Source organism: Elgaria multicarinata, chromosome 13, assembly GCF_023053635.1.
Source record: "Elgaria multicarinata webbii isolate HBS135686 ecotype San Diego chromosome 13, rElgMul1.1.pri, whole genome shotgun sequence".
NCBI classification, from domain to species: domain Eukaryota; kingdom Metazoa; phylum Chordata; class Lepidosauria; order Squamata; family Anguidae; genus Elgaria; species Elgaria multicarinata.
In genome coordinates, this window is record NC_086183.1 from 26704142 (window position 1) to 26765089 (window position 60948).

General features: G+C 45.0%; 2 protein-coding genes across 5 annotated transcripts; one reads left to right on the forward strand and one right to left on the reverse strand.

Moving 5' to 3' along the window:
* Positions 1 to 10986: 10986 nt before the first annotated feature.
* Positions 10987 to 15532, forward strand: LOC134408001 (chemerin-like receptor 1). 2 transcript variants are annotated; one of them, XM_063140055.1, is made up of 2 exons: positions 10987 to 11065; positions 14209 to 15532. In XM_063140055.1, exon 2 carries the CDS (start codon positions 14217 to 14219, stop codon positions 15237 to 15239), a length of 1023 nt encoding a protein of 340 aa, XP_062996125.1. In that variant the 5' UTR covers positions 10987 to 11065; positions 14209 to 14216; the 3' UTR covers positions 15240 to 15532. The 2 variants fall into 2 exon arrangements, with proteins under 2 accessions (XP_062996125.1, XP_062996126.1); XM_063140056.1 differs by lacking the exon at positions 10987 to 11065 and adding an exon at positions 11864 to 11905.
* Positions 15533 to 20484: 4952 nt separating this feature from the next.
* PHLDB3 (pleckstrin homology like domain family B member 3) lies at positions 20485 to 60742 on the reverse strand. 3 transcript variants are annotated; one of them, XM_063140002.1, is made up of 16 exons: positions 60659 to 60742; positions 47486 to 47767; positions 44334 to 44474; positions 43778 to 43915; positions 35628 to 35756; positions 34761 to 34916; positions 33872 to 33982; positions 31789 to 31875; positions 30731 to 30829; positions 29303 to 29396; positions 27567 to 27735; positions 26048 to 26135; positions 24739 to 24795; positions 23553 to 23772; positions 22757 to 22842; positions 20485 to 21600 (listed from the first exon to the last, which is right to left on the reverse strand). In XM_063140002.1, exons 2-16 carry the CDS (start codon positions 47738 to 47740, stop codon positions 21466 to 21468), a joined length of 1965 nt encoding a protein of 654 aa, XP_062996072.1. In that variant the 5' UTR covers positions 47741 to 47767; positions 60659 to 60742; the 3' UTR covers positions 20485 to 21465. The 3 variants fall into 3 exon arrangements, with proteins under 3 accessions (XP_062996072.1, XP_062996071.1, XP_062996073.1); XM_063140001.1 differs by lacking the exon at positions 60659 to 60742 and adding an exon at positions 60253 to 60393; XM_063140003.1 differs by lacking the exons at positions 30731 to 30829; positions 60659 to 60742 and adding an exon at positions 60253 to 60399.
* Between the last annotated feature and the right edge of the window lie 206 nt (positions 60743 to 60948).

A 60948-nucleotide genomic window follows, 5' to 3' on the forward strand; every position in this document is an offset into this window, starting at 1 on the left:
GAAAGCCACCAAGTCCAAAGAAGAAGCTGTTTATGTAGGACCGAGTGACTTAGGCTGTAGCTAGACCTAAGGTTTATCCCAGGATTGTCCTGGGGTCAAACCTGTTCATCTAGGTGCCACACAGGGCATCCAGCGCTCAGGCAGGAATGAACCCTGGATGATCCTGGGATAAACCTTAGGTCTAGCTATGGCCTTAGTCCCATCAAAGCATTTTTGGAATGGTGAATTTCAAAATATGCCCAACATCCAGGAGGCAGAAGCTTGGGTTCAGTTTAAAGCTGAAACGTCAATATCTGCAAACATTATAAATGAATTTTGAAAATTAGATTTTGATCCTGAAATTTGACATTTTGAGTTCAAGAATCAAAATCTGAAGTTCAACAGTTGTAGCTTTTTCAGTACTCCAGTGTGTATATGCTGACTGGTTCAAGGGATGAATGAAATCGATCTAAAAATCACTCAGGTTTATTACAGTCAGATACTGTCAAATATTGACTATTATTATTGACTGGTCAAATACTGACAGCTACTACTACAGAATCTTCAGGTGCTGAATATTATCTATTAGCACACGCTGAGAATATTCACCTTCAAAATTTGTAGAGGGCAATTGTAAGGGCTGGAGTTCATTTAAGCTTGTCCAGTACTGTTCAGTCAAATCTTGAGGTGATGACGACGTGCCCAGGACCCATCAACAGAGCACCAGATCGTGGGCCAGACCATATGGTAGATCAAACTGGGTGACTCACCCCCACACACCTCCCACACCTGCCCTGCAAGAGTGGGGAGGGGGTACCACTTGGATTAGATGCCTCATAGAAGTGCTAATTCTAGGGAACATTAGAGGCCATTCAAGTTTGCTGTGAAGTCCTCAGAGCCTTTAAAAGCACTTTCTTACAGCTTTCCTAACCCACCTGTCTTCAAAGAAACCATGTCTCAGTGCAATGCAATGTCGAAGAACTATTTATACCTGCGCTCTTGGACTATATATATTTTCATGCTCTCACCAGGCCAATGCTCCTCTATGTGACACACATTGAATCCACTGGTGCCCCCATGCTCTGCAATACCACCTTTCCTGACCTCAGCTTCCCTTGGGGTCCTGAAGCAGACAAAATGGAGGATTCAGAGGCTTACATGTATCTGTTGCTCACCTGTAAATAGTTTCACATTTAACTCTTGCCAAGGCAGGAGATATCAGGGGAAGCCTGAGCTAAGGAGGTGTAGCAAATAAAGGGATTGCAATTTGGCTGAAGAAAGCCTCTATCTGCTTCTTTTTGTTCTCGCATTTTATTTATCATTATGGTGGTTGTTATCTGTGATCCACGTGCTTTACTGAATGACATAAAAAGGGAGGTCTCAGCCCCACAGAGTTTACCATCTAAAATAAAAAGGTGCTTTGGGTTAAAAACAACAACAACAGACCCAAACAGGAAGGAAAAGTAATAGAGTATTCAGTGGACACCTGGGACTTGTCTATATGCTTTAAATACCCCATCGGGGCTGCGCAGTTGCGCCCCATCGTTTATATGATGCAGCCACATCGGACTTTTTCTAAGTGTCAATTTGCTGTGACTCTTCCCACTGCTCTGATGTCACCAGACTTGGTACTGGAAAGAGAATAAAACTATGGTGTTCGATGAAGTAAATAAATGGTTTTAATAGTTTTCTTTCAAAAATAATCCAACAATTAAAAGAATAGTAAAAATTGTGTATTGGGAGCTCAACGTTCCGGACCCAAAGTGATCGTTCCTCAGGAGCTAGAAGTCAATACATCGAGGTATTAGAAAGCTGCACATATTCAATATTTTCACATTAAATATATATATCAACGTATCTTGAAAAAACTGGAACAACACCCATTGTTTGATGATTTATACCACAATATAGACCTGCCCTCATAGTTTTCATACTGAAACAGACTTTGAACATTATGCACATTGTGTGTATGGAGTTGTATATAATTTAAACATTATGCATTTATAACATGATTGAAAATTATCAAGTCCTTCAGACCTGGAATTTCTCCATATGGCTTTAATAGTTCTATGTAAATTCTTAATGCCTTCTTTTTTCTGTTTAAAAAAGTTTATGCTGCATGTCTTACTCATTAGATGTCAATACTGTTCTTAAACATTGTTAAAATCTACACCGACCTGTGTGTGGAGATTACTTCCATCTATTTACAAGTGAAAGGCAAGATAAAAGTTCTTAAAGTCTTCTCTGTTGCGCCATAGTGTGAATGCCTTCATTATCCATAGAAAGTCATACATGCTGCTCAGTAGGTTACAGCTTTTATCAGCCTTAATTGTGTAGGAGGAATCTTGGTGGTTTTGTAGAGGGCTAGAAAGAAGCATGATTCTGTTGAGATTTATGTCACAGAGACAGTGTGGTGTATCATTGTTAATAGAGCATAGATGTTTCCGCCTTCTTTGTATTGGTGGATTTGTCACATGAGAACTTCCATAGTCTGGCTGCGAAGACTACGGTTCCCAGGGTGTCTGAAGAAGCAGAACTGGGGAAGAGAGAGGAAAAGAGAACTGGGGCAGTTGAGTGGGGGAAGCCCAGCAAGGACTTGTGCAAATAAACAACATGTTGCAATCCTGCCTGCCTGACCTGATTTAAAAGTGCTGCTCTTATTTATAGGAATGTGTCTGGGTCAGTTCTCTTAGTCAGCCTTGACAATCATGTGTAGTTCTTTCTTCATTCTTTCTTTCATTCTTTCTTCCTTCCTTTTTTTCTCCCCAACCATGCACGCTCTCTCTCTCCTAGACAAAATGAGGAAGAAGATCCCACCACTGGATTGATGGGTAAGGGTCTCAATTTCCTGAATTTCATGAGCACAAATACTCGCCACCCCATGTTATCAGTGTCATTTTGATTCAGAGACATTGATTTTCCTTTTGTACTTTAAGTTGCCATCCTTCCCTCTAAGTTTCACCAATCTTCTTGAAATTTTCAGGGTATGTAAAACCAACATTTCTTTCTGGCACATGTAAATTTCAGCAAGATTGGGGAAACATTTTCCATTTCATGAATGTTACAATGACCCACCCCCCAATCACAGCTTTATAATGGTGGAATGCTGAATCTACTCACTGCCAATCTACTCAATCTCTCTCTCTCTCTCTCTCTCTCAAACTAAAGCAGCTTCTTTCCCCAACCTAGCACCCCACCCCAAACATGTTGAACTGCACCTCCCAATACATACTGGCTGGGCATGATGGGTGTTGCAGTTAGGGCAGCCACTTCAGAGTGATCGAAAAAAAGAGGAAACGTGTTGCCACAAAAGAGCACAACAATTAGTGTAAAGTTTGTATATGCTGATTCATATGAATAGATGCAAATGTTTTGATAGCATGATAATTTCTATAAAAACACAGCGCCTCTCACCATCCTGTCTGCGGCCCAGCTGCTAGCTGTGGAAGGCCAGCCGTTGGTATGTTTCTTTATCATTTAAACAAGAATTGGACAGGACATCCCTTCAACTAGGGGATGCCTTTAAATAGAAGACAGTCCTCTAGCTGCTCTCCAAATAGAGGACTGTCCTCTGTAAAAGAGGACTCGTGATTAACCTGATTGCAATTCAACACAACTGGGGAGGGGGGGTCTCAATGACCACCTTGGATGTAATCTCCGATGAGAGGGAGGGAATGAATGAATGAAATTTTTATTGCTAAAAGCGATAAGCCATCACAATTTAACATAGTTAGAAAAATAAAATACAAGTTAAAAGTGGAATAAAAATAAATAATTTAAAATAAAATAAAAAGATAAACAAAAATACAAGAATATAAAAATACAAAATCACATTTACATAAATTAAGAGCTCCACAGTGGGGAACCAGAACAACACATTTAAAAAGGGCAAAACCTCCAACTCCCCATTATAGGACTTGTAAATGGTCTTGATGCCTAGCTCTCAACTTACTTGCAGCCAAGGCAAATTTTGCAACCTGAGCAGTAATAAATGCATTATTGCCAGCCAGCAAGATACAGATTTGCTCAAGGGCCGATGGGAAGAGACAAAGACTGGGAGGGCGGTGGGGGTGGAAGGAAGAGGGGCCTGTTTTTCTACCACCCAATTGCACCTCACCCACCACAAACAAGTTGCTTTTAGCCATGTAGGGGAAAAGAAATGGGCATTTCCCTAACTTTTCTCTCGCTGGGCCAAAAAGCAGCTTGGGAAGGGCTGCTGATTTGGACCTGAAATGGAAGGCTGATGGAGTGGAAGGGGTTAAGATGATGCACAACCCCCACCCCGCTCCCCACGCCAATCTCCTGTTGCAGATTTCAGCCTGTCTGGCTGCCTTGAAGATAAAACAAGAGAAGAAAAGAAATAGTGAAGGAGGTGGAAAGGACACGTGATTAACATCATGGGTAATTTGAGCCTCAGGGGTGGGAGAGAGGGCTATTTTATCTATCTATGTTCAGGAGCAGGACCTAAGACTGCAAATAGTAAATTAAGCCACCATCTACACCTTTCACACAGGTCTATGCCTCTGTTTCCTCATTGCTAGAAACAACTGAGCAACCTCCTTGCTATTTTGGGCAGACCGTTGCTCCAACAGAGTCTGCAACATCCTTTTGTGAGGCCTCTCAACAGGGAAGCAAGGACCATCAATCTCAGGACCTGAAAGAGGAAGCGGGCACAGTGCCGCCCACATCCTGACCTACGAAGTGAGACGGAGCAACCAGACTTCCTTTTTCCTTCACCTGGAAAATATGGTTGTTGCTGTTATCTTGAGGGGACACGTACCCACTGTGGTCCAACTCTTTGGGGCACAGACTGTGCCAAAGCAATGCATGTTGGGAATACAGGCCTCCTGGCAGTTGACTTGGGAGCAACAATGCATTCTTGGAATTTCTGCAAGGAGTCCTGCCATATCAATAGGGTTGGGTGTTGGAAGCATGTGAGGCCATTTGGAAACAACCCTTCAGGATATTATTTCAGGGCTGTCTTGACTGTGCTCAATGCCAGTTTCTAGGCCCAGTTCAACATTTTAGTGCTGAGCTTTAAAGCCCTAAACAGCTTAGGGCCAATTGTGGCGTTACACCCCACAAGTCAGTTCCCTAATGTATGTCTGTATTGGTAATTCTGTGGGGGGTTTAGAATGTGGGCCTGAGTGGGTGGAGTTAGAATGTCTTGGGACGGGGAGGAGTGATATATAAGGGAATGACTGAGGGGATTGAGAGAGACTTTTTAGGTACTCTTAGCGTCTTTGGCACTCTCTGTGTGTTAGCTCTTGGTGTTTAGAGTACTTGGGTCTGGAGAATTTGAGGTTCAGTGTAGAGAGTGGTGTCTTTGGAGTGTGGTGTGCAATAGTTGATGTATATTAAGGAAAGGAAAGGAACCTCTCGTACAAGCACTGAGTCATTACCGACTCTTGGAGGGACGCCAGCTTTCGTTGACGTTTTCTTGGCAGGCCTTATAGCGGGGTGGTTTGCCGTTGCCTTCCCTGGCCATTATTACCTTTCCTCCAGCTAACTGGGTACTCATTTTACCGACCTCGGGAGGATGGAAGGCTGAGTTGACCCGAGCCAGCTACCTGAAACCAGCTTCCGCTGGGATCGAACTCAGGCCGTGGGGAGAGTTTCGGCTGCAGAAACTGCTGCTTTACTGCTCTGCGCCACACGAGGCTCTTCAATATTAAACAATACTGATAATAAAGAAAGCTCAAGAGTGATTGTGTGAGAGAAAGGAAAGCACGTATGTGAATGGCTGATTAAATTTTAATCATTTTGTTTTAACTACCACAAAAATCCCACGTGTCTGTTCGGCATTTATCATCTGAAGTTTATACATTTAGCACCCACTCTGACAATAATTCACCTCAGCACATATAATTCACAGTGCTTTAATTTATTATTGAAATCCTTCTCCATTTAACCCCTTTCTCCACATGGTTTAGAGGAAGGTGGTTTTTATTTCTCGCCTCAGGCGTATCAAGCGGTGGTGCTTGGCTTGAGCAGGAAGTAGCCGCGGCCAGGCCTGGTGTTCAGAGCCGGTGTCGTGGCACCAATCTACCTGAAGTAATGTCTTATCATAGAATCATAGAATAGTAGCGTTGTAAGGGGCCTATAAGGCCATCGAGTCCGTCAAGTTCTGTCATATGTTTCTGCCTGATTGCTAAAATCATCCAGGTGCTGTTGATGGGCAACTTCAAGTCCCATCTTCCACCCGATAGCTCTTTATCTTTATACCAGACCTGGGCTGGAAGGCCCTTCACACTGTGGATGCCTTCATAACAGAGGAGAGACCTCCTGCAATTCTTCTGTCTTCTAAAAGCAGACACATGGCGACTCTATGAAGCTCTGTGTTTTCAAAGAACCCACCAACTTCTTTTTTTCCACACCCATAGGACAGGGATCCCAAAACCTTTTGGGGCCCATGTAGTTATTGGCGGAAGTCTTAATTTGTGTGTTCTCAAAAAACAATGCTAGCTACAATTCTTTAATAGTGGAGAACAAAATGATGGATTTGTTTATTCCTAGAACAAGTATGAAACATTAATAGATAGGCTAAGAGCGGAGAGATAAATTAATATTATCAAGACCTCTTGGAGACTTCTTACTAACTGTCATCAGAAACCATAACTGTCTCAGAGAGAGCAGTTAGAACCAAGAAGCAAGTCTGAGGATCGCATTATGGGACACACATAGAATCTTCAGTTAAAGAGACACTAACATGTTGAAATAAACACTTCTCTAATTGATTAACTATCTGATTCTCTGCTTCACTCCTCCTTTATGACAGGCTGAGTTTCTTGCACACTCAATGCTAATTATATCTAATAGGCACATTCGGGAATTTGAGGAAGTGTTGTGGGCACCACCAGAAAATGGTGACCACGGCGGATATGAATATTCACATCATGGCTGCTGTGGGGACCTGGCTAGTCTAGGGTGACCATATGAAAAGGAGGACAGGGCTCCTGTACCTTTAATAGTTGCATAGAAAAGGAAAATTCAGCAGATGTCATTTGTATATATGGGGAACCTGGTGAAATTCTCTCTTTCATCACCACAGTTAAAGCTGCAGGAGCTATACTAGGGCGAGCAGATTTAAAAGAGGGCAGGGCATCTGCAGCTTTAACTGTTGTGATGAAGAGGAAATTTCCCCAGATTCCCCATATATACAAATGACACCTGCTGAAATTCCCTTTTCTATGCAACTGTTAAAGATACAGGAGCCCTGTCCTCCTTTTCATATGGTCACCCTAGGCTAGTCCAAAGTGAGCTAAAGAGGGTGGGGTAGGGAAATAGTGAGGCTAGAGGCTGGGAGGGAAGGTAAAACTACAATGCCAAAGTTGCAGAGGGGAGAGGAAGGCTAAAGGCAAGGAGTAGCCCTCCCTTTCCTATGGAACTCCCTGCCCCTGGAGGTCATGCAAGCACTGCGTTGTTTCCAGTGACTTGGTTGACCAGTCAAGGTTTCATTGGCACTCTGTTTTTAAAAAGAATATTTTTAATGTTGTGTTTTATTCTTTATATCGTCATCATTTTATCTCTTGTTGTTTACCGCTCTGGAATCTATTTAGATGTGGAGTGGTAGACAAATGTCGGAAATCAATGAGAGAGACAGAAGACTGCCTGTCCAAGTTTTTTATTGAATTTTATTTATTTATTTTTGAAGGGAGGGAAGAGCTTCAAGGGTGCAATTCACTTCCTGTCCCTTTCTTGGCAACGATAAGTGCTGCATTTTAGAATCCTGCCACAGGAAATTGCCTTATTCTAGGTCAGGTTTTTTGTTCATGTAGTCCAGTAATGCCAATTCGGACCCACAACGGCTCTCCAAAGGCCCCCTAAAAATATCAGTGATTGGTGAAGAGAAACATCAGACAGTGGTGAACAGCTCATTCCATAAACACAGCTGCTGCCGTGTGGAGGGATTTAAAAATAGCATTCATGAGACAACCATATTGTGGGAAGCGGCTCATAAACAGAGTGGGGTGTGTATCAGACTCTCCAGGGATTGAACTAAGAGGCTTGTGGTTTTAAGCTGAGACCATGCCTAGAAATGCTACTTGGCCCTGTACAGACTTAGCTTTCCAAGTCTTTTTCAGACTCGGAAAAGAATGAGCCCCTGTGATAGGTAGGCAATTAGAAGACTTTGGTCTGGTTGGACCTGATATATTCCTCCTAATCCCAGAAGCCTGGGCCAACAGAGCAATTTATTTATTTATTTATTTATTTATTTATTTATTATTTTTAGATTTATATACTGCCCCATAGCCAAAGCTCTCTGGGCAGTTTACAAAAGTTAAAAACAGTGAACATTAAAAAGTATACAAAATTTAAAACCATCAAAAACATAAAAACAACAGTATAAAAACAACGGTTTTTACTTGTTGCATATCAGCTAATTGGCTGAAGCAGCCTGACCTAGATCTGGATTTCGGTACAGCTGACAATGGTTCTGAGGAATAAAATGCATATGCTGCAATTACGCAGAAGGAAAGAAAAATATAGATATACAAATCCAACCTCATAAGACCCCAGTTTGCGTATCACAACAAGTCATCCATGGGTAAATTAACCCCTGGTGGGGCTTGATGCATGCCAGCTGCCATTTTGAATATGCCAGCCCCAGCCAGCATGCTTGTTGAGGTTTGTCATGTTGCGCGAACCCAAGCAGTAGGGGTTGTTTGGGTTACACAATCCTCAAATAACCCATGACTTGTTTTATGGTTATTTGTGGGTTGTCTCACCTTCAAACAACCCCTGCTGTGGCTGTCGGCTAGACCAAGAAGAGGTGGGCCCTTTGGAGGGGGAAAGCAATTTGCCGTTCTTCCGATATTCTGCCGCCTGATGTGCCCGCATCTGGCTGCTTCATGGTAAGGCCAGCCCTGCCCAGAGAACATAGAATCATAGAATAGTAGAGTTGGAAGGCTCCTAAAGGCCATCAAGTCCAACCCCCTGCTCAATGCAGGAATCCACCCTACAGCATACTTGACAGATGATTCTCCAGCTGCCTCTTAAATGCCTCTAGTGTGGGAGAGCCCACAAACTCCCTAGGTAACTGGTTCCAGTGTCGTACTGCTCTAACACTCAGGAAGTTTTTCCTCATGTCCAACTGGAATCTGACTTCCTGTAACTTGAGCCCATTAGTCTGTATCCTGCACTCTGGGATGATTGGGAAGAGATCCTGGTCCTCCTCTGTGTGACAACCTTTTAAGTATTTGAAGAGTGCTCCCATGTCTCCCCTCAATCTTCTCTTCTCCAGGCTAAACATGCCCAGTTGTTTCAGTCTCTCTTCATCGGGTTTTGTTTCCAGACCCCCGATCATCCTGGTTGCCCTCTGAACACGCTCCAGCTTGTCTACGTCCTTCATGAAGTGTGGTGCCAATAACTGGACGCAGGGACTGTCACTAATAAATAGGGACAGTAGGAGCAGAGTGGGAAAGGGTGGGGGTTCAGCTCCTTCTAGCCCATGACCAATGTTGGGCTGGGCTGGCTTGCCAAACCAAAAATCCCAGTCTCCAGTCCCCTTGTTCCACACTGCCCGATGAAAAATGAAGGCATGGGGGTAGATGTTCGGGCTTCAGTCGCTACTTACCAAAGGGGCTTGGAGCCCCACGTCAAGCAGCAGCTGAAGGAGCCTCTGTCCTGCTCCCCCACTTGCAGCTTCTCTCTCCAGAGGGAAAGATAGGTGGGCGGAGTGGAGATTTCAGATGATACTCTGAGCCCAACACCCTGGAACATCTGAAAGAACGTCCCCTCTCCATCCCTCTCTTCTGCAGGAGAAAGATGTGGTGGCGGGGCAGGCATCAGTGAATACCTGTGGAGGCTGGCAGCTCTGATATCAGTGGGGCAGTGAATCCACTCCGGGTTTCAATCAGAACCAGTCAGAACTCTAAAGGAGTACTCCTTTAGAGTTCTGATAGGTTCTGACTGAAACCCAGGGCAGATTCAATGCCCCACTGGCATCAGAGCCACCAGCCTCCACTGGCTGATGCAGCATTGAGCAGTGAGTCAAAGTCAGTGGCGGCCGATGGCTCCTATTTCAGCAGGGCAGTGAATCTGTTCTGGGTTTCTCCGTCAGAAGCACTCAGAACTCTAAAGGTGCTAGCCATAGTGCTGAAGCCATTGGGGGCTAGGGTTCAGCACTTTCGATAGCTCCTTTAGAGTTCTGACTGAAACCCGGATCGGATTCACTGCCCTGCTGAAATAGGAGCCACCAGCCTCCACTGGTGAAAGTGTTTCCCCTACCATGGGAGAGAGAGGTGAGGAGGGCATGGGCTGCAGCCAACGCTGGGTGGCCACAGTCATAGTGTTCCCCCTACTCTTGGAACCTGGGAAGGGGGCAGGCATCCTTGCTGGGAAGAACCTCACCCACATCTGCAGCTTCCAAACTGGGAGAAAGTGGCTGGCGTGGTGAGTATAATTGTTGCAGCTTGCCTGTAACTAGTACAAGCTGGATAAATCATGCCAGGCATTTTCTCTCGCTCTTTCTTTCCAAGTTGCAGGATAAATTATACAGAATAAGAGAAATCAGGCGAATTTGCATGATCAGATTGCAGAATCCAGCTTTTTCTTGTTGCAGACCTTGGAGGAATTTTAGCACTGTGGGCCTTCCAAGCCCTGCCTGTTATCTATCCTATCTGTGTCTTTTATTCATGGTCTCCACTACAAAGCAGCTCTCCCGCGAGATAAGGAATTCCTCTTGAGGACACGCAAATGGACATAATTATCTGTGCCCCATGAATCATTGCACCCTGCTCTAGGGGACTGATATCTTTATTCATGGCTTTCCTTTCAGCTTTGAAATCCATCTGTCCAATGACTTTGCATCCCTTGAGCAGTCTGAAGGGACTTCATGCTGCCCCCTCTCTCTAGGCAAAGCCACCTTCACCCACTCTGGTCCTTGGTGTTTTCCTATCTGCCGCACAAAATGAAATAACCCTCTCACCAAGTTCCTCTTTTCATCGGAAGCGCCTCTTTATTTTGGCCCCAGTCCAAGATCTCAGCCAGGCGGGGAAGGCAGGCAGCAATCACCGTATCTCCAGTTCCCCGTCGCAGGACTCCCAGGAAAGACAAGAGACCTGACTCCTACCGCCTCTGACAGGTAATGATTGTCCAGGATGATTCATCTCCTTGATGTTGGGTTGCCCATGAGGTCGCAAAGCATCGGTTCTGGTGGCCTCAAGCCTCCGAAAGAAGGGGAATGCGCTTTTGTCCATCTTGCGCGTGAGACTGATTCTCCTTGCAGTCTCTGCTCTGTTCTGGTTTGTGGCATCCCAGATTGCAAACTTGTCTGTGTTGCGGTTAGTATTGCAACCTGTGTCATTGTTTTGTGTCTGGGCTTGCACATGTTTCAGTGTGATTGCGGGGTGTGGCTGCTGAGGTGTGCTCAGATTTGAGAATATCTCGATTTCTCCTGTATGTGCCTTCCGCATTTTGTGAACTTGGGGAACAGAAGGCATAGCTCAGTGGCAGCCTGCGTCCATTATCCGCAAAAGGACCTGTCTCCATCTTTGCCATGTCTACCTAAAAAGGACCTTTGGTAGCAGGGTTGGCAAAGACCTCAGAGAGCCATGGGACATCAAAGGAGACCCACGTTTCCTGCTTTTCTCAAAAGTGGAGACACACCTTTTTCTGGGAAAAGGAACGTAAGAAAAACAGACATTTTCATTCTTCAAGCCTTCAAAAGTTTGCTTTTAGAGTGTAAGAGAGCAAGGAATGACACAATAGAATATTAGAATTGTAGTGGCGGAAGGAATTTCAAAGATCATATAGTCCAATCCCCTGCCAATGCAGGAAATTTACTGAGGCAGTATCCCAGATGTTTGGCTGTCCAACCTCTCCTGATAAACATCTAATAAAGTAGAATTCACCAATTTCTGAGGCAGACCGTCAATACCAGCAGGAATGTTGTTTCTAATATTTCACTGAAATCTCCTTTCTGGTAACGTGAACATTTTGATTCAGGGATCCCCAAACTTTTTGGACTTATGAACACATTTGGGGATTTGAGAAACTGCTGTGGGACCCACCACCAAATGTTTCATTAGCGGATTGGGGTTTTGGCATTTACCTGTTGCGTCTATGGATTTTAGGCTGTGTTTTATTCAGTAAAACCTTTTGTTTCATGTCTTTTGGACACTGCAATGTCTCTTTAAGAAGAGATTGTCTAATCCAGCTAATTCCTGGAGGTGCGATACAGCTAATGCTTCTTTTAAATGTAAATTGTGGCAATGTCCAGTAGGTGGTTGTTCTTTGCCTTGTTTTTTAATGGAAGTAGGTTATTTACACACATAAATTTTGTACTGGAACAGCCTTTGATATTCACTGATGTACATGCTCTGTTAAATTATTTACCTGCTTCATGGCAATGAACAAATGGTCAGTGTAAATGGATTCTCCATGTCCTTTTAACAGCTAAAAGACGGGTATTACAACACTGGAAGGGTAAACACTCGCCTCCTATAAAGAAATAGATTGAGGATCTTACAACGCTTTCAGTATTTGAACAGATGGCATATAACCACCTTCAAATGGACACTCATTTGAATATATGGTCCACTTTTGTTGAAGCCTATGTGTAATTGCTAGAAAATAGTGTGCATTTCATATGTATTCATTGCTATGGATATATATATGAATACAGGTACACATATTTTAAAAAATGGAGAAAATTCAAAGTTTTGTGGGTGCCCATAGATGCCATGCTGGAGACCCCTTCACGGGTACCATTGGAGTGCCATGTTGGGGTGCCATGTGGAGCAACAGAAAAGAGACTAGCACCATCATGTATGGCAGTGCTTCAAATATTTGAGGATGGCTCACATGGTGTCTCTTAATATTCTGTTTTCTTTGCTAAACATGCCCTTTTCCTTCCACCTTCACTCACAGGCCTCTCACCATCTTTCTCTCCAGAGAGCCCATCCACTGTATTTTTGTGTGATTTACTCCTTCTGGTAAGACTCCTGATTGGAAGGAGGCAAGCCCAGTCTAGTGATTCATGCAGAGAAACAACAGGCAGGATCATAGAATCATAGAATAGCAGAGTTGGAAGGGGCTTACAAGGCCACCGAGTCCAACCCCCTGCTCCATGCAGGAATCCACCCTAAAGCATCCCTGACAGATGGTTGTCCAGCTGCCTCTTGAATGCCTCTAGTGTGGGAGAGCCTACAACCTCCCTAGGTAACTGGTTTCATTGTCGTACTGCTCTAACAGTCAGGAAGTTCCTCCTGATGTCTGGCTTCCTGTAACTTGAGCCCATTGGGCAGTTCTGGGTTTTCTACACATGGGGAATGATTGAATGCTCCAATCACAGCCACTGGAGGGAGAGGACAGAAGAATGACATAAACCCCAGTGTAGGCTCCTAAGAAGAGGGAGAGGTCAGAGTAGTGAAACACGCAGAGATGCAGTGGGCAGCCATCTTCATAGGTGGGTACTTTGGGATCACAGGAGCCTTTGGCTATTTAACGTCTGCCTCAAGCACCTGATGTTGATGGGCTTGCAAATTCCAAGCTTGCGTATTTCTGGGCTTACAAATGAGAGGGCATTATGAGATCAGTATTGCAACCTTCAAGTTCCTCTTCAACTCAGAGTTCCAGGCTGGTGCTGCGGAGGCAGCAAGCCGTAGCAAGAGAGAGGGAAGGAGGGAGAGGTCTCTCGTCCACGTCCTGCTTCCACGTCCTGCTTTTCAGCACATGGAGCCCGCAAGCAGCTCCTGGCAAATGGAGAAGGGCTCCAGGTGATGGAGAGGGGAGAGATGGCGACCATGACATGCCTCAAAGCATCATCCCATGAAGGAGGTTGGGAGGGAGGTTGGGTGGGAAGAGATTTGGGGGCTCCTGAGTGTAAAGAGTGGGCTCTAACCATTTGGATTGGCTCAAAAAGAAGCCTGGCTGTTATCCCTTTAAAAAAAATTAAAAAGAAAGGGAAAGAGTTAGCTTGTACCTGAGCCAATTTGAATTGAGCTTGGAGAGAGTTCACAAGCCGTTTGTTTATATTGAATGTTGAAAGGATTGGGTTGGGACATGTATGTGTGTTTCCGCCTCTCCCTTCTTCCCATAATTTGGCTCGATTATTATTATTTAATTAACCAGCCTTCCCCAACCTGGTGACCTCCATGGAGGCTGGGAATGGAGAGAGGTTGGCCACTGTGTGAACAGAGTGCTGGACTAGATGGACTCTTGGTCTGATCCAACATGGCTCTTCTTGTGTTCTTATCTGACTTTGTATTTCTCCCTCTTTCGAAGGTTCCATCATGGAGGTTAATGTCACTGCCTTGGGGCCCACCATGTCCTCGTTGTTCTCCCCCAAAACCAACATAAGCAGCATTATGGACACAATCCAGGTCTTCTTCTACAGCATAGTTTTTCTCCTCGGTTCACTCGGCAACGGAGCCGTGATCTGGGTCACGGCTCCCCAAACCACACGTGCTGTCAATTGCGTTTTTTTCTTCCACCTAGCCTTGGCCGACTTCCTGTTCTCAGTGAGTCGAATCGTGCCCCTGCTGAAGAACGCTTTCTACAAAGGATGGCCCTTTGGGAGCTTCCTGTGCCAAGCCACCAGCTTCATCAAGTACCTCAACATGTTCTGCAGCGTCTTCCTCTTGGCCGCCATCAGCTTGGACCGGGCAGCCTCCGTGGTCTACCCGGTTTGGTCCAAAAACCGTCGTGGGCCCCGCTTGGCCTGGTTGGCGGCCCTTGGTGCCTGGGCCATGGCGGTGGCCACCAGCCTCCCTTTCTACGTTTACCGTAATGTAGTCGTGGATAAGGATAACAAAACCAAATGCTCCCTCACGCTAGGGGATGGCGACAAGATGGCAAAGCTGGCCTTGTATCTGCTGAGGTTGGTGTGTGGATTCCTGGCTCCCTTTGCCGTCATTGTGATCTGCTATGGGGTCATCACTGTGATGCTGAGGAGAAGGCGGACCACTTTCCGCTCCAAGAAGCCCTTCAAGGTCATATTGGCCATTGTGGTCACATTCTTTCTCTGCTGGGCCCCGTACCATCTCTTTCTCCTCCTCAAATTGGCAGGGGTGAAGGGACAGGCCATTTCCGTGGGCCTCCCTCTCACTTCCTCTCTGGCCTACCTCAACAGCTGTGCCAACCCCATCCTTTACTTCTTCATGGGGCTAGACTTCCACAGAAAGCTGGGCCGTTTCAGCCTGGCGGTGGCCTTCAGGAAAACCTTGCTCGAAGACAGTGGCTACTCATTCCACAGGCCAAGCAGACACACGAGAGAAGCCGCCTCTTCTCTGGATGCCCTGGAGCGCACCTCATAGGATGCTTTCAACAACCTCACGGTCCTAGAGGCCTATTGGCTAGTGAGGCCTACGTGTAGTAGTTGCTAAAATAGTATGTATCTAGCGCAGCTTTCTCCAACCTGGCACCTGCCAGATTTCTTGGACTACAACTCCTATCATCCCCAGTTAGCACAGGTTACGGCAACATATTGTTGCATGCTCCTCATGTCCTAGAGCTGTGAGATATTCCAGGGACAGAAGGCGCTACCTGCATGAGATTTCCTTCGGATAACAGAGTGGACTAGAGACTTAAGGTTTCTTTGTAATATATGATTTATTTACAAATATCTAAGCAGAATGTAAGCTGGGGGCAAAGAGCAGGCACTCGTACAAGGCAGCTGATCTGCTTCCCAATCTCAGATCCCCAAATAGAGGCATTAATGGCTGGCCTAGCCTGAGACAATGCAGTGGAAGCTGGTGACTCCGATGTCAGTGGGGCACCACAATTACCAGCCTTCCCCAACCATACAGTCTGGGAAAGGTGAGAGCTTCAGCCCAACGTATCTGGTGGAAACATCTGGTTGGGAAAAGCTAATCTAGAGCCATGCAGATCCTGTGAATACCTTCTTTCAGTGGGGGCTGGTGGCTCCGATATCAGTGGGGCAGTGAGTTCACTCAAGGTTTCAGTCAGAACTCTAAAGGAACTATCCAAGGTGTGGAAGCACCTTGGGCAGCTCCTTTAGAGTTCTGACGAAACCCTGAGCAGATTCACCACCCTGCTTACATCAGAGCCACCAGCCTCCACTGGGACAAGGGGAACTGTAGTCATAGGAATGTAGGAAGCTGCCTGATACTGAGTCAGATCCTGGCTCCATGCAGCCCAGTATTGTCGACACTGACTGGCAGCAACGGCTCTCCAGCGTTTCAGGCAGGTGTTTTCCTTGCCCTCCCTGAGGATGCCAGAGATCGAACCTGAGACCTTCTGCCTGCAAAGCGTGAACTCTGCCTCTGAGCTACAACTCCCTCTGCACCTCTGGAGGGTGCCAGGTTGGAGGGTCCTGATCCATCATGTTCATTAGCGGTGAAATGTGGAGCCAGCCATTTCCGTCCCCAGATCTGGAGGGGAGTGAAATTTGACCATGTGTTACACGGTGATATAGTCTGGGAGATTTTTTACATAATAGATAACCCGTTGTATTGGAAGAGGGCAAGATGTCTTTAAGTCCTGCGTGTCGTTCGCTCCTAAAGGGAATGTGGAGTGATCAGAGGAAGGGAGGCCACCAGGACTCTCCGATGGAATGGAGTGAGGCCAAGGGGAACTTCCTTTCTGAAGTTCAGCCTTTCAAAACTGGAAAGCCAAGACTATTGCCACCCATGGGGGAACTGTATCACATAGGAGAGCCAGTGTGGCCTAGTGGTTAGAGTGCAGGACTAGGACTCTGGAGACCCGATTTCTAGTCCCCCTACTCAGCCATGAAGCTCACTGGGTGCCTTTGGGACAGTCACTGACGCTGAGCCTAACCTACCTCGCAGGGTTGTTGTGAGGATAAAACAGAGAGCAGCAGGAGGCGCATGTAAGCCACCCTGGATTCCTTGCAAGAGGAAAAAAGGCAGAATATAAAGGTAAAAATAAATAAATAAATAAATGTTGTACGTTCCACTTTTCTGAGCTGTGAGCTGTTCCAGGGATTAGCTTCGTTTGGATGAAGAAGAGGAGCAGAGTCTTTAGATGTTTTTGTAATATATGCTTAATTTTCAAATATATCAACAGAACATAAATGGGACTCGTACAAGGCAGTGGACCTGCTTCTCTATATCAAGTACTCATTGCAGGGTTGCTTCAGAAAACTCACTGCTCTTTCTCTGTCTGCACCTTATAGTCAACTTCGCCAGCCTTTGATGAGCATCTCCATCAGAAACAGAGATTGAATGTTAGACTCAGGTGGTCATATCGGGGCGGGGGTGCTCTTTAGATGGTAAGGGCCTGGTTCGCACATAACACCCTAGAGAATGGGTTGAGTAAGGGTTGTTGTCGAATTGTGGGTTGTTGTTACATGCAAACCCTGCACTATGGTTTAATTATAGGTCATCAACAAACCAGGAAGGGAATGCATGATTTGTTGTTGCATTGCGAATTCTTGTGTTGTTCGCTTTAGGGATGACATTGCAGGAGAAAGAATTTTAAGGGTTGATGCCAAATGTTGTTGTTTTTTCTGACCTGGTTTCAAAGTGCCCTGCTGGAGATTTGCTACAAGTTCTCAGTGGGTGGGCTATTCTGAAAGCAGCAGTAACGAGAAGGACATGTTTGAGTAGTCTTATGCCAAAAGCCACTGTGACCCAAGAAGGTGTTATTGGGGGACCAAATATAACCTCTTTTAAGCTAGTCAAGCCTTATTTGATTTTTTAAAAATGTTTGAATTCAGTGGCAGGGCAGGAAAAAACAGCAATGCAGTGGTGATCTATATGTATGAACAAGTTGGTGTTTGCTCTTGCTTTGAAAAATGGATACAGGGGTCTGTGGAGGCTCCCAAGAAAAGGTTTGGCTGATGCAGAGCCCTAGGTAATGGAATCAGTTACCTAGGGAGGTCGTTGGCTCTCCCACACTAGAGGCATTCAAGATGCAGCTGGACAACCATCTGTCAGGGATGCTTTAGGGTGGATTCCTGCATTGAGCAGGGATGCTTTAGGGTTGGACTCAATGGCCTTGTAGGCCTCTTCCAACTCTGCTATTCTATGATTCTATGATCTCTTGTAATTTTGGCTTGTTTCTTTTCCTGCAGCTAGTGATATACTGAAGTCACAGTTCGCAGGATCTCAGTGCCTCATATAGATAGATTAGTAGTGCCAAGGACATCATCTCTCTCTCTCTCTCTCTCTCTCTCTCTCACACACACACACACACACACACACACACACACACACACATCCTAAGACTTCCTGTTCCCTCTGAGATAAGCTACAGTCTGCACTGTAGCTGCAGGGAAATGGATTTCCCAGCAGTAATGCAGTGTTGCCTATTGTAATGCAAAGTATTTTGGGATGGCTCGGTCTTGAAGATGAAGGCTGGTTTGTTGATATAAATCAACACAACTGCCTGAATGTACTTCAGAATTTACCACTACACCACTAGTTGCAATTGTTCGGTCATGGGTTCTTCTTTGTTTTTACTAGCCTGCTAAGTGGCTAGTAGCCTGTTGTTCCAAGCTGGTCGCTGAAGAGGGAGGTTCTCCTCCTCCAGAGCCAGCATGGGAATGCCCTCAGCCAAATCACAGCCTGCCATGTAGCCTTCTAAAAACAATACTTGCTAAATGTTCTTGCTAAATGTCCTTCAATCCCCACCCCCACCCCTTCCTCAACTATGAGACTCCTCTGGCCTCCTGCTTACTTAACAGCTACTTTCTGCCCTTCTCCTCCTAGTCCTGCGTGTCTTGATCCAAAGCAGATTTAAGGAACTGCTGCTCCGAAGGAAGGATTTTTTTAAAAAAATTCAAAAGTACCTCTAAGATCACTGCAAAATCCATTCAATAAATTAGTCATAAAATGGGCCTCCTCCTAATCCTATGATTGAAAAAAAAAGTTACACAAAAGGAACACGCCTCTCCCAAGGATTAAGCGATGATCTTTCTCAACGTTTCCTATAGCTCCAAACGAGTTATTCATTTGGCTTTGCAGCCCAGACTGTCGCCACTGCTGCCCTTAATCATGATTTCAAATGCCTCAGTTTCTGAGCTGTTTTGTCATAAGTGGTGCCGTCTCACGCAACACAGCAACTGGCTACCTGAGAGAAATTACCACTGGCCTCACACCAGAAATACAATCATAAGCAAAAGGGGAAGAGAGAGGATGGCTTTTCCCCAACGTTAAAAGTCAAGTGAATATATGTATTATATTTACACCCTGTCTTTCCTCCAAGGACCACCAGGGGGGGAGGTGGCAGAGAAGGTACATCTCCAGATGTTTTGGACTTCCAAGTCCCAGAAGCTCCTGCCAGCATGGCCGATGATCAAGAATCCTGAGAGCTGAAGTTCAAAACGTTGTTGTTGTTCTTGTTAAACATATGGAGATCTACCTACTGCCCACCCCTGGTGTGCATGGTTCCCACACTCATTTATCCTCACAACAACTCTGCAAAGTAGGTTAGGCTGTGCAAGATAGTGATATGCCCAAAGTCACCCATTGAGCTATGAGGCTGAGTGGCAATTTGAACCTGGGTCTAAGGATGGGCAAACTCACCCGAGATGCGTTCGTGCTCTGTTTGCTGGATTCAAGTTGGTTGCCGAATACTGGCATGCATTTAGGTGAGCTGCCAGATAATAATAATATATTTATTTCTTACCTGCCTCTCCCTCTGGATCGAGGTGGGGAACATCACCAAATACAAAACACCATAAATTGATTAAAAACATATAAAAATATCACATTATTAAAAGGCATCTTAAAATCCAACTGGTTAGGCCTGCCGGAAGAGTTCAGAAGATCCACAGACACCCAGTGACAGCCTCCTCCACTTCCTCCTCCTCCTTCTTCTTTCATGATTTGCAATTTGCGTAAATTCACGATTGGGAATATTTATGAAAATCGTGATTTGCACAAAATTGCAGCCATTAATAGCACAATTTGCATAAAAATGCAGGCATAAAGGAGCATTTATGCCTGCAGTTTTGTGCAAATCGCAATTTCTAGAAATATTCCCAACGGCGAATTTGCACAAATCATGATTTACACACACACAGGGAACCCGCGAGCTTATTTCATTTTTAGCACTAACATGGGCAAATGAAGCAGGAGATGCACGGGAGGCTGACGCTGTCATCAGAATGACCCACAAACATCTGTGAGCGGCCAGTAATGAGTGTGCTATAAAACACTCATTTAAAGAAGCTTAGGGAGGAGGGGCAGGGGCAGGGGCATCAGTGGTGGGATGCCTATTGGGATTTGGATTTCAATACATGCCCAATAATGCTGACCCTGACTGTGCTAAGTAGAAGTGTTGTCACGGGAACAACTGGAAATTTAATTTAGTGGGTACCATAACAGTCTCCAGACAGTGTCTGGCATAGTTCCAGGCACATGCAGACAAGCTGGATTCCACAGAAAGATGTTTACAGGGAGAAAGGCAGCTTAATAATTAGGCTCAGGTCAAGGGGGCAGAGAAGTGTGGCTGTGGGTTAGATTGAAGGATACTGGCAGAGTTGTGGGGCAGCCACATGTCTGGAGGGAGAAGTGTTTTAGCAGCGAGTGGCATTTTCACAGAAAGAGGAAGAAACTGTGACATTCAGATCTGTTTTCATGTCGAAGGTTTATACAATAAATAGGCTACAATTTTATACAGGGTTTCGCCTTTAAACAGTGTTCCCAGGTATTAAGAAAAAAGAAGACCCAAAGTTCACAATAAATATAAGGAGATCGAAACAGCATGCACCGGTATCTCACCGTTCTGCTTAGTGAGTGCTGTAGAAGTTTTACCTCACATATTAAGAACGTCTTCCGTAATCTAGACAAGCTTATGTCAAGGCACTGTGGCAAAGCACTATGGGAAAAGCTTCACGTGGTGGCTAAGGTCTAAATCAGAGGCACGTTTTGAAATCAGATCTGCCCTGAATGCTCACAATCAGGACCAAGTCTCATCTAGCCGGGGATAATTTAAGCCGTGACATCTTCCAATTGGCGAGAGTCTGTTGCTGCTAGACTACTTTAGAATCTTTTCTCCTGTGTGTCATGAAAATTCTGGCCAGCTCATGAGTTAAAATTCATTTGAAGTCTTCCCTTCTCTCCAAATGGCCTGTTTTCTTTGGCAGATGCTGTCCAAGAGACACACATTCCAGAGGAATTAGTTGCTTTAATTATTTGAAACTGAATTCGCACATTACAGAACTGGCTGGAGTTCACATCAACAGTTTCTATCAGCCAAGACATTGTCCCAAGTCTTCTCGGATGGAGGGAATTTTCAGAATCCCCCTTTGAATTGATCCATTAAAAAGCACCACCATCACTATTCAGGCAAATGGTATAAATAAACAGGCATTGTCAACAGCTCTATGTATTGATCAGCTCCGTTTGGTACTGTTGATCCAAAAATCGGATGAATCACACATCAACACATCCTTCCGACCAAACATAAACTTATTCAGCCTCTTCCATTGGCTATCTTGACGCCAGGCTCTTCCCCAGGGAAGAGCCATAATTTATACAAGGAAGCTCCTCAGGCCGAAATGCTAGGTCCATAGTCAAGCGCGAGGAGTCAAATCCATAGTGAATTTTCCCATCAATAGCGAACGTTCTCTTCAGCTGCCGTGACAATAGCATCCATCCAGATGCGCATAGCCTCCGGGCTGGGCGCTACCATGCAGAAGAGACGGTCATAGGTCTTGACACAAAAAGTCATCTTGGGGCTGGGGCTCTAGCAAAGAGGAGCAACGAAGGAATAATAATGAAAATAATGAAGTCGTACTAGCAACTAATGCATTGTTTCATAAAGAAGTGATAATGGCAGATACAAAGATTAATCACGTTACATCCTTCTTAAATCCTGCTTTTCCTCCAAGGAAACGAGGGCAGTGTATGCAGTTCCTTCCATGCCCACACTTCATTTTATCCTCACTTCAACTCTCTGGGACAGCCTAGGCTCAGAGAGAGCGGAGGAACCATAGCTTCGTGGCAGAGCGCATGCTTCGCAGAGGTAAAATCGCAAGTTCGATTCCTGGCATGTCCATTTTTATAAAAAGGATCAAGTAGCAGGTGATGGGAAAGCATTTCTACCTGAGACCCTGGAGAGCGGCTGCCAGTCAAAGTGAGCAATACTGGCTTAGAGGCACCAATAGCCTGACTGCCTGAGATGGCCTTTGATGGACCAATGGCTTCCTCTGTTCCTCTAAAAACTGGTCCATGGGCCATGGCTGGGCCCAGGGCCCAAGCTCCAAACAAATGACAAGCATCTTATCACAGGCCTGTACAACGACCGACTCATGAAGCCAAATGCACCCTCTAGCCATGTCTTGTGGCCTGACAGGGGTTTGAACTCCTGTGCTCCCAAATATTTGCAGTCTCAGCAGCACCATGTAGTTTATTGAGCCCTTGCTGGGCTGCACTCAGCTTGCCGGGTTGAAACTGGGGCAGGTTGGCATACTGGGCAGACCAGTCTTCTCCAAACTGGTGCCCTCCCAATAGGTTTGACAACTCCTATCACCCCAGCCAGAAGCCGTACTGCCTGGGAGTGATGAGAGCTGCGGTCCAAGACATTTGGAGGGCAACAGGTTGGGGAAGGCTAGAGTGGAGCTACATATACCAAGTGGCCCTGGGTACGTCACCACCTCTCAACCTAACCTTCCTCACAGGGCTGTAATGAGGTTGAACAGCAGCACTCTAGACTCTTTGATGGAAGAGTGGGAGACAAATGTAGAATTTGGCCACTCTGCACAGGAACCAATAGATGCTGGAGGCCCAACCAGTTTGGGATATGCCGCTGCTCAATCCAACCGACTCCCCCGTCCCTGATCTGTTTGCATGATGGGAATTTCATGCCAAACGTTGCTTTAAGAGGTCCCCACCCTTGGTACCTTGAAAGCGCTGCGGAGGTGATCGTAGTAAACTTCTTCAATGGCCTGGAAGTAAATCACTCCCTTAAGCTTGGTCTCCTCCTTGTCTGGAACGACAAAGAATCAGAGGAACATATTAGTACATTGTGGGGGGGGGGGAAGAGAAGATGAGAGACCTGTGCTTCTTAGATGAATAGTTCTGACTCCATTACAAAAATCCACACAATCCAGACACGGACAGCAGCAACACAGAATTGCATGTAGGATGCAATGTCTCAGGACGTTGAAAAAATGCAGAAAGTAGTATTGGGGCACAGGATTCATCTTTTGGGGTATCTGGCCTTTTCTTTTTACCTTTTTTGTTAAAAGCAGGTTTCTATGCTTTATGGATGCAGAGAAAGTTAATCCCTGAGGTTTGAAAGTCAAAGCCTGCTGAAAATTCAGGAGCCAGGGAGACGTGTCCGAATAAGATTTCCACTGCCTTTCATAGCTCATTGCTTCTCCCCACGATTAGCAATTTCAGAAGAAATTATGCAAATGAGTAAGGAATATGCAAATGTACTTGTTGTCTGATTTATATGGATCAGAGAATTGAGCTTCTATTGGCACAGAATTTGTAACCTTTTTCAAAGGATATTTGACAATTTGGCCATGCAATTCATACACATTTTGGTGTTTTGCTTATTACATCCCTTTTTCTTACTCCTGGAAGAGTGAGCATTTCCACCCTCAGTAGCAGAAAGTGGGAGTAACCTCCTGGGAGAAGTGGTAGCGTGTGAACTCTCTCACACACACACACTTTCTCTCACTTACTCACCTGCATAATATGCCAGGACACGTTTCTGGCGATCGAAGGTGAACCAGCGTTTCTTCCACGTCTTGATCCTGCCACCCATCTTGACCAAGTAGCCTTTGCAGGACTTGCTGGTTACCCGCACATGCGGGCAGATGTCCACGCTGTGTCCTGATGCCTCCAGGTGTTTGCGAAGGTCGAATACAGCTGGTTTTGGCTCCTGGATTTCCACTGAGTTGGGGTTCTGTAGGACAACACCAGGGCAAAGCTTAAATTCGGAAGTGTGTCTGTTGGCAAGAAGGATTCCCATTCTAGGGGCTGCCACCCTGGAGCATGGGGCAACTGGCATTCATACACCTCTCACTGTTGGAAATCCTGCCATCATGCCATGGTTGATGGGGATGCCCATGTGACCAACAAAGGCTGTGCGCCCTTGCATGCCTTGTTTCTTGCTTTTTGTGCAATGATGCCCTAGGTATCTTCTATCTTCAAGAAGATAGAGGGGTGGAGGTACAGGCCTATCCCTGCACTGTTAGCTTTGTATTGTAATTCTACCCCAAGAGTGCAAGCAGCAGCCGTGAGGATGAGGCCCCTCAATCCAGCTGCTTCTGAGGGTCACCGTGAGCAGGAAAATGAAAGCTTTCTAGGCCTGGATCTCAAACAAATGATACATGTACAAATGATATCTCATAGCTGCAGAGGCAGCCAGGTCACTGACTTACATCTGCAAAATGGGAGTATGAAGGAGTGAGCAATTCATATGCAATGATCACATTCTGCAAGCACAGAAGGAATTTGGCATCCTGAGAATCTCAAGGTAACGCCATTTTCCTGGGTTCATACAGTAGCAGTTTCCTGGGCCTGGGTTCATACAGTAGTAGATGAGGGGGAAAGAGGCTGAGCTCAAACTAGTGTGCTGAATCTCCAGTCTACTGATACCCCTGTTTCCTGGAAGGGAATTTGTCTAACTCCCTTTTAAAGCCATCCAGATTGTTGGCCATCTACACTTGCTTTGTGTGTAATATGACAGCAAAAGCTTACTAGATCTAATAGCCCATTGGAAAAAAAAACCCTGTTCAGAGGCAATATATCTGTGAATATATTCATAGGACAAGGCTGTTGCCTTTGAGCCCTCCTCCTGGGCTTCCTGGAGAGGTCTGCTGGCCACTGCAGCTTTGATATTCCTGAGATAATTAAGAAGTCCTCCTACCTTGGTTGATGGGGGCAACTCCATGCGTCTCGTCTCTTCCGCTGCTTTCTTGGCCTCCTGCAAGGAAACAAGGTTGAGAAAAGTCTGCTGTGGTGAGTTGGGCAATAGACCACAAGGTCCCAGCAGCTGCAGACATACCCCTCCTCCAGAAAAACTCAAACGCACACCACACAAGCCCCAATCCCGTCCCCTCCCACTCTTTGGAGCCAACTTAGATTACTCCCACAGAGTTGTTCACATGAATGCAGGTCAGGCAAAGAGCTGACATAATGAAACTTGCAACTTCCTTGTTCCAGAAGGCACATGAGAGGCAGATGAGAAAGAGGGTTATTCTGGGTTAGAGCAAAAGAGAGGGATAGGAGTTTGGAGGACTTCATGGAGGATAAGGCTATTAATGACCACTAGTCATGTAGGCAAGATCGTTTGTCCAGCGTAAAAGTGTGGGAAGGGGATATTCATCAACTTTCAGGGGCCAAGAAAAAGTTTAACAAAAATTTTGGTTTGATCTTAAATACAAAGTACTCAGGCTATCAACCAGTCGTTGTTGTTTTAAATCAATTCACTCTCTATCTTTTGAGGAATGACTCAACCAGTTACATATAACATTATTTGCATATTACAAAAAAACCCATACACATCCTTTTGGCTGTTCCTAAAGCAAGGGTCAGGAACATGTGGTCCTCTAGAAGTTGGACTGCAAACCCCATCATCTCTCACAAATGGCTATGTTGGCTAGGGCTGATAGGAGTTGCAGTCCAACAACATCTGGAGAGCCACACGTTCCTCACCCGACTTAGAGGCCTTTAGCAATGGCCTAACCACATTCCTGGGACAGAATGCCCCTGGGAAAGATGCTACATCATGGCGGAAACAAGATGGCTGCTACATTGGTTGCACTCCTCTCCCTAAAAATGTAGCTTGGATGTTTACTTCAGCACTAGAAAATGCCTGTATGTTTCTCCATATAAGACAATGAGTAGGTTTCAGGAGAGACACAGTTGAGATTGGAAAACTGGCATGTGGGAGAAAGACTTAAAAAAAACCTCTCCACCTCCATGCCTCAATGAGATTCAGGGGTCCCTCAATTCCTTCTATTTTTTAAAAAAATGTGGGAGATCTATATTGCAAGTAGTTTGGAGCTTATTCCTCACACTTTGGAGAGAGGTCGGTGATGGGTCAGGGGGAAGCGTCTTGCAGATCGTTCATATGGAAAGTAGTTTATGTTTATAAACACAGAACCAATATAGTTTATTCTGAAACCAAGGATCCTGGACTTGAGATTATTTTCCTTTTGAACTTGGCTTCTCACCCTTTCCTGCAGCAGCCGTTCTCTCTCGGCCATGGCCTCCCGCACTCTCCGCTCCATCTCAGCCAACTTAGTGACGCAGTTCCCGAGGCTGTCGAGAGACACATCTGGTTAGTGTCAATGCTAGTGGATACATGGAGGAGCAGAGTGAGAGGAAGCAGATCTGATCTGGGAGAACCATGATTCACAGAATATTAGAGTCGGAGGGGACCTTGGAGGGCATCTAGTCCAAACCCCTGCTGAATGCAGAAATCTTTCAGCTACAGCACCCCTGACTACAGTATTTCTTCGATTCTAAGATGCACTTTTCCCCCATATAAACATCTCTAAAAATGGAGTGCGTCTTAGAATCGCTGGTGCGTTTATTATTTCTTAGAATCAAGGCTTTTTTTTCTATTGGTGGTACTGAAATTAGTGTGCATCTTACAATTGATGGTCTCTTAGAATCGAAGAAATATGGTAATAGCCATGCAGCCTCTGCTGAAATACCTCCAGAGATGAAGAGCCCATCACCTCCTTAGGCAGACTGTTCCATTATCAAACGTTTTACCATTAGGAAGTTTCTCCTACTGTTAACCAAAGTCTACTTCCTTGCAATTTCCACCCATTAGTTCTAACCCTGCCCTGTGGAGAAGCAGAGAACCAGTCTGCTCCACCTTCTGTGCAATAATTCTTCAGACATCTGAAGACTCAATTTTCTCTTCTCCAGGCTAAAGATACCCATCTTTTTCAACTGATCCTCATAGGACTTGGTTTCCAGACCACTCAGGATCCCAGTCACCCTTCTCTGTACAACTCCAGTTTGTCAATGTCCTACTTATATTGTGGTACCCAGAAATGGACACAGTATTCCAGTTATGACCTGGATGCTGTGCTTCTGTTAATGCAATCTAAGATTGTGTTAGCTTTTTTAGTGTCCTGGTCTAATCATTACTTCACGCTGTGAGCCACCAAAGAGAACGCAATCCATCATCTATTCAAGATGGCCCACCAGAGGCCTGATAAAATGTCCTAGTTTTGCAACTTGCCTGAACTTGAAAAAATCAGGGGTTGGGTGGCTGCTGGTTCCTAGCACCTAGTAGGCTACAGTTCATGGTCGATGGGCAAAAAATGCCTTGTGGCTGCTAGACAACTAGAGGACATGAGATAATTGGAGATGGCTTCCTGGGGTTGCCCGGTAACCAAAAGGTGCTTGCTCTTCCCCCATATTCCCAGGCCAATAAAACCTCCAGGCCGGGACTTCAGCAAGTCAGGTCAACAACAGGAATGGGTGAAAGAGAAGGGAATCATCCAGAGCCAATCCCTATCTGAAGTCCTCAAGAATGACAACATGGCTTCAGGGTTGGGGTACCTCAAAAGATAATAGAGAACGGCTCAAGCATATGGGCTGTGGATAGCATTCAAGGATCAGGGAGGCAGCATGTTTGCCTGGTTGATGAGGACCAGGAAAGGAAAAAGCAACCAGCTGGTGGGGTATTAGGTAGGACAGGCTTGGATTAAAGAGGCAGGGGCATCTGCTCACCTGTAGGCTCCTTGAGTGGTTCCTCCTAGCTGCCCCGCAGCCCCTTGGCCACCCAGCAGCTGGTAGAGTGGGTTATTGAGACGTGAAAATTGCAGGTTCGGACTGCCCAGGTAGTGCCCATTGCTCCCACCAGAGAGCTGCGCTGCCAGTACGCTGGGGTCCAGAGCACCTGGAGGGAATGAGAGGGAAGAAATCCAAGAGATTGAGCCAGTAGCCTCAAGGACATCACACCAAAGCAATTCCCATTTTGATGCAAACATTACTTTAAGATGTTATAAGGAGCTTTATCACACCAGCGTTATACTGTGCAATCACTGCGAATTGCCTGCAAAGGACTCAGAAGTTTTCCACCTTATAATCTGCTTTGATTGTGAAGTACTCCCATGCATCCTGCCTTAATTGTGCAATAAAGCAAAAAGATTCGCCGTATTTAGCCCCTACATTTTGAGCGTATCTTCCGAGCCGCCGCTGGGGCACAGGAGCAGGATTTTAAAGAAATGCTTACATCTGCATAAGCTTTAAAGATGAAGACACCAAAATTAGCACAGTAATAAATATTAGGGAGAGCTTTAAGCATACCAGATTTGAATTGAATTGGGTCATCCGTTGATTTTTTAATGATTTTTTACATTCCCCCCACCCCTAAAACTCACTTCCTGGTATGCAAAGGATCGCTGTCGCCTGGTAGTAAAAACAACAACAACCGTAAAAGTTTAGCACTACGGGGATAATCTGAGGGAAGCAGGTACGTGGGATGAAGCTTTAAGATGCTGTGACGGTTATTTTAATATTGTATCGGTTTTATGTGCTCTTTTTACCAGTTTTATGTGTTGTATTGTTTTATTTAATGTTGTTCCCCGCCTCGATCCAGAGGAAGAGGCGGATAAGAATTATTATTATTATTATTATTATTATTAACACAAAGAACCTCCACAACCACCAAATTGATGCAAGTCTTAGATAAAATAGGCCAGATCACAGGGACCAATGATAGAAAGGATCCGTTTTCCATCCTTCTCCATAGTTTAGATAGAAGATATCAAATCTAACTCATCTTATATGAATCAGTTGGTTGCTGTTACGATAGTTCTTGCCAGACATTAGAAGGCTCAAACTATACCATCCATGAAATAATCACTGATTAAAGCCTTAGAGGCTGTGAAAATGGAGATACTGATATTATTTTAAGAGAAATTGGTTTTTTACATTAATATCATTATTGGATAAGTGAACACTAGAGATGGGGAAGAAACTTGTTTCATTTGCATTTTTATTCAAAAGTATCAAAGTATCAAAATTGTACTACCTGAACCTGTACATGAAACAGGACAGTTAAACATCTATATCCACCCTTTTATGAAGTTTCTGATCAAAGTTTGCATAACCCAAAAATACATCTAGTAAAGAAAAGCTTTTATTATAGAAAAATGTGCACAAGAATACTTTATCTTACAAAAGAAAATATGCAAAAATAAAAAGGAAACAATTTGAAAAAATGTGTAGAAAAGGCATATATTTTGAGAAGAGCACACAAAAATGCATAGGATTTTTTTGTGCTGTCTTCTAAAGAATTGCAAATGGGGTTTATAATCATCACCACAATCATCAACCTCTGGAGACGCAGGTTCTACAACCAAAATGTCACCTAACAATGCTGCCCTCTCAACCTTCAGTCTCTCTGAAATCTGTCCTTTTCCCGGTCTCTTTCTATCCACCCCACCCCAGCTAATCCATACCATGCATTGAGAGGGGCCGCTGTGCAGTCCTAGGCGGGAGGCGATCCCCACGCCTGCGGGGCAGACTTGCAGTCCTCTGCAGTCCTATTGAACCCTGGGCGGAGAAAGCAACAGGGCAAGAATGAGCTTTGTCACTCACAAAACAGCTCTGCACCATATGCTTTAAAAAGGGGATTGTTAATCCTTCCTTTCCCCCATCCTATAGTTTTTGAAAATTTTACAAGAATTATATCCAATACAACACACACAATCTTGACTCTAGTACACAGAGAGTTTCCTAATAGCAGGTTAGACTCTTTCCCCAGCTAGCCCTGTATGGTCTACTCTAAGAAAATAAGAGCCTAAGAACATAAGCAGAGCCCTGCTGGATCAGACCAAGGGTCCATCTAGTCCAGAACTCTGTTTCCACAGTGGCCAACCAGCTGTCGACCAGGGGACCAGAAGCAGGACACAGTGCAACAGCACCCTCCCACCCAAGTTCCCCAGCAACTGGTGCACACAGGCTTACTGCCTCTTATACTGAACATAGCACATAGCCATCAGGACTAGTAATCATTGATAGGCTTCTCCTTCAGGTTCTCAGGCTGAGATGCTTCCCCATCACCAGTTCCTTGATCGTATGCCCTGGCATGTTTATTCATTTATTTTTGTATGTTTATTTATTTTAAAAAATTAAATATCTGAGATGGCAAAGAATTGTTCGTAGCATACAGGAGTCCTCTAGCAGATAAGTCAATATATAAATCATTCCTTCAAGGTACTGGAAAGTTTAAAAAAATGCTGCTTTGTATAAAACTCCTTGCTTTTGTTTCGGTTGTCCCACATGGCTAATGATTCCCTGTGAGCGGCTGCTGGAACTGTGCATGGCTTCCCCGTGTGGTGAATCACTGAACTGCAAATGGCAAACTTCCCAGTGCAAGACCTTCATGTCCTGGACTGACTCTGCCACCCAGGCTGCCCATTGGCTCCTCCTGGACAGGAAGGAGTAGAAGAGGGCTTCCTGCCCCAGCAGAGTCTTTCTTACGCAACAAGGTCTTCCCGAGTTCTTGTGGTTCTCTGGTCATGACTTATGGCTTGCTCCTCAATCCTGGTTTGACCTCCAGATTTTGCTTGCTGTATGGTCCAGAATGACCTCAGGCAGAGATCTTGGCATTCCTCTAGCAGAGAGCAACCCAATATTCCCAGTCTCTCAGGGGGGATTGCCCCATGGGCCATTGCCAATGCCAGATTCCCTCATTTGGACTCAGTTAGCAGTCCACTTTCTCCACCCCGCCTCACTGGTTCATGCCCCATGTCTCCCAGAGACCCCCAGAGTTCTCTCCTGTTGAAGAAGACACTACAGGTCTAAAGGAGCAGGATCACATCTGCACACATAAAAGGAAGAGAGGGACACTGAAAATCAAGACAGACCAACAGGACAAGACAGACCTTGACAGAACTGCGGACGGAGAAGACACAGGAAGATGAGTCGGACTGGTCGGAGCCCAACACAATGACCTTCCGATCCGTCTTTTGGGTGAAAGTGAGCTGCAGGAAGACAGAGGCACATCAACACGGGGGCATAGCTTAAAGGATGAAGTGGAGAGGAAACTCTCATTTTTTTCAGATTTAAAATACTAAAGCCACCTTTCTTGGCTTTAATCACTAGAAGCAAACAAAGGTTAAGACAGGCATAAGATTTCAAGAGCAAGCACAACAGGGTTTTTTACCTGTAGTTGTGGCAGGACACCTGACTCCCCCACCCCATGACCCTCTTCATTTTATCCTCAAAACAACCCTGTGAGGTAGGCTGGTCGGAGATAGGGACTGGCCCAAAGTTACCCAGTGAGCACAATGGCTGTGGGACAAACATGTGAACAAGAAAGATCAGAGAGCTCTGGCTATGGGGCAGTATATAAATGTAATCAATCAATCAATCAATCTCATTTGGGCCCAAATCCTTCACAGGGAAGGAAACAGGATTGAAAGGCCAAAATAGGGCAGAAATGGGTAGGCATTTTGGTATCTTAGATTAAGCAGCAACTAAAAAACTGCTAAATGTTGTTTAACCCTAAATTTTAGATTTCAGAAGGGTGCTGTCCCCTGCCTCCAGTATCCTGTGCTTAGCATGTATTATAGACGGGCCATTTGAGGGTGCCACCTTTTTTCCTTCCATAGTTTTCATGTCCTTGAAATGGCTCAGCAACAGGCAAAAACTCAACTGATGCACTTTTCTCTTCCATTGCACCACTAGGCTGGAGAAAAGTTGCATCTGTTAAATTTCTGCCTTCCACACAACTGTAAAAGCCTTGGCAGGGAAAAGAAGAACCAAAATGGTGAGAACTCCAGAGTTGAGAGCTGGGATACCTCTGTCCCATCCCTATGAAATACCAGACTGTGCATTCAAACTGTGTACAGAATCCACACAACCTTGCTTAATGGGAAATCTTGTCTTGGATACAAAGACTGCAGGATGGAGAGGTGATGGAATCATCAGAAGCACTTACCTGAGTGACATTCTGTTTATTTTCTGGAGAGTCCTCCCCACTCTGCTCCAAATACTCCTGGCCCACATCCATTAGGCGATTTTTCTCCTAAACACAAACAGACAAGTCAGCTATCTAGACAGGCAATCCGTTTCCTAAATTTTGGATCAGACGTACACTGTTCTGGTGTACAATTCATACCTATCTCCCTTGTCTGCTTTACTTATCATCATCATCCCATGAAGATTACATTCTCTGTGCACACAATGCCATCTCTCTCCACAAGAAAATTCAAATTCCCCTCCACTCAGAATACCTGCTTACAATTACAGGCTGAGCATATTGGAAATAAGTAGATTCCTAATGCAGGCAGCACAGTTCTGCACCAGAATCCCACACAGAAACAGCTTCAGCCCCTCCTCCAGGACATTCCGTTTTATCTAACTCGAGCTTAAATCCCACTGGTTTGCACATAATGCTAAGCCACAGTGTGGCTTCTTGAAACCTGGCTTATTGTTGTATCTGAACCCATGCCTGCAGATTATTAGTTAACCAGTTACAAACTACATATAGAAGTCATGGTTTGTTGTTGGTTTATGAAGTCTGGCTTGCTTTAACCATGGCTTGTCGTAATGTCTGAACCTAGAACTGTGGCTTAACCCTGGCTTGTTTGCACTGCTGTCTGCCCTGAAGCAGAGGTGCCCAGCAGGAACAGCCTAAAAACAAAACTGTTCCGAAGGCTGGCAAGACAGGTGGAAGTGAAACAAGCCAGATATAGGGAAAACAAGCCACAGTTTGTTTGCTTGCCTGCAAGACAACTAATGGCTAAAGAAACAAACCATGGTTAACATAAACAATCAACTTGTGCAGCATGTGAATGTACTGTCTGACTCTTTCTACCCAAATGCAAACAGCAACAGTTTCTCTGTCTCTACCACAAGTGAAGAGAGAGAGAGAGATCCAGCCATTAAGGGACATGAAGGTCTTTTGCCAACCATTAGGTGCATAAACTGGCATTTGTAAAACTACAGCATCGATTAACAATAATTAGGACAGCCAAACTTCATCTAAAGGTGCTCAAGGGGCAGGAAAACTAAGCCAACACCATTTGCTACTGCTTAGTGATCACAGAATATACTGTGGGTCTTACAGCAACCTTTCCTCCCTAAAAAAGGCTTTGGTGAGTCTCCAGCAGAAAGAAGTTCTTCTCAAAACTAGTAATATCTAGATCAGTGGCTCCCAAAGTGGGTGGTACTGCCCCCTTGCGGGCAGTGGGATTGCATAGGGGGCGTTAAGAGGCAAGGGGGCAGCAGGGGGCGCTCGAGGCAGTCTTTTCCAAGAAGTGCCTCTCCAGAAGGTCTTAAAACCCAGGGACATTTTTATGGGAGAAGGTAGTTTGGTCCCAAGCCATATAGGGGAAGAATCCACCAAAACGCTAATGAAGAGACATACCCTGCTTGGTGTGCCCTGCCACGCTGGCTGCAAAACAGATTACTAAACGTGTTGAGTTAAGACTAATATTAAGTGACTTTAAACCAGACATTGGGAAACTGGTATCACTTCATCAAGCCCATCCATCACATTAAGAATTTACAGAATAGTGAGGTATTCTACCGCCCAGAGAGCTTTGGCTATGAGGCGGTATATAAATGCAATAAATCAAATCAAATCTACCCTAGTTACTAAATGTGATATCTAATATACTTGCTAAATGACTATCAGACTTTGAAAAGATGATATCACTGGATCAAGTTCATCAATTATGTTTAATTGAATAAACTAAAAAAATGTAATTGGATTTTGAATAAATATTCAATTAATTGTTACTGTTTTGAATATTATTGTTATTATCTTCCTTAGTGGGTCATTGAAAATCGCTATTCTGAATAATGGTTTTTATAGGGTAGGGTAGGGGGCACTGGGCATGAGTTTGTGGAACCAAGGGGGCGGTGACCTGAAAAAGTTTGGGAACCACTGATCTAGATAGATGTTACATCCCCTGGGTTCTAACCCCAGTCTGGAAAGCTGGTTGAAATGGAAGGACAGGGAAGCCAGGATCCTGGGTGGTTTCCTAGCTATTGGCAGCAGAATGGGAATTCCTCACCGCGTTGAGGTTCCTGACAGCCTCGCCCTTCTCCTGTGCAAATCGCTGGCACTCGTCTACCATTTGTTCTTTTGTCAGACGGGCCTGTCCTTCCAGCCTCTGCACCGTCCTCTGGATGAGTGGAGAGAACGCAGTTAGTTTGAAACCTAAGATCTCAAGGCAAGATAAAGAGTTTTCCCATTTATGCATTCCAACCATATTGGGAGCCCTTCTTGAAAAGCAATCAGGTGTAGGTTTGAAAATAAAACAAATCAAAAAACCACCAAATAGCACAAGCCTAAGGTTATCAACCAATTAAGGAATGTTTAGTTGATTACTCATCTGCTTTTACACTGATTTAACTTCTAGATGTGCATATTACCAAAACACTAAATACAAAAAGCAAAAGACAGCAAAGGAGGAGTGAGTTAGCTTACAGCTGGATATTCCTTCCTAAAAAGGAAAGACCATTTTTGCCATCATCTTTTTTTCATTCCTTGTTTCAGTAAAATCCCAGAACCAAAACGTCCTCCAGAAATAAATGAACAAGGCTTTAATACTTGATCCTGTTGATTAAAAGTTGACATTACTGGGTCAAAATTTACTCCCAACCTCCCACCCACAATCAACCAACTAATTTTTTAGTTGGCTAATATACTGATTAAACTAGTTTTAAGTGTGCGGGCCACACAAAATGTAACAGACCCTCTTGACACTGCAAGCTTGGACACTTATTCACAAGTAACTCCCATGCTGCTTAGAAAACAAACATGTACAGGCACCACCAGATAAGAAAAGGGATGTATTAGGAATGTCTTGGGACAAAGAGAGATCGTTTCCCCTCCTCAACCTAAAAAGAAAACCACTGGAGTGAGCACAAAGTTTAAGACCTGGAACTGCTGCTTCTTACCCTCCTCTGGTTGATGCTGTTCTGCACCTTAGTGATCTCTTCGGCCAGAGCCTGGCAGGCTGCCTCCTTCTCCTCCTCCAACCGGCTCTCTCGCTCCAGCTGCTGGAACTCTAGATCTTCATAGCATCTCAAAGCTCCTTCTAGCATCTCAGATGTCTGGGAAGAGAGAACGAGAGTCAACGTGGGTCATCTGTGTTCCATTTCTTAGGGCAACAGGTCCTAAGTCCTGTTTTGGACTCCAACTTCCATCAGCCCCAGCAAGCCTGGCATTGGTCAGGAATGCTGGGAGTTGAAGTCCAAAGCATCTGGGGACAACCAGGTTGGGGAAGGATGGGTTAGAGAATATATAAGCAAGTAGAATTCTCTTCCCCTCCTTATTGTTTTATTATGGTTTTATCAGAATGTAAACCTATGCGGCAGGGTCTTGCTATTTACTGTTTTACTCTGTACAGCACCATGTACATTGATGGTGCTATATAAATAAATAAATTAATAATAATAATAATAATAATAATAATAATAATAATAATAATAATTTTTGGTCTAGTCTTCAGCGGATTGCAATGTATTGCAGTTCCTAGCATGCACCATGTCAGACCGCACAGGTGGGGACAGTGGTGAGCAGTCACTTATTTAAATACTCCTACACTCACATGCACACACACCCTTCTACACTTAGAAAGCTATTATGTCCAAGAAAAAGCGAAAGCTAGACCCTTTCTCCCTGATACCTAGTTTTCTATAAGCAGGGATGCTTTCCTTTAAAAAAAAATGACACTATTTCTTCCACTTGCAATCCAGAGAGATTTTCACTATGTGATCAGATCTCCTGTTTGTGTATAGGCTGAACTTTCACAGGTCGCTCACCTCTTGTAGCTGGCTCTGCATTCGCTCCCGCATAGATTCAGGCTGATTGTCTAGATGAATCTGAGATTCAGCATGTTGCCGCTGCAGCTCCTCTACCTTGTGACGCTCCTGTTGCAGCCGCACCTTCTCCTGCCAAAATGAAAAAGGGCAGGGTAGCGTCACCACATTTCCATTGGCAATCAACAGCCAGCCGCTTATTCCTCGCCCACTAGGATTGGGCACTCCTTTCTCACGGAGACTTGATCAACACTGTGATAACGCTGCCTGTGAGGCCCAGTTCTCATTGATGTGGTAACTTCAGCCTTGTATTTAATAACTCGCCTGGTCACCGTAGGCAGCCAGGAATGTCATGCAGGTAAGTGAGTGAGCTGGTGGAAGATGGACAGATCACTCCATCTCTCTTCCACCAGTCCCCTTGGTTTCTTTGCTAGCTGCATGGGGGTGGGTGGAAGCCCTTTCCTCTGCAACCAGCTGGATACCTAGTGATCTGGCAGAAGAGGGAACAATCATTCCAGCCAGAGTAGGCATGGTTGGGCCCCTGCCCAGGACTCACACCCCAGCAGGGGCCCACTGACCCAAACCCCCTGGAGCTGCTCTTCCTCTTCACTACTGCAACCTGCTTGTTCACCTTCCTCTTGCTCTGGCCCAGACAAGGGTGGTGGTGGTGGTGGGGAGGAGGAGGAGGAGGAGGAGTTGCCACTGTCTACTTGCTCACTGGCTCTCTGCCTGTCCAAAAAGTGGTAGCAATGATGAGAAAGACGAAGAGGAACAATAGCTACTAGCAACAATGAGAAAGTAGCCTCACCGGCACTGAGAATGTCTTGCCTAAAGGCTCTCAGAAACCTGGCGCCAGCACCGGTTTCAGCCCTCCTCCACCAGTCCGCTTGGAAAAAGTCTTGCTAAGAGGCAAGTAGCTGTACAAAGATTATGGAAGATGGTGTTTTTTGAAATTGAAGAAATAGTGGGAATGAAAATAGAACAAACACCAAAGATTGCATTACTGTCACTATTTGAAGATATAAAATGTGGAAAAGAAACTAAAGAGTTGATATCGAGTTTGCTGACTGCAGCACGATTGATGGTAGCTAGGAACTGGAAGATTCAAGAGGAATACCTTACTGAAGAATGGTATAAAGAAGTATGGGATATAGCTATTAATGATAAACTGACTTGTAATATTAAGTGGAGAAAATGTATAACTAAAATAAATGAGTTTGAAGGAATCTGGAAACAGTTCCTAATATTTGTGTTTACTAAGGGAAGTGGGAAACCGCCAGCAGAAGAAACGATAAGATTTTGGAATCAGGAATAGATCCCGAGGTGGAGGGTGCACTTTTATGTTAAGAATGATTATGTTGTAGTATGATATTTTATAGTTAATATTTACTCAATACATATGTACTCAACATTTATTCAACATGTATGTAGTATGTTGTGTAGTTGTTTGATGTTTTCTTTATTGTAATGTTGTATGTTTAATTAATGCGGGAAATTAATAAAAAAAAAGAGGCAAGTAGCTGACATTTCCATGCTGGCCATAGACAAGGAGACTTCCCTTTCCAAGCAGCAAGCATGGAAATGCAGGCTACCAGGCTCTTAGCAGGCTAGTACACATTTTTAGAAGCTAGTACACATTTTTGTGGACTCTTTTTCAACACTGTGTAAATCTGTGTCTAGACTTTATTACTTTAGACTGTAGGTGACAGGGCTCTAGTAGTACAGTTAGGTAATTTTAGACTCTGGGACCCCCCTTTTTATGTGTATATTACTTTACTTACTTCCAATGGTCTTATGCCCTCACACTCAGATAATAAAGTAATGTATATTTCTTCACTTTTTTCAAAATGTGGTAAGCCAGTGTCCCTAAACGTGTGCCCCAAAGCCATGCTCTGACAACAACACCGGAGGGCACACATGGTGGAAAGCTCCCCCATGACAAATAACATCTCTAGCCGTGAAAGCTAACATAGCAAGGAGAAGGCTCAACTAGAGCAGTTCTCTCCCATAATCCCGTTTTCTATGCACATATACAAGTCCCTGCTTGCAGTCTTAAGTGGTACAGTCCAGACGAAGGTTTACCACCTCCGTCAGAACTAGGCTTAGCTGGAAGAAAGCAAAAGATTCTGGGTACAATGGGTGTGCAAGCAAAGTATTCTGGGAGAAATATATAAGCTACCAAGCTGCATCAGAACCACAGCTGACTTCATGCCATTTATGAGTTGATCTTTTACAATGGCTGCCTGGCCAGTGATGGATTGGATGTAGAATTTAGGAAGCTGTCTTATTCCAGGGTCAGACAGTTTGTCCATCAAGCCCAGACAGGTCTTGGCCAGAGTCTTTCTCATTACCTGCCAACTGATCCTTGTTTAACTGGAGACACCAGGAACTAACCTGGGACTTTCGTACTGGTCTATGTCTCCTGGTTTTTAAGGTCTGGAGTCACATAGTCATGTGGCAGGCAAGTAATACTGCTGAATAATGAATATTATGAACCTGCCAGCAAGAGAGTGTTCCTCCTTGTGTGGATGGTGTCACTATATACTTTATTCACTTTATTAGGGTGGGGTCAAGAGGTTTTTGGGGTTTTTTTACTGTTCCGCTCATGTTGGAAAGAGACAATGAAGTTTTTGTCTAGCTTCCAGACATGGAGTGCCCTTCATGGCATCCCTTTCATTTACTTATACCTCTATCCCTCCAAGCTACACTGTACATTTACAAAGTGCAAAATGGGAGGGAGGTAAGCCCAGATGGGGGCCTGGATGGAGCAGGCAGGCAGCCAAGAGCCAAGCCTAGCACAGGCTCTAGCTGTATTCATGGTGCATGATGATGATAATGGTTTGCACTCAGCAAGCCCCCACCTCGAGAGGGCCCACCTCCTTGTGGCTTTCACCACTAACCCATTTGCTTTGCCCACTCCCTTTGGAACCAATCTGCCCAAACACCCAGACCGAGAGGGAGAGGGAAGCAAAGGCCGCCGTTCTTTCTTCTGTTCACAAGTGAAAAGGTGGTGACAACAAGGTGAATGAAAAGCTGGGCCAAGGACTTCCAGCGATTTGACAGTAGCAGCCCTATTGGGGTGTGGGCCTCAGCAGGCGCCCACCAATGCAAATACCTGGTGCCTGTGTCTGCATGTAGGCACCATATGCTGTTTGCAGATCTCTCCAATACACCTTCACGGGGTGGGTGTTTGGTACTACGCTGAGGCAGTTTTTGTCTCTGAGCCCACTTCCTTGTTTTCAAAAGGAACCTGAAACACTATTTATTAACTGGGTGTTTTTAGGGAATTCACTTCTGGCTCCCCTCAGTGTATATTTTCCCATCCATGCCCCCACTTTTTAAACAAATAATTCGTTTTTAAAATGGATAAAATGATCCCACACAGCTTTGGGTTTTGTTTGTTTGTTTGGTATGAGAAGAGGCATTTTTCTGTGTGGATGAACTGTGCATCAGATCAACATAGGCCAAAGAACTAAGGTTAGGAGCAGCTTAGGAGAAGCAGAAGCCTAGGAAAGGAGTACAAGAAGGAGGGTACAAATGTTGCTGCATGGCTCAGAGATGAGCACAGCCTCCAATGTTCAGGTTACTAGGAATGTTCAGGTTACAACATATGCCATTTCCATTTACTCTGGAAGAGCCAGTCCTACAGTGATTGATTGATTTATTACATTTCTATACCGCCCAATAGCAAAAGCTCTCTGGGTGGTTCCACTGGCGTGCGGACAACAGGTTCAAAGGGTTCAGTTGAACACCCTAATCCACCGCTGCTGCCATGTTGCAGTAGCAGGGCCAGTGCTAGATGTAGGAAAGAGCGACAAATTCAGCTGCTCCCCACCCCACTCCTCCTCCGGAAGGCTCTTTTCACCAGTGCAGCCGCTGCCCCCCACAGCTTGCTCGCTTGCTCTTTCACTCACTCACTCCCTGCTCCCAGCTGCTCCCTGCTCCCAGCTGCTCTGCCTGACCTCTCGCGTCAGTTGCTGAACAAGGTGGGAGCAGCAGCCATGCTGGGGCCAGGAAGCAGCACGTGGTGGAGTCCCCCCCCCCCCCGCCATCGGAGCTGCTGCCCTACTCTCGTCATCAGCCCTGCAGGTACTGTAATGTTTGGGAGAAAGAGAGAGAGAGAGAGAAACTGTATGTTTACATGCCTTCTCTCCTTATCGCTGCCCCACTGCCCACCCCAGTCTGGACTCAAGCAAGAGAAAAGAAAGGGGGAAGGGGGAGAACTGCAATGCCCCCCAAGACCTCCTGGCTAAGGAGGGTTCATTCAGCAGCACCTTTTTCAGAATGCTTGCTAAAACAATTCCTATCTGCCCTTGCTTATTTTAGGGTGTCCAACCCCCTTTTTTCAAGCCGTTCTTTTGATAAACATGGGGGGTATCTTGTGTCACTTTAAAACAGAGCTGCAGCACAATCCTATGTAGGTCTACTCAGAAGTAAGCCCCACTGTGATCAATCGAACTTACTCTGAGGTAAATGTGCATAGGATGCAGCCTGAAAACAAAGAGAGGATAAAAAAAGACAGGAGAAAAAGAATTGTAGAAATAGAATAGCAAGGTAACTGTGGGATATTTAACCATATTTAAAGACAAGTACAGTAAAATTAGTGCTCCTCTACTTCAGTCCCAATCAAATAATTACAACAGTGCAGTACAGATTATTTGTTAATTTAAAAAAATACAGTTTACTTCAGTTTTCGTTTATTTCGTTTGTTTGATGAATGAAAAAAAGTCCTTTATTATTGTATATTCAATCAATGTTTACCTTTAAAAAAAATAACCCTGGCCAAACTTTCGCAAAAGTCAATCAGAGGGGCATTTAAAGACATGACCATAAAAACCATAATTGTTTCACAAGATGGTAACAGTTCAAAACATACAGCAGTCTGTGGACTGCAAGAGGCTTTACGCTCCATGAGCAGGCTTCCATACACAATTCAAACTGCTGGTTTTTACCTAAAAGCCCTGAAAGGTGTGGCACAAGGATATTTGAAGGGCTGCCTCCTCCCATACAATCCGGTCTGCCCAACACATTCAAAATCACGGGCCCTTTTATGTGTCTCACCACCTTGGGAGCAGTGAATTGCCAAAGAAAGAGGAAATGCAGCACCAAAAAAGGGCAAAAGATGGCAAAGATCTGCATAAAATTTGCATGTGCTAACTGAAATGTATAGATGCAAAGTTAGAAATAATTATTATAATTTAAATAAAAATGATAGTTTCACGATCGTGTGGAAGACTGCGACCAGGTGACATGTAAGTCTGCCTTTGGATGGCTTTACAAGGGGGTTGGATAAATTCCTGGAGGAGAAGGCTATCAATGGCCACTAGTCCTTATGGCTACTAGTTATCTGTACGCCCCCCTGAGATCTTAATGATATAGGGCGGGATACAAATGTTTTAAATAAATAAATAAATAGTCCTGATGGTTGTGTGCTGTCTCCAGTATCTGAGGCAGTAAGCCTGGGTGCACCAGTTGCTGGGGAACATGGGTGGGAGGGTGCTGTTGCACCATGTCCTGCTTTGTTGGTCCCTGGCCGACAGCTGGTTGGCCACTGTGTGAACAGAGTGCTGCACTAGATGGACCCTCGGTCTGACCCAGCGTGGCCCTTCGTATGTTATTTTAGATTGTAAGCCATATGGCAGATGGTCTTGTTTTGTTTTATTCTGTACAGCGCCATGAAAATTGATGGCGCTTTATAAATAAATGAATAAATAAATAAATAATGTTGTTTTTAGTCAGCAGTCCAAGTGCTAATTGTAGAAGGGCAACAGTTCTTATGGCTTCTATCTTTCAACTGGAACCAGACAGGACAGCCCTTCAAATAGAGGAAAGCTTCAAATAGAGGATGATCCTCTGTAAAAGAGTACAAATGACCACACTAGGGCTCAGGACCTATGCAGTTATGGCGTCTAGGTTTTGAAGCTCTCTCTAGAGAGAGGTGTGGTCAGGTCTGTCTTTTTTACATTTTAAGTAGGGGTGTGCACGGACCCCCCACTCCGCTTCACTTTCAGATCCGCCATTTTCGGATCGGGCCGCTCCGCCCCGCCCCCCACTCCGCCTGTGCCCACTCCGCTCCGCTCGGAGCTCCGGATCCGGATCGGAGCTCCGTTTCCCCCCCCCCATGGGGGGGTTACCGGGCCCTGCCGCCATCGCCGCCCATGCGGCGACGGCGGCAGAGCCCGGTAAGGGACCAAGGGAGAGGGGGACCTTATCTGCTTCCGTCCGCGGTCCGTCAGCGTCTTCAATTGAGCCCGCGGTTCCACCAGGAAGTCTGGGCCGCAGCGGGCTCAATTGAAGACGCTGACGGACCGCGGACGGAGGCAGGTAAGGGAGAGGAGGGCGGGGAGGGGGTTACCGGGCCCTGCCGCCGTCGCCGCATGGGCGACAGCGACAGCGGCAGGGCCCGATAAACCCCACTTACCTTTCCGGCGGAGCTCCGGATCGAGGCGAAGGATCCGCCTTCACCTCGATCCTCTCCACCACGCTCCGCCGGCCCCCCAATCCTCTTCGCCTCCGCCTTAAGGGCAGGCGAAGCCCCCCGCTCCGCTCCTGCTTCTCCGGTCCGATTAGAAGTGGAGCACATCCCTAATTTTAAGCAAGCCACTAAGCCTTTAAAAAAAAAAATTACTGAGCTTTCCAATTTGGTTTAAAGTGTTGCCTTCCCAGTTAATTTTGTGTATTGTTCTGCTCTTGGTTTTATTGTATTGAGTTGGCGTTATTGTACTTAAATTGTTTGTGAGCTGCTTTGATTGCCTTTTTTTAGGGCCAAAACATACATGCACAGTATAGGACAAGATGCAGTCACATCCTACTCAGAGATCTGTAACTGCAAGAGACTATGGATGATCTGCGACTGTGAGTGAGGGAGCAGCAGAACTTTAAAAAGTGCACATTGGCAACTCACGCTAACAATGTTTTAAAAGGAATTCTCAAAAGACAAGATACAGGACAGTGTTTGCTGTGGACTAGGCCCTGTCCCTGGTAAAATATGGACAATTGAAATGTATATATAGGAGAAACAGGATAAGATGGAGTCAGGGAGTGGAAGGAAACTGGAAAAGCAAATGGGCAGATGACGGCTAGACATGGTCAGTGTATAGTATAACAGGTGGTCCTGCTGTCCGGCTGGATGACGTCATCAGGAAGGGATGATAAAAACAAACTGGGTTCAGACGACATGTTAACCAGTGGTGGGTTAAATAGTCAAAGGTTGGTTATTGTGTCATCTGTCAGGACTTTTTCACACCACGGTCGATTATTCAGCAAAAATAACCAACGCAAATAACCAACAATGCGCAGAGTTGATTATTTGAACAGCCGTTGGTTATCGTGTCATTTCGGCACACACAACGGGTTACTTCAATGACTACAGAATCCCCTGGCAAGAGGGACCAAAGCGGCAGCTGCTGCTCTAGTTCAACAGGCAAAACTCGCAATGGCTGATGGGATACCAGCAGGAGGACCGAGGGGGAAGAGAGGGGGGATGTGTCAATCTAATACACCATTGACTAATAGTCAACTCGACGTTGGCTTTAATCCACAGAACGGTTGATTATAATCATCTCGTGTGAGCAGTACTCCCTCAATAACCAACCGTGGAGTTGACTATTAACCCACCATTAACTACTGTACTGTCTGAAAGCAGCACCAGAGTCCACGTACAGGTTTGAAATAACTTGACAAACCTTCAGCTGTGGGTCTCCTAGTTTTTAATTCATGTAATGCATCATAGGTGCCAGTAGGTGAAGTGGGATAGGAGCAGCAGAAGCAGCGGCAACAAGGAAGGGGAATTTCACAGATAGTTTACTGCCTCTGTTTACACAAAGCTGGGGTGACTCTGAGGTCACAAAAGTTCCTGGAACGATGCTTTCTCGTTTTGATGCATCGTCCTTACTTATTTTCCTTGAACTATGAAGAATAGCACTATTGAGCACTGCCACTCAAACTTTCATCTAGGCTTGACTCTTTTTTTGCTTTTACACATTTGTGCACTGTGCACCAGAGTTTCAGAAATTTAACAGCATCAACAATAACAACAAAAGAGGAGGGGAAAGATGCATGGATTGCAACCTCTACTGCATTTGAAGGCACAAAGTTTGGACAAAAGCAGTATGGGAAAGCTACTGAGAAGAACGCTAGAGAGGAGCACTTACCTTCTCCCTTTCGGCGTGGCACCTGCGCTCCGTTTCAACAAGCCGCCTCTGCAGCTCCAGCAGCCGCTCCTCTTCCCGCCTCAGCTCCTGCCTCTCTCCTTTCAGTTCTCCTTCCAACAAGGCTCCTTCCAAGTCCATCTGCCAGGGAGGGGAGCCATGTCAGAAGAACCGTGCCAAAACATCCCGACAGCATGGATGTGATCACTGGCAAACCTCCATGCAACCACTAGGGGGCAGAGGTGCAGGCAAAAGGATGGGAAAGGGGGAAAGAAGAACCCAGGAGTCCTGACTTCCAGGTTCCCCTGATCTGACCACTAGAGAACACTCCCCACACTGTGGCGAGCACCCTGGGAACTAAGTACTGCGTGACGAGAGATTCCCCGTTCTGCGGAGCCAGCAGGTCCTGTTCTCTGCATATCTGTGACATGCCTCAATCCTTCCCCACCTGTCTGGGCGTGGTAGTTCCACAATACCGGTTTTACAGGTGCCGATTGTTGTCCAACAGACACCCCTTTCTCTGTGACGTGGGAAGAGGACTGTACAGGCCGAGGCGTACCTCGATGCTCAGCTCCTTCTTCCGGTGATGCAGCTCCTTGATCCGATTTTCAAGAGCCGAGATCTTGCTCACAGCATGATGCTGTCGTTGCAGCTCCCTTTTCATGTGACACCCGTTCCGCCCTGTCCAGAGACTCTCATACTGTGGAGGAAGGATGGCGTCATTAGGAGCTGCACGTACCCACAGCCTGCGTTCACACAAATAAACACTGTGCAAAGACCTGGCCATTGCCTCCTCTCAAGAATGATGTCCTAGAGGTGCAGAAAAGGGCAGTGAACGAGATGCAAGGGCTGCAGGGCTTTCCCTGTAAGGAAGGCTAAAGCGGTTAGGCTAAATTGGTATAGGCATGACATGAGTGGCAACTTGCTACCAATACCAGGAAATTTGACATATAACACTGGATACTTTGGGTGATTTCTGTTGTTTGGGGGCTATATTTACAGCCTGTGGATGTCCTGTACAAACTACTAGGAAACCGATTCGCTAATCCAGCCTTCCTCAATCTGGGTTCCCCCTGGATATTTTGGACTACAGCTCCTATCAATCCCCAGCTACCCTGGCCAATGGTCAGGGGTGATGGGAGTTAATAGTCAAAACAGCTGGAGAGAACTTTTATAAGCCGTCCAGAGAGCTTTGGCTATGGGGCGGTATATAAATGAGAAGAAGAAGAAGAAGAAGAAGAAGAAGGAGGAGGAGGAGGAGGAGGAGGAGGAGGAGGAGGAGGAGGAGGAGGAGGAGGTGGTTCAGGAAGGAACCATTAACCCATTTCATACAGAAGAGATAGTCACAATCATACACTTCCTAATGGCATAGCTTACAAGCACTGATGGCAAGAATATTTTCATTTAGTAATACATTTTTACTTCCTTGTTGAATATGAACATATGGAAAGGACTAACTCTGAGTCAGTTAGCCCAGCGTTGTCTACAGGCAAAGGCCCTCCAGCCTTCCTCAGCCCTACTACCTGAGATCCTTTGCAGTGAAGATGTCAGGGGTGGATTGAAACATGGACCATCCAGATACAAAGCAGGTGCTCTGTCACTGTGCTATGGTGCATCCCTCTAACTGTGCCAAAAAGGTGTGGGGATGTTCTACGGCAGTTGCAGAATGTTTTGCAAAGTAAGGAGATGGCTTGGAAATAAGGAGAGAAGATCGGAATCCCCCAGAGAAGAAATCCTGTCCTTGCTGGTGTGTTCTGGTCTTGGCCGCCACCACCATCACCTCCACCACCATTGCTACCCTTTCATCCAGGCAGTACTTAACCGAGAGTTGTCAGAGCTCAAGCCGGACTGAAAACTAAAGCTTCTGTCTTGGGAAATCTTCCTCCAGCAGTGTGTGACTGTAGGTAGTAGTTAGGAACTGAAAGGAGGTGGTGACCAATCCCACACACAGCGCTACTCAAAGGGGGAGGAGGAAACCTGTTCTCTTCCCTCTTTTAGCAACACGGACTACCAGACTAATATTTTAAGTAGTATATGGATAATGGGATATCCCTAGATGCCCCCCTCTTCTTCATAACTGTTGCTGCTTGGAGGGGTCAGGTGAACAGACTGTGGCTGCATCCGGACACAAGAGTGAGCAGAAAATCCAGAGAATCCTGGCTTGCTGTGAATGAGCTCCATGCTGGTGGTGTAGGCAGCCCGCTCACTCCCACTTGGCTCCTCCGGCCTATGCCGAATGCCTAAACTAACCAAAAATGGAAATCTGAGTGTGTCTTCTGAACAGCGGCTCCTGGCTTGTTGCTCCCAACAAGCCAGGATTTTAAAACCAAGAATGAGCCCTGTTTGTGACTCTGGGTTGTAAGAGGCGCAAGAAGCCAGGCAGGGGCCCCAGTTCAGGCAACCCACTAAACTTTCTGTTTCTGATTAGTTTTGCTGTTGGCAGGAGCCAAGTAGAACAGCCATGCTGTGTGCATTAGCAGACAGCTCGTTCACAGTAAGCCAGGATTCAATCATTGTGTCCAAATGTAGCCAGTGATAGTAAGGAGGAGGTACATCAAGGCCAAAAGGGTTTGAAATTCTGGTGCTTTAGCATCAGAAGGTGCCCAGCAACGCCAGCCTCTGAAACTGGCCCCTGCCTAGTGGTTATGATACCAACAACGAAATCAAAGCTGTCAGTATTCTAGCTAAGTCCATTAAAGTTGTGTTCATCCTCTTCCAAAAGGAAGCGGATCCAGCTGCGAGGCTGCAAATGGGGAACTATCTTTGGCAACACATCTTGCCAATGCTCAACCACCTCTGCTGGCTCCTGGTCAGCTTAGGTCATAATTCAAAGTGCTGCAGTTTGATGTGGCAAAATGACTTGGGCCAGCCTTGGGTGAATGCTGCACTCTAATATCAATTTCTGCACTTGCCACATACTTGTATGCATCCCCTAATACACACTCACAGTCGTGAGCCAAGCCATTTTGCCACTCTACACATCATATTTTTAATTGTATATATATACATGCACACACACACACACACACGGAGGGAGAGAGAGAGAGAGAGAGAGAGAGAGGGAGAACCTAAATATGTAACGTGCAAATGTGGCGTGTTTGCATATTCAGTTTACTTATCAGTTTCCTTTTGTGTTCTGTTGTTCATTTTATTGTATTTTTAACTTTGGTACTGATTGTCATCTGCTTTTTACTGTGGATTTTGATGCACTTGCCAGAGATCCAGGCCTGCCTGTGGCTCCTTCTTGAGTGTACTCACAATTTCAGATTTTGGTCTGCTGCCATGTTGTGTGTGCAATGGCACACAGGAATGCTTCAAGCTTCAAATATTTATTTGTTTTTTTGTTTATTTATATCCCGCCCTATATCAATAAGATCTCAGGGCGGCATACAGATAAAAGCATACAGTATAAAACAGTAAATATACACAGCTAAAAACAAATTAAACCATAAACCAAGTTAAAACAATATATAATTTAAAAGCAGTAAAACTATTAAAACAGTTAAAACAATGTGCCAATTTAGTGAATTCAGCCATTAAAAGCTTTGTTAAAAAGCCATGTTAATTCCAGGTATGGATGTAAAACTATGCTAGCCAGGATGTGCAGCTGCATTTTTAAAAATGCCTCTTTCCTGTGTGATCAATAGGAAAGCCCCAAACCTAATTAAACCATAAATGTGAAAAGACCCTTAAACAGCCAGTGGCACTCACCCCATTCTGGGCACTCTCCGTGCTGCTGGCTTCATCGTCCTCCGTACAGTCGCTGGAGATGCCTCTTGGACTAGAGCCGCCTTCAGAGGAAAGGGAGTCACCTTCCGTACTGCTCTGGGAGGGGAATCCCTCTTTGTCTGTTGACTGGTGGCACTTTGGCACATCTTCTAGGTGGTCTTTCCCCAAAGCGTCTGGATAAGGGCAGCACTCTGACTGGCTAAGCACCCCCATGGCTTCGGTGTTCTGGCGCACCATTGCTCAAGGGAACATGGTAATGGCGTCCTGCAATCATGAATAATAAAGGCGTTTCTGTTATAGTAGTAGTAGTAGTTGTTGCATTATATAAAAACATAAGAAATACATAAGGTCTATCTAGTCCAGGCTTGTAAATAAGCCCACAAAATTTACTAGCCAATTTTTTTTTACTTGGCCCTTAAGGCTAATAACACTGTGTTCCCATGCTGACCACAGAGGAGAAGCCCCCATCTTCTGCAGCCAGGTGGAAATGCAGTATACTAAACTCTTAGCTGGCTCTTTTTAAAATTTGCCTTCTACCAAACAGGCTGGTGGAGGAGGAATAGAATTAAGGGGCTGGTTTCCTTTCCTCTACAGCCAGCACAGAAACAATGTGGACTGGCAGAGGAGGAATGGAGAAATCCGTCCCTCCTCTGCCTGCCCGCTCACTTGCCTATATAGAATTCTCTGCACTCGCCTACATAGAATTCCTGTTCGCCAACGACAACCAGGTGAGTCGTGTTCAATTCATCTGATCTAATCCAACATTCTATTTCCCAATGTGACCAGCATGATTGTCCAGGAAGTCCACAAGCAGGGAATGAAGGCCATGGCCATAGGCCTCCCTTCTTGTTTTCCCTCCAGCAAAAAGTATCTGGAAGCAGATCCTCCAGATGTTTGTTTATTTATTTATTTACTTATTACATTTCTATCCCGCCTTTTTTTCTCCAAGGAACCCAAGGCGGTGTGCATAATCCTCCTCCTCTCCACTTTATGCTCACAACAACCACCCTGTGAGGTGGGTTGGGCTGAGAGTCTGTGACTGGCCCAAAGTCACCCAGTGGGTTTTCATGGCCGAGTGGGGACTAGAACCCGCATCTCCCGACTCCCAGTCCAACATCTTAGCCACTGCACCAGTTCCTCAATTATAAGTCGTTGAACATTTCCCAATTATTTTGTACACACGGGAAGCCACGAGGGTTCGCTCAGAGAACTACACGACTCCAAGAAGTGGCTCTAGGAAAGCAAGTCTCCCGGGTGACAAGAGTGAGCCCTCCATAGCGAGTCCATAGCGACTCTCAAGAAACTGCCGACTGTTGAGATGTTGTTGGACTACAACTGCCATCATCCCTGATCATTAGCAGTGCTGGCTGGGACTGATGGGATTTGAGTTCAGCAACTTCTGGAAGGCCACAGGTTCCCCATTTTTGCATTATAAGTTTTGATTATTTGTTTATCGATGCATCATCAATGTGCATGATGCTTTACATCACAGGTGCAGAAACTCATCACAGGCTGAGTTCCATTTTGGAAGAAATCTCAGGGGCTGCATTCCAGTGGTGGAAGGCGAAGGCAAAAGTGTGTGGGACCAAAAAACCCAGCATATTTTAACTTAAAGCTCCTAGTGACTGTAACTAAACCTTAGGAGAGGCATTTCAGTCTTTTAGAATGGGGTGGGGGGACTACACAAACTCTGGGAAACCACCAAACATTGGGCCCATTCAGACAACATGCTAAGCCACTGTTAGGCCGCTAACCTTTTGCAGCAAATGGTTAGTGAGCATGTTTAAACCGTGGTTATGTAGCCACCGTGGTTAGGAATAGTTCACACGACACGCTAAGCCACAAAGCTTAGCTCAAAATGCTTAACTGCCATGGCTTAGTATGTTGTATGAACAGGGCCATTAAGTGTTTTTGAGAAAGGCAGTGGGGTCAGGGATAGGGAGTGTGGCCTTCTTGAGAACCACAGTGGGCTGGATTGGGATCCCAGGCCTGCAGTTCTGCACCCCTATTTTAAGATGCCATAAGAAGACAGCTCTCTGCCCGGAGGAGGTTACAATCTCAAATTCAACACAAGGAGGACAAAGAGGAAGTGGAGGGAGATTAGCACTGAGCAAAGGCATTGCTTTTTCAGAGACCTTTTGGGATTTTTTTTTAATGATTTTGCCATTCCTGCCAATATGTTGTTCCCAGTGGTTGTTTCCTGCTGCTGTGATTCTATTAGAATGTAAGCCTATGCGGCAGGGTTTTGCTATTTTATTGTTTTTCTCTGTACAGCACCATGTACACTATATGAATAAATAAATAAATAAATATCAGTGTTCTGCTGTTTGTTTTTATCTTACTGTTTGTTGATTTTTACTTGTTTGTTTGTTTTAAAGTTCAAGATTAAGTATAGCACAAACCCTTGAATTTGTAAACAGAAGGCTATCACGGTTATAACTAGAATATATTTTAAAGTTGTGATTAACCTTGTAGTTATTTCTGGATTCCAAAAGTAAGGTCCAAAGGAGAGTGGTACAAAAAATTCATGGAGGCTAAGGCTATCAGTGGCTACCAGCCATGATGGCTATATTGTATCTCCACTACCAGAGGCAGCAATGCCAGTGCTTGGGGAACACAAGTGGGAGGGTGCTATTTATTTTGTTTATTTATATCATGCGCCGCCCTATAAATGCATGTGCTAAGGGCTGTGAAATTTGAAAAACACCACAGTAATACTAAGTATTATTTTCCTCACGTCGCACCAAGTTAGACGGCCAGCCCTGTTCATGGCAACTTATTATCGTAAACTGAGACTGGGCCCTTAGGGCCTTTATATACCTAAATCAGCATTTCATATAGCATTAATCTGTGGTACTCCCTGCTGTTATTTCAGGGATATATTTTTTTTTTAAAGATACACATGTGAGGAACTGGTTCTGTCATTCTTGGGAGTCTAGTCTCCTGAGTAGAAACGCCCTTTGAACATAGGAACAACTCAGCAAAAAAACACAGAACCTCCAATTAGACTAATAAATGCAGAACGAAGCCCTCCGGCTCTGGGGCGTGAGCTGGAGCCGGTAGCTACAAAGGCATGTGTGGTACAGAAAAGCCACCCCCAGTGCGTGAGACCTGCCAAAGCCAACTTCTCTCAGTTGGTTTGAGCAACCCACTCTCCTTGCCTGTCAGGTTTTCCCCCCATGCACACACACAGAGTGGAGGAATGGGACATCCTGAGGACCCTGATAGGCCTGAATCTAGAATGTTCCCTCACACTGAAGGCCAAGGACACCTTTTGCCCCTCAGTTAGCTCTTGCCTTTTCACCCCCTGAGGTAAAACGGCTATGGGGCCAGTTTATATAGGCTTCCACAAGCGGTGTGGGAGCGAACATGGGGTTGTTTTTCACCCCCTGAGGTAAAACGGCTATGGGCTAGGATGACCATATGAAAAGGAGGACTGGGCTCCTGTATCTTTAACAGTTGTATTGAAAAGGGAATTGCAGTAGGTGTCATTTGTATATATGGAGAACCTGGTGAATGTCCCTCTTCATCACCACAGTTAAAGGTGCAGGAGCTATACTAGAGTGACAAGATTTAAAAGAGGGCAGGGCACCTGCAGCTTTAACTGTGGTGATGAAGAGGAAATTTCACCAGGTTCTCCATATATACAAATGACACCTACTGACATTTCTTTTTCAATACAACTGTTAAAGATACAGGAGCCCTGTCCTCCTTTTCATATGGTCACCCTACCCTGAGGTAAAACAGCTATGGGCTAGGATGACCATATGAAAAGGAGGACAGTGCTCCTGTATCTTTAACAGTTGCATTGAAAAGGGAATTTCAGCAGGTGACGTTTGTATATATGGAGAACCTGGTGAAATTTCCTCTTCATCACCACAGTTAAAGCTGCAGGTGCCCTGCCCTCTTTTAAATCTGGTCACTCTAGTATAGCTCCTGCAGCTTTAACTGTTGTAATGAAGAGGGAATTTCACCAGGTGTGATATGCATACAAATGACACCTGCTGAAATTCCCTTTTCTATGCAACTGTTAAAGATACAGGAGCCCTGTCCTCCTTTTCATATGGTCACCCTAGCTATGGGGCCAGTTTATATAGGTTACCTCAAGTGGCGTGGGAGCGAACAAGGGGTTGGCGGTGGCTACGTTAACATTTGAGGTAACATGTAAGCTGGCCTTTGCCTTTTTTTCTTCAGGGGGCAAAAAGGCAACAGCTTGCCCAAAGGCAGGGGGAAGTCTTTACTCTTCCCTGTGATGGCAGTTGCTCTCACACCACCACCGGTGGTGCAGCTAGCTAACTTTAGGCCCTAGTCTTAATGCACAATCCTAAGATTCATTAGACAGAAATAGGGTGACCATATGAAAAGGAGGACAGGGCTTCTGTATCTTTAACAGCTGTATTGAAAAGGGAATTTCAGCAGGTCTCATTTGTATATATGGAGAACCTGGTGAAATTCCCTCTTCATCACCACAGTTAAAGCTGCAGGTGCCCTGCCCTCTTTTAAATCTGGTCACTCTAGTATAGCTCCTGCACCTTTAACTGGTGTGATGAAGAGGGAATTTCACCAGGTGTGATATGCATACAAATGACACCTGCTGAAATTCCCTTTTCTATGCAACTGTTAAAGATACAGGAGCCCTGTCCTCCTTTTCATATGGTCACCCTACAGAAAAAAGTCCTACAATTCCCAGCATTCCTCAGCCAGCATGCCCGCCCACCCACGCACCCTGGCTCTTTTAGATAGCCGTGTGTATTCCTTCAGTGGTGAAGCACCCAAGTAATATTCTTCACGTCCTCACACCCTGGCCGTTCCATGGTTTAACACTGCTTCTACATCCCGGATACGCTAGAACAAACAAACATTTAAACAGTTTGTTTACCCTGACTTCAAAAAGGAGAAGAAAAAATACTCTTTCAACATGGGCAGTTTCACATTTTATATTCACTTCAATCAGGGCACCCTCATGACTCTAGGAATAAAATGGAGTTTGCCTCTCCTGCCCTGAGATTTACTTTTGTTGGGGGAAGGGAAAAAACAATCTATAATCTCTTTTAAAAGCATAATTAATAATAATTTTTAAAAAACACGTCAGTACACTACATATATCCACAGCTGGCCCCTGACTATAAATTGTTTTTAAATGTAAGAAGAAAGAAAAGATGCTACAGCTACCAGCATCCGCTCTGGTGGGTCCCAGCATGCCCAAGCTGGCCTAGGAGCTGTTGCTAGGCCTGCTTGCTGCTGCCCCAATCCCCTGACCCACTCTGAGTGGTTATGGGGCAGGCAGGCGGCTGGCAGCCCTATTTGCACTACTGAAGACCAAAGTAACATGTATATTTTCCCCTGACTTGTTTAAGATCAATGCCACAGTACATGCTACCCTAGTGACAAGCGTGGCCTAAGATATTTTGCCGCCCGAGGCAGAAAGTCCAAACCGCACCTCATCCCCTCTAAATAACATGGACCACAGGTCCAATTCTTAGTTCTCTTGCACAAGTCTCATTGAAACAGATGGGGCATCTTTCTAGCGATACTTTTCTAGTTCTTAAACCAGACGTAAGCAACCTGATGACCACATTTTGGACTATAATCTCCCATCAGCCCCAGCCAGCAGGGCCAATGGTAAGGGATTATGGGAATTGTTGTCCTTCCACCAGCAGGCTTTTGTAAACTGGTCTTTTGCTGAAGTGGGTTTTATCGAGTTGGCTGCTGTTTCAATTTCTTTTATTGTTGCGTTTTTTTCATTGTGTTTTATCTATTTGCTTTTATGGTTGTTTTAACAAAGTTTTTTATTATTATTTTAAACTTGGTTTTATTATTGTTAGCTGCCATTCGATTGGCGGAAAGGCAGAATATCATCTTCAATCAATAGTTCAAAACAACTGGAGGGCACCAGGTTGCTTCACATGCAGTAACTTCATCCTAAGAGAGACGGTCTCTTTAAATGTCCATTGAGATCATTCACTTCAGCAGCCCCCATGCTCATCCCACGTTATCTCCCCCTGGCTTGTTTCTCTCCACTTGAGATGTTTTCACATTGAACGGAAATAACAGCAAGGTCAAAGTTTTCCATAGAACTGGGTAAGATGCCAACAAATGGACGGAGAAGAGCCAAGAGGCAGAATCAGGTTTGTGTATAGCCAGAGCAAATACAATGCAGGGGTTTTTACGCATGCCTTCCGAAACAGTTCACATTGTAATCCGGGACACTACCATTCCTCCAACTCACAAATGAAGGCTTTTCCCACTCTGAAGATCTCTCTATCTATGCTCCTTCTAGCTAGTGCAGGAAGGGGATCTCACCATTATTTCCTCACAACTCTATCCCAAGGGATAAAATTCTATAGCAATAGCAGTAGATGGGAGGCCCAGAAATGTGCTTCAGACAGCATGTACTAAAAATGCACAAAGTTGGGATGTGGCAATGAATCTGCCTTCCTGTGTGGCCTTCATCTCAGCGGAATGAAGAAATGGATTCGTGCACCATCAAAACGATATGAATCTAATTCATGCGACCAGACAAATAGGCTTAAAAGCTGTTTGCCATTCCATGTGCGAATATGTCCATAATCTGTTCTGGAATTTGCTCCATCTCATAGCCAGATTGATTTTCAAAAGACATTGGGTTGGAGAAGTCCTATTGAAATCAATGGAACTTATGTTAGACATGACTACAACTCCTAGCATTCCTGACCATTGGCCATGCTCACTGGGACTGATGGGAGTTGAAATCCAAAACAACTGGAAGACATCATACCAGGGAAGGTTGGTCTACAGAAAATTTGACACGGCCTGGATCCAACCCATTGTTAGTTTATCTATATCATTTTTACCCTGTTCTACAGCTGGTTTCCAAGGCCATTATGGGCCCTATCAGCTCTACATCAGCAATGGAACAGCAATGCATGCACACGGGGAACTAAACCTCCATTGGCGAGTCCATAGAAATATCCCAAGTTGCTTTACCTCCCCACCCCCACTCACACATATTAGCCAGCTTCTTTTATATTATAAGAAAGGTATTTTATGTAAGCATTTCTGTCAGATCTCTCACTCGGTACCTCGCCCAGCAGAAGGTGGGGCCTGCCTTATTAAATCTTGTTTTTCCAGAGGGAGGAAATGGAAGGAAATAGAAAGAAAAGAAGATGAGACTTGGCAGATATCACCTTTAAAAAGCAGAATCCGGGAGTCCTTGTTCCCAGCTAAGATGGCCAAAATAGAAAAAAAGAAACTGCGTCACCAAGACACACACAGAGAGAGAGAGAGAGAGGACAAAAGGGGACACAGGTTTGCATAACATTTGCACATGCTAACTTATATGTTTATATTAGAAATTATTACTAAAATCTAAACAGAAATACAATACACCTGGGAAGATGTGACCAGGTGATTATGTGCCTGCTCAGTCTTCTGCCCAGGTGCTAAGTGTTGATGGACAGCTTCGGCTATTGGGTGGTATAAAAATGCAAGAACAACAACAACAAAAAGGAAGAGTAATCAAGTTGGCCACTGTGGAGAACAAGATGCTGGACTAGATTGACCATTGACCTGATCCAGCAGGGATCAGGAAAGAAGGACCCAGGAAACAAGACGTGGACATAAACAAGTTGTTAATTTATCCACACACTCTTCCTTGTTGCATGTGTCTTCTTTCTCCTTCCTCTCTTGGCTATAAGGATGTAACAGTTCTGTCAGACCCCAGTGGGTCAGACCACATGTGACAATAATGCAGGAGCCCAATTTGTATCATAGTTTGAAAGCACGTGATACAGCCACTCCGTGGAAGCTAAGCAAATCTCAACCTGGTCAGTATCTAGATGGGAGTCTGCCTTGGCAATGCCACATATGGGGCCTTGAGTTCATGATGAGGGTGGGGAATGCTAATATAAATGTAGTGAATAATAAATACATAAATAATTGGCTGATTCACTGTTTTTTAAAAAGAGGTTGGATTGCCACCCATCAGAGATTCTGTAGTTGTGGATTCCAGCGTAGGCAGGGGTTGGACTAAATGACCTTTGAGGTTACGTCCAACTCTTATGATTCTAGCTACCGACCAAACAATTGCTGCTAACATCCTTATTCCAAGAAGCCTTTCTTTAATATGCAGCCTTGGATTTCTGTGGGGGGGGGGGGTTTCCCCCTTCTTTTTAAATTTTGTTTTAACTGTTTTATTCTGTTTTTATTTTCATTTTACCTTGTACACCGCTCCGAAATTTTTCAATGGGGAGCGGTATATAAATATTCTAAATAAATAAATAAATAAATAAATAAATAAATAAATAAATCGGGCCCATGTACAATGTATGCATGCCAAAAGCATATATCCCTTTGTTTAAGGGTGTGCGCGGACTATTTAACTTGTGCTGATAGCATCAGCATAGTTATGATAATGAGATATTTGCTTATTTTTCTCTTTTTCATTTTTTTACTCCACTTTTCCAGACAAAGTCTCCTCCCAGCAGTTTAGAGTAATAAATCATAAATAGGGCACTTTTCATACACACACACATACACACACCATAATAAAAACTAAGAACAATAGAGTCAGCAGCATAGGTAGCATGGGATGCAAACTGACCAGAAAAAAAACCAGATTGGCTTGTTCCTGTTCCTTTTGAGGCAGCTTGAATTGCAGAAACCAGCAAGGGGCTTTCCTAACTTTATCTTCTCTTAATGTCTGCAGATTAAGTTGCGATCGAAGATAAAGGACCAGGATCAAGCGATGTGACATCGAAAATTGTCCAGTGCTTTAGTTATCCGGTAGATATATCCATTTCATAAGTTCATTTCATTGTCCATTTCATAAGTTCATTAGTAACAATGACTGCATGCCCACTGCAAATGCAATATTAGGTAAGGTCGGCAGTAGGGTGACCATATGAAAAAGAGGACAGGGCTCCTGTATCTTTAACAATTGAACAGAAAAGGGAATTTGAGCAGATGTCATTTCTATGCATGCAGCACCTGGTGGAATTCCCTCTTCATCACAACAGTTAAAGCTGCAGGAGCCCTGCCCTCTTTTGTATCTGGTCACTCTAGTATAGCTCTGCAGCTTTAACTGTTATGACGAAGAGGGAATTTCACCAGGTGCTGCATGCATACAAATGACACCTGCTCAAATTCCCTTTCCTATTCAACTGTTAAAGATACAGGAACCCTGTCCTCCTTTCCATATGGCCAGCCTAGTTGGCAGTTTCAAAGTTGTAATTAATGTTTTTCAGGTGATTAGGCCTTGCAAATATGTGAGAATATGTATATGTCATTGAAATACATGTATGTCTCAGAGTGAAATGGAACTAATAACTAGTGACAGAGAAACTGAAGGTGGAAGAGAGCTGAATTATGTTGAAATAGAGGAGTGATAATCATCATATCATGCATAGTTCACTAGGTTGCTAAATTAATACTTGTGTCAACAGTTTTCATTACAACTGTTCCCTCCTCCTCAAATTTAAACAATTTAAGGGGAGTACGTGCTCTTATCTTTAAAGTTTTACAAGTATTTTAATAAAACTTTCTATACAGTATAACACTTAAATCACATTAAGTTTGCTTTAATTTTCTCCCTCAAATCTTTCAGGTCAAATACTTGAGGTGTATCAACACAGGGTAATTTGTTGTTTCTTAAATACAAATAAAATATAGATGCTAAATTAGATCACTCTCTAGTGCGTCTGAAGAAAATCTGATGAAAACCTACATTTTTTGATGCAAATGACCTTATGCAAATTAGCCTAATTTACATACAAACATTTTCTTGGGAGTGGGAATCCAAATCCAAACTGTCTGGAAAACTCACATTGCTGTCAGGATCCACTTCAGAATTTGGCAATTCTGAGTATGAGTGCTACCGGGAAACACCTGGTACTGGGCCTCTCAAGACCTAGTGGAATTAAAGAAAAATGCCCCAAGGAACTAACTTTGCATATTCCCTGAGACAGAGAACTCCACAAAGAAGAAGAGGCATTCAACATGCATTTGGACAGCCATCTGTCAGAGATGCTTTAAGGTGGATCCCAGCACTGAGCTGAGGGTTGGACTCAATGGCCTTATAGGCCCCTTCCAACTCTACTATTCTATGATTCTAAGATGCCACAGCAGAGAAGGCCCCAGTCAGATTTCAAAGTAATTTTGCGCAAAGAAGGCTCCTGGAGCAAGATCCTATATGAAGTTCAGAAAATATAGTAAGCTTAATATTAAAAGAAAGAAAGAAGAAATCCTAACTTATGCATGGCTCACACACACACTCGCATTTAATCTTGACAAGCAGGTCTTTAAACCTTGTTAGCAATTTTGCCCTTTGCCCTCTATTGAAATCGGAAATGCCCCCCATAGAGTTTTATATTTATTTATTTATGCCCCATAGCCGAAGCTCTCTGCACGATTTACAAAAGTTAAAAACAGTGAACATTAAAAAGTATACAAAATTTAAAACCATCAAAAACATAAAAACAACAGTATCCATTTAAAAACTACAGTTCTGGGGTCCGTTAAAAAAAAAACCTTAGCGTTGTTAAATGCTGTTAAATGCCTGGGAGAAGTTTTCTTGTATTTGTAGGGAGGCAACTCACCACTGCATCTCACCATTCCAATTACTCTGCCAATCCAGCCAAGAAGTATGCGTTTGTTTTGTCCCTCTCTCTGCCTCTCCCTGCCCCCTTTTCCCGGGGCTGTCACTCCATAAAAGAAATCTTGGTCAGTTAATCATAGGGCTTGTATAAATGGATTCCATTAAATCTACATGCATTTTGCACATAAATTAAAACACGTCTTCTGAATTTAAAAGTGTTTCTTTGTTTTTAGGTGAAGCAAACACATGTTGCAACACAAACATCACAAGAGGCATTCCGTGTGTCTGAGAGAGAAGGAGGAAAGCTTCTTCTAGAATGGCACCTGCCTCCCAGAAATTTGTAAATATTAGAAGGAACCTCAAAGGTTATCTAGTCCAACCCTCTGCTGATGCAGAAAGATGGTTGCTATAGTATCCCTGATGAAGGAGAGTCTACCACCTTCTGAGGTGGTCTGTTCTATTGCTGAATGGCTTATATCAGCAGAATTTTTTTCCTAAAAGAGATTTTAGGGAAAATAATTAACATATGTTGCTAAATCTGCCGCATGATTAAATCAGGGGCACCTTTTACACTGTTGGATGTAACTGTTTAATCAACTAAACATCTCAGCCCTGGACTTCCCCATCAATATGGTATCACAAATGCTGTGTTTTGACCATGGTAGATGCAGGTTCAAATCCCCAGCCAGTCACAATACCCACAGAGTGGGTGACCTTGGACAAGTACCCTTCTCTCAGCTTAGTCAACCTCACAGAGCTGTTGTGAGCTAAGGATGTGGAGTTTTAGGACAGGGCTGGAAAGAAATCTCTTAAGCCGGGGAAGGGGGTACTGCCAGGCTGTTGATGTCCACGTGATGTTCAATGGGAGAGATGTCCCTGCCATTGCACCTATGTCCAGTTTAGATAATCACAGAATCATAGAATAGTTGAGTTGGAAGGTGCCTCTAAGGCCATCGAGTCCAACCCCCTGCTCAATGCAGGAATCCACCTTAAAGCATACCTAACAGATGGCTGTCCAGCTGCCTCTTGAATGCCTCTCATGTGGGAGAGCCCACCACTCCCCTAGGTCATGGGTTCCTTTGTCATACTGCTCTAACAGTCAGGAATTTTTTCCTGACGTTCAGCCAGAATCTGGCTTCCTCTTACTTGAGCCCATTATTCCATGTCCTGCACTCTGGAATGATCAAGAAGAGATCCTGGCCCTCCTCTGTGTGACAACCTTTTAAGTACTTGAAGCGTGTTATCACGTCTCCCCTCAGCCTTCTCTTCTCCAGGCTAAAGATGCCCAGTTCTTCCAGTCTCTCCTCACAGGGTTTTGTTTCCAGACCCCTGACCATCCTCGTTGCCCTCCTCTGAACCCCTTTCCAGCTTATCTGCACCCTATAAATCAACAGTGGAAGAAACTGTTTTGCTCAGCTATTTTCCAACTGAGTTGAGCAAGAGAGAGAGAGAATGCAGCACAGACTTATGGCCACAATGACCTAGTTGGTACAGACAAGCAGGAAAGATTCTATCCTGGCTCATCTCCAACCCCATTTCCTCATGATGCAACACCAGTAACCTTTGCTCCCTGCACTTGCCCCATCTTTCACCCTTCCCAAACTGCCCCCTTTTCCCACACCAATTTATACACACACATGCCAGATCCTCACATTTTCAGGAAATGCAAACTGTTCAGGAAAGTCCCATGTTTTAGAACAACTGCTTTCTACAATCCATATATATGCCCTTCCTGAGCACCAAAGAACCAGCACTCTTAACCATCCGCACATTCCTTTGGAATCACCCCCATGGTGCTTCCAGACCACACAGTGACCCACAACTTTGCACTTAAATCTCCTCTGCTGACGGAAAGTTTTGCTTCTCTGAACATGTTGGCTTCCCACCATCCATTCCAGTGCAGTTTTCATTTCAAGTCGCCCTACAGCCGGTGTTTCAAATGCTAGGGGAAATGCCCATACATCCTGCCCCTCTCCTCCACCCCAGTCCATTAAGAAGGCTGTAAGGCAGCAGGCAAAATTCCCCCCAGTATGGAGAAATGTTGCTCAAGAGAAGGGCAGCTGTGAGCATGTCCGCCACCACCACCCCCTCCACTTCCTCCTCTCCCTGGGGATGGAATCCAGGAAAACCCATAAACTTTCCCCCGACTCCAAGGTCAACCACCTCTGACACTCACTTTCCAATGTCCTCCTGGCCTTGTCCCTCCTGCGCGGTGGTCCAAAAGAAGGTCTCCCAATTCCTTTGGGGTTGGTGTGGGAGGAGGGGGGATTTGTCTCTGGGGTGGGGTCTTAAATCAATCCCAGTGGAAAAGAACGCATAAGCACCCGCTCAGCCTGAGGGTGCCCCCCAGTTCAAGCAGACGCTGTCCTCTCCTTTGAGATCGCAGCTTGGGGATGATGGATACCTTTTCCAGGTTGTCCTTGCGTCCTTCCTTGTTTCCTGAGTGTCCCTCCCTCGCTCCTCCCCCCGCGCTGGGTCATTTGCCGCCCATGTCACCAGCGACAGCAGCTTCTTTCACCGCCGCCCCCCCCCCCGTGCTATTTTGAATCGTACCGTCTCAGTGACAGACAGCTGCCACTCACCTGGCGGAGGATCTTTCCTGAAGTTCCCGGGCTACTGGAGAGGATTCCCCCCACCCCGACCCCTTTCCACCTCCTGGACTGTGCTTGTCTCGCTGCTTTGGCTCGTAATCTCAGCTTGCAGCAGCTGCCTCCTGCCTTCCCGGTGTTCAAACAAGTTTTACAACCCTGCGAGCTTTGGAAAAACAAAACCTGTGACATCAGAGCCTGAAGGGGGGAAAACCGGCATGAAGGGAACCAGTGGTGGCCGGCCCTGAGTTCTCTGAAATAGTGAAACCAGGAAAATTCCACCT

Coding starts and splice junctions, on each gene's coding strand:
- PHLDB3 (XM_063140002.1), bottom strand. CDS start 47,740: ATGGTGCGCCAGAACACCGAAGCCATGGGGGTGCTTAGCCAGTCAGAG. Junction 31,876..33,871: donor CTGTCAGGAACCTCAACGCG/GTGAGGAATTCC, acceptor GTTTGTGTTTAG/GAGAAAAATCGCCTAATGGA. Junction 26,136..27,566: donor ACCACTCAAGGAGCCTACAG/GTGAGCAGATGC, acceptor GTCTCTCGACAG/CCTCGGGAACTGCGTCACTA.
- LOC134408001 (XM_063140055.1), top strand. CDS start 14,217: ATGGAGGTTAATGTCACTGCCTTGGGGCCCACCATGTCCTCGTTGTTC.